The 72089-nt window shown below is 36.6% G+C and overlaps 2 protein-coding genes across 6 annotated transcripts; one reads left to right on the forward strand and one right to left on the reverse strand.

The window, feature by feature from the left end:
• Positions 1-16888: 16888 nt before the first annotated feature.
• Positions 16889-24419, reverse strand: LOC123793308 (centrin-4). The gene is made up of 5 exons (XM_045799041.2): positions 24288-24419; positions 22921-23067; positions 22175-22303; positions 21431-21568; positions 16889-21241 (listed from the first exon to the last, which is right to left on the reverse strand). Exons 1-5 carry the CDS (start codon positions 24288-24290, stop codon positions 21152-21154), a joined length of 507 nt encoding a protein of 168 aa, XP_045654997.1. The 5' UTR covers positions 24291-24419; the 3' UTR covers positions 16889-21151.
• A 184-nt stretch (positions 24420-24603) lies between these two features.
• BBS12 (Bardet-Biedl syndrome 12) lies at positions 24604-46252 on the forward strand. 5 transcript variants are annotated; one of them, XR_006779896.2, is made up of 4 exons: positions 24604-24743; positions 32155-32217; positions 42592-42715; positions 45649-46252. XR_006779896.2 is itself a non-coding variant. In XM_045799037.2 (3 exons), exon 3 carries the CDS (start codon positions 34020-34022, stop codon positions 36159-36161), a length of 2142 nt encoding a protein of 713 aa, XP_045654993.1. In that variant the 5' UTR covers positions 24604-24743; positions 32155-32217; positions 34010-34019; the 3' UTR covers positions 36162-37212. The 5 variants fall into 5 exon arrangements, 2 of the variants coding, with proteins under 2 accessions (XP_045654993.1, XP_045654994.1); XR_006779897.2 differs by lacking the exon at positions 42592-42715; XR_006779895.2 differs by lacking the exon at positions 45649-46252 and having other exon boundaries at positions 42592-45642.
• Positions 46253-72089: the final 25837 nt, after the last annotated feature.

Here is a 72089-nt window from a genome sequence, read left to right on the forward strand (position 1 = left end):
AGTTTAGAACTCATCATCAAAACTTCTTTTTTATTTAAATTTGTTTATTCTCATTTGAATGGTCTCATTTTAACTAAAACAATATTCTTGATGGTAAAACATAAAAACAATCACATTTCTTTGTTTCAATCTTTCTTTTCTTTCATCCTAGTCATTTCTGTAAAAACACAGACCAAAATGACTGGGTAGCGTTATGGAGGATTTCTGGTAATAATACACCTACACAGTGTGCTGCAGGAAGTAGAAAGTCCATACCTGATACCCTCAGTAACTTATGACTTGAATCATATAAGAACATAGGACTATTGCTACTGAATGTTGAAGATTTACATCCCAAATACATTTTTCTGCACGAATAACATAACATGGATTCAAGGGGCAGAAATATCAAAGCCTAGATCTTATCATACACACACATGTACATTTACATCTGTCTACATAGATACGCACATGCATGAAAGTGGTTGCAAGTGAGGTGCAGGAGATAGACATAGAGGATGGGATGATGAGAAAAAATAACTAAGAGTAATTAACACAGTTTATATGGGAGCCAAGTGACATTCATTCATTAATTTTACCATAACAATAACCCTGAGAAGTAGTTTCTAGTAACACCATTTTACAGATGAAGAAAATGAGACTCAGTAGTTAGTAGCAGAGCCCAGATTTGAAACGTTCTGCCTGATTCCAAAACTAATAGGACATATAGGAAGACTCTTCCCATTGTCCCTGAACTGCAGCTAGGGTTCCAAACTAAAGCCAAAAATCAGTGAGTATGTCCACATTTTAAAATCAGAGAACTGCCAGCATCTAGAGCCAACCATATCCTCCCAGAGTTTCAACCCTGCCACCAATCCTATGCACCTCCCACTTCTGCTCCCCCCACCCAAAGGACTGAGAGGGAAAGAGGTGGAACTTTCCCTTCCCCAAAGCTAACGGGAAGGAAAAGGGAGAAAAGAGAGAATTTTTCCTAAAGATTGGGGTACCTACAAGAAGTGGAGGACAATATTTTTATCCTCATAAGAGGATCTGGTTCAAGAGTGGACACGTTGCTTGGCCCCATGTGAAGTGAATAGGGGCAGAGATTTGGAGAGAGAGGGCAAGGTGAGATCTAATGACCACTTTGCCTATCATCTGTCAGTTTCCATTAGAAGATGGATCCCATGTGTCCCTGCTGAGCTCACAGTTTGCTAAAAGATGAGAACCATGGCTATAGCTTTGGGCAATGTAAGGGGTGTGTGTGTATGTGTGTGTGTGTGTGTTGGGAAGCAGGATGGTAGCAAACAGGGTCTCCCTTCCCCACCATTAGTGAAGGATGTTGGAGCCTCCTCATCAGTCTGTCTAGACCTTGCACACAAGTGCAGTCATGGTTAACCAAGAAGAGGTCTGCAACTCTGCCCCTCCTCCCCCACCGCCACTTGAAATACAGTTGGAAGAGGGAGAAGGGAGTGGGTATGGATGCATCCATGATCCTTCCAGGCAGATCTAGCCTGAGCTGGAGGTAGGAGAAAATGAACTTTGAATCATGTTTGAGAATAAGACTGAATCTTAAATGCTAGAATTAGACTGTTCTAATAACCAAAATAAGCTGAAAATTTGTAAAGATTGGCCAAGATGTTGTTAAGAAACCTAGTACTAGAGGAAAAGGTTGAAGGGACAGGGTCTTTTAGCATAACTTCCAGGAGAGTTATAGGAAAATATAGAATCTTCTCCTTTATATTACCCACATTACAAAGTTAAGCATAGTTACCAAGCCAATTATTCTACCATTTTTTCCTTTATGTAATCCTAATATACGTATTGAGCCAGAGGCATATCTCTAGCACTTCAGGGCCCTTCTTAAGACTTCCCCAATGAACTGGGACTCCTCAAAGCTGGTAAAGGTCTACCTATTTCCCATAGTTACTTTCCCTTTAGGTGTCCCTGCCTCTGTTGGGCATCCATCTCCCATCAATCTGATGGGAACGTTCTTGGCTCGTTGTATTTGTCTCGGCTCTAAGATGGAGAAAGGTGACTCCAACTTTCTGTGCAGGACCAGTGGATTAAATGCTTCAAAATATTCTCAGATTCAAGGAGTCTTAAGTGTTTAAATGGCAGGTTTAAACATTTGCCTTTATAAGACATGCCACTCAAAACCTTGCCCTGCCTCCCTTTCCCTGATCCCTAACTCCTATGTACTCACAGAGATACCTTAATCTTCAAGGCCTAATAGCTGGTTTAAGTTTATTGGTCCAGTGATAACTGTGCTAAATTGCATCATTGGTTCCAATTCTCTGCCCTTTCCTGTGTCCATGCCTTTTGCAATTGACCTTGCAATCCTGCCCACTAAAGGAGCAGAATATATTTCCCCAACCCTTGACTTTGGCTTTAGCCATGTGACTTGCCTTGGGCAATAGAATGAAATGGAAATGACAATGTACCAGTTATGAGCCTAGGCCTTATGGGGCCTTGCATATTGCCTTTTATAGACATGTAAGTCCAAGCTTTGGTTTCAGCTACCACATTTTGGGATGGACTTTATATGCACTGAAAACTAACTGATACAATTATTTTTCTACTACAGGGAATAAATATAGAATTTAAACCAGAAAAAAAATGCTGTTATTTGCAGAATAAATTCCCTTTTGATTTCATTTGCTAGCTTAGTAAGTGATTACATTAATTCCTATTTGTATTATTTACCAAAATAAACGTATTTACTGGCATAGTCTCAGAAGTAAATATATCTATACCCTCATTCTGTAGAACTCTGGGAGGACTGTCCATTCATTGCTGACAAAGCATACTCCTAGATATGTCATCATAGTGCAGGATGTATGTGCAGTTCATTTGAAAAGCAGCTAAATCTGCTTGATGTGTTGCAGTTTAGAACTTCATTTATGAGTCACTTATTTAGAATTCATAGAAACAATATTTCCACATAGAAACAATATTAAAATGTTCCAAAAGGCCATTTAGCCCCATAATAAAACTGAATGATATCAATAATGCCAAGGCACAAAAAGGACACTTTTTCTCCTACTGCTCAGATTTCCTTCTCTCTTTTGGCCCTCCTTTCTCTTCATTTGCTCTTTCCAGAGGAAGAGGAGCAGTTGATTGGTTGAAGCCTACTGTTTGTTTCTAAGTAGACAGGATCACTGCAGGAAAGGTGATGAGGACCCTCACTATCTCAGCTCTGTCATCCTCCCACAATTGTTTGGCTTCATGGACTTGGAGTCTGTTCTGCAGTCTCTCTTTCTCTCTCTCTCTCTCTCTCCACCCCCCTGCCTCTCCCTCTTTTCCTCTCTTTTTCTTCTTCCCAGACATACCTGAGCTTACAGTTCCCACATTTCATATTTGCAAAGGCAGCAGGAAATTGCAATTTAGTCTCAGGCCTAAGATGGGTTTTCCATCACAGAATACTTCAAATTCTTTTATCAAGGAGTTTAAAAAATGCTTGTTCAGATTAATAAATCAGTGCTTAATTTCTCTTATTTGACTGGTGGTCCTTAATAAGTACATCATCAGTCAGAAAGCTGAAGGGCCAGGGATAGCTGGCATTTAGAAGTCCTAATACCCAACCCTTAATGCTCCCTATTCCTGTAGAAAAATTCTTCCTATGTTCCAACTGAGGAAGCTGGGGCCTATCTCAAATGCAACCTCCTTTGATGTCGTCAGTGGGGGACCACTCCATTTCACAATGACTCCTCTTTTGGAAGAATCTCCACTTCTTTTGTTAAGAAGTAGTGGTCATGTTTTGTTAGAAGAGGGACATAAAATTTGATTTTAGAGAAACTAAGAGAAGTAGTAGAAAGTATATGTGTGTTCCATTTCTTTAAAAATTGCATAAAAATGCATTAACTTATTCTTCTCTGTTCAGAATGCAGTGATTTAGCTGTTTCCTAACCTTGGCTTCAACTGATACAAATTTATTCTAATATAAACTCTCAACATCATTTTTTCAGAGAACTCTGACATCCTTCAATAACATCACTATTTTAACTAACATTACTTTTTTTAATAAAAATTTTATTTATTTGAGAGAGAAAGAGAGTGAGAGAGAGAGAGAATGAGCAGGGGGGAGGGACAGAGCCCCAATGCAGGGCTCAATCTCAGGACTCTGAGATTATGACCCGAGCTCGAGGCAGCCACTTGACTGACTGAGCCACCCAGGCACCCCATAACATTACTTTTTATTCAATTAAAACTTTATTATTAATTTTGTCTCATATCTTTAAAAAATCAAACTATTTAGTATAGACATATGACCTTTCTGTCTATAACCAGAATTTTGTCCTTAAATTCATTCTGAAAGCCATTTCTCCCCATAATCTATATCTCATAAGAGCCTTATGTACTGAAGAAGTTAATTGAATTATCATTGAGCTGTTTTCCCTGCAAATTTTATAGCCAGTAAAACTTTACTGATAATCATATATTTTAACTATAAAAATTTAATAACACTATTAAAACTTTGAGATTATCCGGCCCTCATTTAATATAGCTTGTATTTAAAAATGAGCTTAAATCTATGTATCATTTCTTATATACAGTTCAAATACTTGTAAAGGCCATTGTAAGACTTCACCTCTAGATAACAGGTGACTTGAGCCAAGGGCTTAAAGCCTAAGTAAGGTTATCTTGTAAATCAATTCTGAGTACCCAGCAAAAGCACTTTAAAAACTCTCTCAGGAGTGCCATATTCTCACTGTTGAGTGGCCCACCCAAGCTGGACCAGTGGAAGTTCCACCCCTAGCCAGGTCAGTTGCACAGGTCCTGGCTTATCTCTGTGGTACATAGAGATGCGAGGCTTTGATGCAGTGGGTGGCTGACTTCTCCTGTGCAGAAGAATCTCTTCTGTGGAAGAGCACAAACAATCTGAGAGAAGCAGGGACAAGCAAGGGAAGGAGAGAGAGCTCTGGGAGGATTTGATCCTGGCTTCATGCACCCAAGCACCAGATATATCCCTGTGCCTCCCATAGTTACATGAGTGACTCAGTTCTCTTTAAAACAGATCAAAATACTCTTCTCTTTGAAGAGCAGAAATAGGGACATGTCTAGAGCCTGGCACTACTTTTGGCCACTCCACAAACCATGAGAGAGCTACCAGCTCATGAGACCTCAGAGAGACCAAGGAGGAGGGTGGGGGTCCCAGAGTTAGTTTTCCACAGAGAACATGGGCGTGAGCCACACCCTTTTGAGATGCCCCTCTTCCCAAGCTTTGAAGGAAGTAAGGGATGCCATCCCAGCCCTAGTACCCAACAGCTTTCCCCTAAAATGCATGGAGTGTTTCCTTCTTTTAGAAATCATAGCAAAACAACTAATACTAGTAGTTTACAAGTCTCTTTTACAAGAGATTTTAGTTTACAAAATCTCTTCTACTGATTATAGATTTTTGGGATGTAGTATCATATATATAAAGAAACCATTAACTAACCAGTATTTCAGTATAGAACTAGGACTCTATTGTTACTACTATCAACAATATTAATAAACAAAAATAAAACATTTTGCTCTTTGGGGTTCCAAAGACAAAAAGCATGCATCCAAAGAAGCAAAACAAAATCAAGAAACTGTAGATATGAATCATTTGTTTCATGAGTGTGTGTATGTGTATATAAGTATACACATATACACACACCAATCACAAATGTAAAATAAGGATTATATACATAGGAATGTGTATAACATAGGAATTATAAACATACAATTCCTTTTTAGTGTTTAAGGACTTAAGAATGTGGTTCTTCATGTTAACAGCTTAATTGAGGACAACTTGGGGAGAAATTTTACCTATTGACAGCTTTTATGCTTTTGGTCCATTTATGTAGCTCTTTCTTCTCAGGACTTGTTTCGTAACAAATAATGGCAGAATTTACTGGTGTTTCTAAAAAAAAAACAAACAACTATTGTAAGAGAAATGAAATAAAAAATTTGGTAAATGACCACTAAGAAATAATAAATGGGAGCTAAAAACATAGACTGAAGACACAGCTGTGTTGCAATAATTAAAAGGGTTTTACTCTAGCTGGATAACTGCCTTAATTCTCTGTCCCACTTTGACCCTAATAAAGGAATGAAGAATGACATTAATTTTAATAGGTTAATCAGTGACTTCAAAAGAGGTGTCCCAATAATGATCTTACTAATGACCCAATTGAATTTCTAGCTCTAAAAATGATGCTCATTTGCCCTAGTTATGTATGTATATATTCGAGCTATAAGATCCTTTTTATATAGAACAGCTCCTAAGGAGTAGAAATTAAGGTTGTGGCCATGAAGAGCCAAACGGCCTGACATATAGAAATGTTCAGGTTTTCCTTTGAAGATGCAAGCACCTTAACCTAAGTCTTTTCATGTGTATTATGTATATTGCTCAATAGTGTGGCATAGAGACATTCCTCCCTCCCTTCATAAAGAGCAGCATTACAGTGATTTCTTGATATTTCATGCCAAAGACAAAGGTAGGTTATCCAAAAATGGCCTAATTTGAGTATGAGAGAAATATTCTAAAAATTCAGGGTCTTTGAGATTAAATAATAAAGATCTAAGGCAAGAGGAATGTAAAGCTATTCAACTACCCCATGTTGACTCTTGCTCAGAGAACTTTTTTCCCCAGATAATTCAGGGAATGTGCATAGCACTAATTAGACAGGTATTTATTGGTTCATCACTCAGAGGGCTACAGGTATGTATAGGATTATTTATGAAATGATAGCATGTATTAATTTTTAATATTTTTTGTAGATTCTGCTAGGTTAGACAGGCATCATGTTATAGTGATAAGAATAAGGAATGGATAAACTGACAGACATGGAAAGAGGGAACAAGGGACAGTGAAGGGGAAATGGATTCATTATGACGTGCAAATATCAAGTTCCCTAGCTAAGAACAATGAAGCATTAAAAAAAAAATACATGTAAAGGTATTGTGGTACTTTTCCATTAATTTTTCAAAGGTCTTGACCTCCTAAAGAAAAATTTCTGACTAAAAGGGGTTTTCCTCTCCACCCAGTTACTCCTTCTGCTGGGTCCTACAGAGAAATAATGCTCCTATATTTGGCCCTTCAGACAGTTGCCACGGAAATGAGAGCTGCAAACACTTTCAGCTTTCTGGCTTCGCTGTGGGATCCAATGTAACCATGATTAAGCTGTCAGAGAACCTCCCTAAGTAGAGTTTTACCTGATAAGTAAGAGTTTCCAGAAAAATGGTGACACATACAGGAAGGAAAATAGATTGTTTAACTCACTCTGAAAAATCCCTTTGATTCATAGACTGTCTACATGATTGAAACCATCTCTTTCTCTAAACAGACTCTTCTCAATTCACAGACTAGTACCTCAGGGGGCAAATAGAACGCCCCTAGCTTTGCATGAGGAAGTATTACATTAACAAAAGGAAAATAGGGTTCCTGAGTGCTGAAGAAATAAGAAAGCAAAATGTTAAAATTGGGGGAAGTCAGAGTGAAGGAGAGAGAGAGAATCAAATGCCATTTAAACCATTTTAAGGAACATTAAATACGCTATTGGAAAAAAGAAAAATCACCGTGGATGATAAAGAACACTGGCTTTTCACAACTGGAACCAGAGATGATTGGATCTGAAGGGGCTCTACTGCAGTGGGCTTGAAACTTTGTTATCTTTTGTTCCCAGCAAAGGAGACTTGGCTTCTCTGGAAAAGAACACTAGCTTTCACTTTGAATCCACTGAGTAGTTCTACTCCACAACACTGACCCCTAAATGAAACTATTGATTCAGGTCAGTGTTTTTCATTAGTTTTGGGATTAGAAAAGAGAACACACCACTTCATTGCAGTATCATGGCTGCAAATGAAAGAACTGGTTGGCAGAAACCAATGTTTAGACAGCTACTTGGAAGAAGACTTTCCAGATAATGGTGGAATAGGAAAAAGAAGTTGCAACTTAAAAAGATTGTACCCTCTATCTTAGATTCGGAATTTATAAGTTCTTTTAAAAATACCCCCATCATCTATATGCTTGCTGGTGGGCGTCTAAATTATTGCAACCATTTTGGAGAGCAATTTGGAAATATCTAGAAAAGTTGAAGACGTGGATTCCATATAAACTAGCAATTTTACCACAAATGGATGCTATGGACTGCATTGCGTCCTCCCAAAATTCATATGTTGAAGCCTTGACCCCCAATATGACTATATCTGGTGATTGGGTCTTTAGTAGGTAATTAGGGTTAAATGAGATCATATGGGTGGGGCCTTAACTGATAGCATAAGAAGAGGTATATCTCTCTCTCCCCCTGCCTCTCATTACCCCTCCTTCTGCCATGTGATGACATAGCTAGAAGGTGACTGTCTGCAAGCCAGGGGAGAGCTCTCACCAGAGCCCAACCATGCTGGTACCCCAATCTTGAACTTCCAGCCTCTAGGACTGTGAGAAAATAAATTTCTGTTGTTTAAACCACCCAGTGTATGGCATTTGGTCATGGTAGCCCAAGCTAAGACAGTGGCTATCCTAGAAAATGTAAAGATGTTCATTATAGTGTTTTTCCTAGAAGTACAAATATGGAAACAGTCTAACTTTTTGTAAAAAAATAAATATATACACTGTTTGTTCAGGTAACAGAATTGTACAGAGAAGTTGAAACGAATGAATAATAATAACAAGTATCAATGTAAATGAATCTCAAAAGTATAATGTCAAGCCAAAAATCAAGCTGTACAGGATATTTACATATGCTATCATGTACATTTTGAAATACCTAAGACAATACAATAGTTTATAATTTTAGGGATACATACTTGTATAGTAAAAGTAAAAGCATTTGTCTGGAAGTTATACATACCAACTACTTCTGAGAAGAAAGGGAAAAATAAGAGTGAAGGCAAGGGAGTGACTTTTGCTATATGTGTAATGTTTTATTTTTTCTTAAGAATGAGATTTGTTTAAATTTCAGCAAATTGCATCTTTTAAATCTAGCTGGTAAATGCATGGTGCCTGTTATATTATTTTCTGTGGGTTTCATATATTTGATAAATAAAAGTTTTCCCTTGTCATCTGAGTTTTCAGCAGTATGATAGTACTTTTTAGACAGATAGCTCTTATCCACCTTTTATATATGCTGCAATAGGAAACCCAGAGAAGTTAGGTGACTTGGCCAAAGTGTCCAATCTAGTAAAATGGTGACCTGAGGACTAGAAATGAGTTGTCTGTCCATAGCACACTCCATATGTCTGTTAATTTTCTGCTACAGAGACAATGACTCCAACTTTATCATCTAAACCAGAAGTAATCCTAGTCACACCCAGCTGTGGAATAGCACATTTGAACTCACTGGACCTTTTCTGTACCCCTAGTCATACTCCATGGTTGATGTGTTACCTATTTTGCTTACTCACAGGCATCAACACGACTTAGGAGAGTTCAAATTTTCCACTTTTGAATAAAAAGAGATGAGGAAACAAGACTGCAACTGACTACAGATTTTCTGAAACAATTGAGAAGTTGGCAGAAGCTTTAAAAATGTGAGCTTTACTGATTATAATTTTGTTTAGTAGATTTTAGTTAGGAAATTTATATTCTTTGTAAGGCAGATTTTTAATACTGTTCAACACAGATTAACAGCACGAGAACTAGAAGCCATTTATACTGAATTTCCAATTAATCCGAGTAATTACGTTTTTGAAAAATGAATGGCATGAAGGATTCCATGATATAATATTGAAACAATAGGTAGGAAATATTCGGGGACATTAAGAATGAGTGTTTTTTTCCACCAACACCTAACATATTCAGACAAAAATAATCATTATTTAATCTTTATCATGTTTTATGTAGTTGGGGCAAGAAGTTTTGGCTTTGTAAATTAGATCGTGTCAATTCATGTTAGATAACTGATAGGATTCTTTAACCTACATTTTATAGTAAATAAATAATAAATAGGACTTGAAGGAGGACTGAACTTATTTTGAGAAATAATTACTAACAGTTTATGCATAATTTCATACTAAAATGTACTAAAAATACACAGCTGGGGAGAGGTGACATTATTTACACACAATGACTGGTGCACACGCATGCGCATGTACACACACCCACACACACACATACACACTACATGCTCAGCCAACCATAGGTAAGAAAATGGTCTCTACACTTGCTCAAATTAGATAGCTGTTTTTTCCCTCATTATCTACACTCTGCTGATTCTTTAGCGTGTCCCAGAGTATTCTCATCTGTTGTTTCTATCATCAGAGGCCTTATTTCTATTTGCTTATCTGACTGCTCAAAATTAATTTTAAATTTTATCTTGATAAGTAGTATTCCTAAAATGTTCTCTCCTTTCAACATGCTTGGCAAAAAGTTGTGTGCCCTTTGTTCTCTGGCCAAATGCCTCAGTGATATTCCCATACTGTGTTGATGGAAGGGATATTTCAACTCTAGACCTTAGGGCAGAAAGAGTGCCTTTTGATTGGATTAGCAGCAAAAACATGAGAACCATGACACTTCTTGTGTCCAATCCCTTAGCCCCCACCAAGGGCACAGCAGTTCAGAGGTGTTTTGTAAGTGATAGCATGGGGTTGCTACTCACATGCTACTTTATGGGTTTTTACTTCATTATTTTTATATGGTTTGATAGGTGAGTTATCCACAGTATTTCCAAGAGAAGTAAAAGGTACTTACCTATTTCTAATAAAAAGACAGAAAGAAATAATGTAATACAGTGTACTTACATATTTTTTCATTCCCTTAAAATTAATTTAAAGGACCTTATTTGAGAACATAATTTACTTTGACTATGGGTGTTTCTTTGTTTATACGTAGTTAGTTCTTTTGTACATGCTGGTTTTTCCCAAACTGAATTCTATAAAACCATGTTAAGTGTGAAGAAAAAAAGTATTCAATTCTCAAGTAAACTGGTATATTTAGGGCTCGAACAAATTAAATAAGTTTCATTTTTTAAGACCTCAGAGCCTATAGGTGACTAACCAGTATACAACACAAGAGATGCTAAAATATACAGTGTAACACCTTCCTTTTTGATTCTTATTGTAGAATGCTTATTTGTATCACTTAGACACTGTATTTATTCATATTTAGGCAGATTATATAAACTTGGCCTTACATTTCTAATTAATTTTAAATTGGCATCCTAACCCAGTTTTTAAATGCAACTGAATTTTTTACTTTTTAAATTATAAAATTTATATTCATAAAAATTCAAACCATATGTAGTTATGGTGAATAAAAAGCAAATACCTTTACCTTCTTCTCCCCCAGAAGTAACCACTGTCATCAGTTTAGTAAGTCTCTTCTTTCTAGTCATTTTTGTATGAAACAATTTTATTCCTACTTCATAGAGGAAAATGTCAAACATCTTCAAAATTACATTGGAGGGAAAAAATATTTTAAAAAAATCTTCAAATAATATATTTCCCCCATAATTCCATGGCTTACGTTTTGAGTAGTGTTAGATTTGGTTTTAAGTGCAATTCTTGACTTTTAATTAACATGATTAATTATGAAAGAGAGATAAAGAATAATACAATTTATGTAAATCTTTCCCCAAATTGTGCTAGATGAATTACATCTTTAACTTTGTTCTTTCCTTGAATCCTCTGATTTACATCAAACTATCAAAATAAGCATAAAATCAAACCACACCTTCATTCACCAAACTGAGACAAGACCTCAACGCCCTCTAGTGGGGTGACCTCCATCCTCCATCATGTATGACCAACCCCCTGATTCCAGTGGGTTAAGATGAAGTAACATGAGCTTTTACGGTTAGAATTATACTTCCCTCTTGCTTCATCCAATAAATATTTAAACTGGTACTTAAAATTTTGTGGTTAAAATGAGCCATCACCAAGAAAGCAAGGGAAAATGATTTTGGGAGGAAATGTCCATATATAAAATATCAAGTAATAACTTTTTTTAAAAAAAAAAAGATTTTATTTATTTATTTGACAGAGATAGAGACAGCCAGCGAGAGAGGGAACACAAGCAGGGGGAGTGGGAGAGGAAGAAGCAGGCTCATAGCAGGGGAGCCTGATGTGGGGCTCGATCCCATAACGCCGGGATCACGCCCTGAGCCAAAGGCAGACACTTAACTGCTGTGCCACCCAGGCGCCCCTCAAGTAATAACTTTTATCACTATAATCAGTCTCTGATCTTCCAAGTTATCCACTTGCCTTGACTGCCTACTCTTGGCCACCTCATGACTCTCAACTATTGAACTTAAAAAGATTTAAATCTATTCTTTCATTTAAAAAAGAAAAACAAATTCATCTTTTTCATTGGTTTCACTTCTCTGGATTTATCACTTTCCTTCAGTATTACTCCACTCACTTTTCCAAACAATAACAAAAAGTGTTCAGGAACCACTGAATCCATTTGTCTGCTTTTCTCCCTTTGGAATATGGGCTATCAACCTTCCCCACTTAAAAGATAGCACCTGTTGCAAGGAATGATGAGAGCACAGTGCTTAAGAACACAGAGGGTGGAGCCAGCAGGCCTGACTCAAAGTCCAAATGAGCCATTTATTTATTGTCCAGGTGATATTGAGCGAGTCACTTAAACCATCTGTATCTTAGTTTTCTTGTCTGTAAAATCAAACCATATCCTATCCCTTGGGATAGGATTTAAGAAAGTCCATGTACAGGAGGTAGAACAGTACCTAACTCAGTAACTGTTACTTAATATTACTCTTTCATCAGAGTTCTGTGAATGAAAATAAGAGAGCATGAATGAAAGATTTGAATCACACCTATTTTTTTTCCAAACCAAATGCAGCTGTCTGTTAGATCCTTACCATCCCTTGTTTCAATGATTGCAGTAGCCTCTTAACTGGCCTTTCAGCCAGCAGTCTCTCCCAATGCCAGGCCAGGGGGATCCATCAGATTTATTTTCCTGAAAAGAATATTGATATTTCTAGTTCAGGATATGATGAACTCATCTTCCTGCTGAAGAGAACTGTAAAAGCTACTATATGAAAAAACTGGTGAAGGAGCAGGAAAGTACCCAGTTCAGGCAAGATTGGAAAGGAAAATCTGCAATCCTTGAGAGAAGCGAAGCACTGGAGAGGAGCGCTATACTCATCATGACTTTTTCCCTGAGAGCATTTTCCAATTCAAAAAAATTGGGGAAAGATCCCTGATGATGAGTAATGTTGAGCATCTCTTCATGTGTCTGTAGGCCAACCTACATGTCTTCTTTGGAAAAATGTCTACTTCTGCCCATTTTTTAAAACTGGATTGTTTTTTGGGTGTTGAGTTTTATAAATTCTTTAGCTATCATCTCACACCAGTCAGAATGGCTAAAATTAACAACACAAGAAACAAGAGGTGTTGGCAAGGATGCAGAAAAAGGGCAACCCTCTTACACTGTTAGTGGAAATGCAAACTGGTAAAGCCACTCTGGAAAACAGTATGAAGATTCCTCAAAAAGCTAAAAATAGAACTACCCTATGATCTAGTAATTGTAGCACTAAGGTATTTACCCAAAGGATTCAAAAATATGAATTCAAAGAGATACATGCAGCCCGATGTTTATAGCAGCATTATCAACAATAGCCAAATTATGGGAAGAGCCCAAGTATTCATCAACTGATGAGTGGATAAAGAAGTGAATAACGGAATATTACTCAGCCATAAAAAAGAATGAAATCCTGCCATTTGCAACAATGTGGATGGAGCTAGAGAGTACTTCCTAAGTGAAATAAGCTAGTCAGAGAAAGACAAATACCATATGATTTCACTCATACGTGGAATTTAAGAAACAAAACAAATGAATAAAGGGAAAAAGAAAGAGAGAAACAAACCAAGAAACAGACTCTTAACTATAGAGAATAAATGATGGTTACCAGAGGGGAGGGGGGTTGGGGGATGGGTGAAATAGGTGATGGAGATTAAGGAGCACACTTGTAATGAGCACTGGGCATTGTATGTAAGTGTTGAATCACTATACTGTACACCTGAAACTAATATTACACTGTATGTTAACTAAATGGAATTTAAATAAAAACAATAAATAAACAACTAAACAAACAAACAAATAGGAGAACTAGGCCCCAAGCAGAAAGGCAGAAACCTTATTGAGCTGAAGGAGAAACAGGTTGGAATTTGAGGATGCCAAAGTATCTAGCACTCGGGAAGAAAAATTACACAGAGCGGAGATTCAGGTAAAGTTAACTGAAAAACTGTCCAAATACACATCTCCTCCCATCACTGGCTAACTCCTTAGTTACAGATGCCAAGGGTGAGACTCCAAAAATGCAGCAGAAACAGCATCTGAGAGAATAAAGAGCTAAGCAAAAGTTTAATTAAATAGTTCTGTGATGCTGCAAAGATTAAAATTTGAGTTCAAGCGCAGGCAAGGTGAAGGGGGCAGGGTGGTGTCAGTCAGCACCCTGGGCTTTTAGTCAATGCAGAAGTATTACATCTGGAAGTAAGGGCAAACATGAAATAGAAGATCCTTAATAATGATGAAAACCATTTCTCAAAAGAACCAAAAGTATCCTTCTATATTTTATATACCTGCTGGAAGAAAACTCAACCTTCTGTGAAAGAAGATGATAGCATTTAAAGTCTCCCCAATTTTTCATCCACAATATCTAGCTAAGAAAAAAAAGAACCAAATAATTAAAAGCCACAATTTAAAAGAACAGCAAAAATCAACCTAGAGATAAGCTATGGACGTAATCAGACAGGGACTTCAAATAAAGATAACTCATGTGTTCAGTAAAACTGAAGAGAATGTGGAGGATTTCAACAGAGACCTGGAATCTTTTAGAGAACTTCCAGTAAACTGGAAAACAACTATATTTAGTTTGAAGCACAGAGAGAAAAGGGGATAGAAAACACCAAAAAGAGTGTGAGAGACATATGAAGAATAGTGATTAAGTCTAGCATGCATTTATTTAATTGGAGTTCTAGAAAGAGGAGATGATGGCTCAGAAACAGTATTTGAAAAAATACTGGCTTAAGTTGTTTCAAAGCTGATTAAAAGCCATCAAACCACAGAATCAAGACACTATGAATCTCATGTAGAATATAAGGAAAACCACACCCGGGTTCATCTTATACTTGCTAATAAGGACAAACAGAAAAATCTTAAAAGCACTTAGAGGGCAAAAAACTCTACACATTGTCTTCAAAGAATCAACAATGAAGCTACAGAATTATGGAAATCAACACATAATGGAATGACATTAAAAGGCTAAAAATTTTTAAATAAAGACCCTCTTGCCATTTCATCTAGAATTCTATACATAGTAAAATATTACTCAAAAAAAGAAAAGAAGGCAAAAATTAAGGCCTTTTCAGACAAACAAAAGCTGAGAGAATTTATCACCAGTAGATCTTCACCACAACAAATGCTAAAGACTTATTTAGCCTGAAGAAAATGATCCCAGATGGAACCAAAGGCTTGCATAAAGGAATGAAGAGCACCAGAAAGGGTATGTAAGTAATCTAAATGAAATAGACTGGTTTATAAAAGACAAATGATAATAATCTGATTATAAAGAGAAGTAAAATACATGACAATAGCACAATAGGTCAGAGAAGTAAATGGAGTTAAGTTGTTGTAAAATTCCGTGGGCGGAATTGTAAAAGTACTAATTAAAGGTAAACTATAATGTCTAGGATGCATGTTGTATTCTACTGTTGCTCAAACAAACGATCCCAAAATGTACTGGTTTAAAACAATAACAGCATTTATTTTGCTTACAAATCTACGTTTTAGGCAAGGCTCAGTGGGGACATCTTGTCTCTACTCGGAATCAGCTATGGTGGCGCAAAGGCTGGATGCTGGAACCATCTAAAGACTTACTAACTTATCTGTCTGGCAGTTGGTGCTAGCCAGTGGCTGGAATCCTCAGCTATGCCCAGAATACCTCCATGTGGTTGTTCCACATGACTACGTACCATAGCATGGTGGCTGGATTCCCAGGTTGGGTGCTCAGAAAGAGAGCCAGGCAGAAGCGATATCACCTTTCCTAACCTATTGTCACAAGTCCTGCAGTGTCACTTCCACTACATTCTATTGATTTAGAAGTAAGTCACTACGGACAACTCATATTCAAAGGGAGGAAAAGTAGGACTCTTCCTGTTGATGGTAGGAACATCAAAGAATTTGTGAACATGTTTTAAAAGCACAAGAGTAAGTTTCAACAATTTTCAAATAATTGTTATTATACAGATGACACTTCCTGACAATAATGCAATTCATCTATAAATCGTTATCAAAAAGCAGCTTTTAAAAATTAAAGAATTCCCTGTATATTTGGAAAGCAAAGAGCACACTTGTATTAATAACTTATAATAAATCAATAAAATTTTTAAAATTTAGGATGAAATCACAGTAAACCTACTGCATATTGAAATGTATATTTAGAGGGGATGTTTGAGGAAAAATTTTACCCTTAGGAAAAAAAAATGCTGAACATTAGTAACAGAAAGAAGTAACCTTAAAAGTAAAAAGCAAAAAACCAATAAACAGAGGAGGAAGTAAAATAAAAATAAATTTAATAACATAGAAAACAAAGGCACAATAGAGAGGATAAACAAAGTCAATTCTTTAAAAATTCTAACAAAACTGGTAAACCTGTAGCAAGATTGATCAAGGGAAAAATAGGGCATAATTATACATTAGCATCAAAAAATGGATATAACTAAGATGTAACAGAAATGTATTTGTTTGAAAACGTTTGCATGTTAATTACGGACATTGTTTCTTTCCAGTATTGGCTCTGATGATTAATAAGGAGTGGAGAACAAATGAAGGTCCACTAGGTCCTGTTGCAATTGAATGTTTGGCAGCCCTCTCTAATATGTCAGTGTGTTGGCTGATCAATTTTCCTTACCCTGGGACTATCTCTATGTCGCTAGTGTAAATGACAAAAATCATGATGCCTAACAATATGGACATGAATGATCTTTAAAACTTTTTTATTGAAGTACAATACTCACAAATGAACAAGCTAAAAAAACAGCTCAATGGGTTAAGACAATGTAAACACATAGGTAATTACTGTATAAGCCAAGATACATGAAGTTGCCAACACTTCAGAAATCCCGTGCAAGCCCCCTTAGCCTCCTACTTCCTCCCTTTTCCCACTGTCATGACTTCTAACTCTACAGTTCAGATATGCCTGGTTTTAAACTTTATAGAAATGGCATCTCTACAGAACATATATTTTTGTTTTTGGTTTCTTTCAATCAGTGCTATGCTTGCAATTCATCCATGTGGCTGTATGTTGGTGAATCTTTTTCATTGCTAGATGCATTCCATTATATAAATATGTAACAATTTATACATTTTACTGTTGATGAACATTTAGAGTGTTTTCAGTTTTTGACTATTATGTATATTGCTGCCATGGAATATTTTTTGTATGGCTCATGGCATACATGTGCACGTATTTCTGTTGGATATGTATATAGAAATACATGCTGGTCATGACATAGGCATATGTTCATCTTTATAGAATTATGTGAACTGTTTTCAAAACAGCTGAAGCAATGTACAGCAGTAGTTGAGAATTTCCATTGTTTCACATTCTTAGCAATACTTTGAATTATTATTTTAGTTTTACCCATGCTGCTGGATTTATAGTGCTATCTCAGGATGATATTAACTTGTATTGCCCTTGTGTTAATTTTTTGTGACTGCTGTAACAAATGATTACAAACTTGGTGTCTTAAAACAACAGAAATTTATTCTCTCACAGATCTGGAGTCCAGAAGTTCAAAATCAGTTTTACTGGGCCCAGATCAAAGTGCCAGCCAAGATACACTCCCTCCTGAAGCTTTTTTTTAACTCCTCTGGCTCCTGACGGCTGCCAGCATTCCTGGGCTTATAGGCACATTGCTTCATCATATCTTTAGTATTTTTATTTTTCTTCAGTCTGGAAGGAAATGCTACATAATTAGGAATTAAAGATACTGTGAAACACGTAAGAATGTTCATGAAAATCCATGCCATTCTGGCAACAATATTTTCTGCCTCGGTGATTATATTAGTGTCTTCTGCCTCACTTTTATAAAGATACTTGTGATTACCTTTAGGGCCCATTAGATAATCCAGGAAATCTAACTCATAGTCCTTAATTTGATCATAATGCAAAGTTGCTTTTTGTTTGTGTGGTTTTTTGTCATATAATATTCATAGGTTCTAGGGATTAGAACATGGATCTTTTTGGAGGCCATTATTCAGCCTACTACATTCCTTATTTTGATTAATTTTTCACATATTTTTGACCATTTTCATATCCTTCTCTATGAAGTGCCTACTCAAGTCCTTTGATTTTAAAAATTGGGCTTTTCTTAAAGATTTTTAAAAGTTATATGTTCTACATACAAGTATTTAGTCAGGTAGATTTACTGAAAATATTTTTTTCCACTTAGTAGCTTATGTCTTCATTCTCTCATGAAGAGAAGTTCTTATAGTATAATTTATCAGTGTTTTCCTTTAAAGTTATTGGTTTTTGTTTCCTAATTAGGAATCTGATCTCAAGGTCATGATCATATATTCTTACCTTTTATGTCTTGATCAATAATAATTTAGAATTAGTTTTTACGTATAGTGTCAGGTTGGAGGTCATATTTTCTTTTATTCTTTTTGGATATCCTACTGACTGGGAACAATTTATTATAATGAAAATATCCCACTACTCTGCAGTTACCTGTATCCTAAATCAATGGCCATATACATACAGTCTGTTTCAGGACTTTCTATTCTATTCCACTGGTCCATTATCCTATCCTAGCTATCACCACACTATTCTAATTACTATGATCCTATACTAAATCTTGATAGTCAGGCAAGCTAGCTTCTCACCTTGTTCTTTGAGTCTGTATTGGTCCCTTGGATTTCCATATAAATTTTAGAATAGGCTTGTCAAGTTTCACATAGGCTAGGATTTTTATTGCACTATATGCTATAGATCAATAAAGGGAGAATTGACAGCTGTATAATATTGAGTTTTCCAATCCATGAATATAATAATATTCCTCCATTTATTTAGATCTTCTCTCAGTACTCTTAGAGTTTTTGATGTTGAAGACCTGTATCTCTTCATTAGATTCAGTGATAAGATTTTTATATTTTTAATACTATTAATAGCCTCTTTAATTTTCTAATTACTCATACCTAGTTTGTAAAAATAGAATTGTGCTTATATTTGTATTTTCATAACAACTTTGCATCCAGCAATCTCTAAATTCTTTGGGATTATCTATCTATCTATCTATCTATCTATCTATCTATCTATCTATCATCTATCTATCTAATGTCATCTGCAAATAAAAAGAATTTTATTTTTTCCTTTCTGGTCTCTTTTTTCCTGTCTCTTGCCTCAATGTACTGGCTACCACTTCTGTACCATGTTGAGGTAATGATAAACGACATTCTGTCTGGGGGAGAACCGGGGATTGAATGAGGAAGAGACTTCTATTTAGAACTTTTTCAACTTATTCATGTGTATTTTTAAGTATACTACCCACTTAAAAATATAAATCATTTAACAACTTAAAGGCCATAATTTTCACATATGAAGCATGCTTACTAGTTCTATCTTAGCCTAGAAGGAAATGCTGCATAATTAGGAATTAAAGATACTGTGAAACACTGGATGAGCATAAGCATATATGCCATTCTAGTTTCAATTGAAAAAAACCTCTCTTGTGAGTCTTCATTTCAGTTGAGCTAGAAGTGAACTAGATGGGGCAATTAAAGTTAATTTTCTATAATCCTTTCTTGCTCCAAAGACCATTACTTAGGTTTAAGAAGAGTTTGTATCTATCAAGTGGCATCTGTTGCCTATTATCAGGAGCAGAAATCTGAGAGCTTCTGCCAGTGCATCTTGGTATCAGTTTAATTGCCAAGGAAAACACAATGCAGTCAACTACTGAGTAGAACAATGCTTCACTCATATAGAGAAGAGACAGAGCAGTATCAGTTTCAGTAGTGAATGTTGGTTGCCCATGGCCAGCAGGTCCCTCCCAGAAGCTTATACAGGGCAACTGGCCAGTAAACAGCCATCTTGTTGTGCAGCAGAAGGACCCCACCCTCTCCGAAGGGGAGATCCCCTTCCAGAGTGGGGTTGGCCAGGAGCCATATTACACACACGGGCACCATATTATATACATGCTTAAGCAGAAAAAAGTACACATGGAGTCTGAAATGGAAAGATATTCACAGACAATTCCAGCATAAGTTCTAGAGACTCTCTCTCTTGGTAAGGAAGTGTTCCAGGCCCAAGGCCGAGTCCTTGGGCCTGGAACACTCAGTGGGGGATCAAAAGACTGTATCTTGAGACTGCCTTTCCCAACAGTTCAGCTCTTTCATAAAAAACAACAATAACAACAACAACAACAACAACAACAAAGTTAAATTACAAGAGTCGTAATCGTAAATGAGTTAGAAAATATACACTTAAGTTATCCTGAGATTTTTATCCATAGGAAAGATGCATAGTGAAGCATAAGGATACAAGATTTAGAATCCATGTCTTATTATCTATGAATAACTGAGCAATTTTTAAGTTCTCTGAACTTTAGTTTTCTCGTATGTAATAAAATGGAGCTAATACTACCGGCTTCCAAGTTGTAACATTGAGATAACATGTAAAATCTCTAGCACCTCCCAAGACAGAGGTTTTAAACACTCACTTGCAGGGTCAAACTTACAGGAAAATCTACGTAGTGCAAGTGCTGCTTTGAATGTCTTTATAAGAGGAAAACTAGCAAATAATGTAGTTGCTAGGCAATTTTATTTAATACTTTACATATCTGAATAACTGATTGAAAAGCAAATATCAGTTTTAAAGAGTTGCACAAAAGGAAAATAAGAGGGAAACTAATTGCTTGTTTGCAAACAGTTCATTTGGATGTGGGGTCAGTTTCATTAAACTTAAAAAAATTCTAAGTCTTTAGACCCTGGAGCTCTAAAAGTAGCAGTTGGAATTAATACTGATTTGGGATCCATAGTTCACAAAAATCATTACATTTTCTTTGTTTCTTGGTGCTGTAGATTTAACAACATATTGGTAGAAATATGTAACTTCTCACATGGATTAGACATCAAGAGAAATTTGTGCATATAAACTAAAAATCAAAAATGAATATATTCAGATATGAAACTGTATAGCAAATATAATGTTGTTAACAACTTTGCAGAAGGAATAAAAAAGTATTAATAAAGGGTGGTCTTTTTCATCATTCTCAAAAATTCTTCCTCATTTATTTCTCCATCCCTATCACGATCAGCTTCATCAAGCATTTCCTGTAAGCAAAATGTAAATATATGTGAAATCATTAAAAATGAATAATGATATAAATGAATATTCAAATACATAAATTTTATTCTGAATGTATTTGAGTCCAACTAAATTAAATTATAACTATAAATTATATATAAATTGTAATTGTATAATTATACATGTAAATTATAATTATAAAAGTAAAAAATTACCTGAAGTTCATCATCTGTTAAGTTTTCCCCCAGTTCCTTAGCAACCCTCTTGATATTGTTTAGCGTTATGCTTCCAGTATCATCATCATCAAATAATTTGAAAGCCTTCAATATTTCTTCTTTTTCATCTTTTTCACTCTTTAAAAACAGAAGCAATTAAATGTCACTAATCTTTCATTTATTCTATCAGATTGGACTTATAGGTGTTTGAGGTCTAGAGCAGCAATGTACCAGGTAGCTGAGGTCTGACTTCACTGCTGTAACTTTCAACAATTATTCCAATGCACTCACATTTGCTCTCAAGGTATCTATATTCAGGCTTTGTTAAAGTGGAAGAAGCAAGGATGATAAAGAGAATGTATCTATTATTAACACCAGTAACTGATATTCATTATCAAAAATGTAAGCTGTGAGAGAACAGGGAGGTTATCTCATCCAGTGCTCTCTAGAATAGTGCCTGGCAAAATGGGCACTCAGGAGATGTTTGCTGAATTCAAGCCTTCAAAATGCTGACCCCATTCTCTCTATCCAGCCATATATCCTTATTATTTCCTAACAACCTTCTCCACACTGGACAGTCTTCATTACTACCCTGAAAATATCTTTAATCTTGCTCTTCCTATCTATCTAAATTCTACCCATCTTTAAAGACCTAATTCCAGTTCTTCCTCTATGAAACCTCTGATTGTTCAAAAATGTAGAAGGCTATTGCTTGTATTTCTTTGAAAAATAAAATCACTATACCATTTTTACACTCATTAAGGCAAAAAAATCTTCAAAAGTAATGGTGCCATTTCCTTCTTTGTCAATTTCAGCTATCATTTTTTTAATTTCTTCTTTCTTGGGTTCAAATCCTAAGGCTTGCATTGCAATCTGAAATAGGAAGCAAATAAATTATAATATGCCACATTCTCCTTCCTAGCTTTTAAATTACCTATTAATGGCTAGATTTTCTCTTTTTCATTATGGACTAGGCATAAACCTAGAAAGTCAGGTCAGCAGGCCTAGGTTGCAATCCTATTATGCCATAGTATATGGCATTGTCACATCCTGGGTTTTGTTGTACTCATTCATAAGACAAGAATAAAATGCCTAACAAGATACAGTTTTGTTATTATTAGTACGAGGCAGGTATATATACTGAGGGTGTAGGTGTCCACAATGAAGAGATTTTATATCAAGCTTTTAGAAGGCTGCTGTTAAAGATTGAAAGATTGCCACAAATAAATGATGGTTTAAAAAATGTTTTAGAATTAGAAGTAATTTCAGGGGCGCCTGGGTGGCGCAGTCAGTAAGCATCTGCCTTCAGCTCAGGGCGTGATCCCAGCGTTCTGGGATCGAGTCCCACATCAGGCTCCTCTGCTAGGAGCCTGCTTCTTCCTCTCCCACTCCCCCTGCTTGTGTTCCCTCTCTCGCTGGCTGTCTCTCTCTCTGTCAAATAAATACATAAAATCTTAAAAAAAAAAAAGAATTAGAAGTAATTTCAAAACCTTCAATTCTTTCACATCTATGGTTCCAGACCCATCAACATCAAATAAATCAAAGGCCTCTTTAATTTCTTGCTTTTGGGTTTCATTCAGTTCAAGTTTTGCTGCTCTTTTCTTCCATTGGTCTGAACCTGTGCAGTAGTTGGATGCCTGTAAAAATACAAATGGGCGTGAAAAACTATGTAACTGGAAAACTTACTAGAACCAGAATAATCGATGATAAAAATAATAAGCATATTCAAGAACCATATTCCCTACTACATAATGGCCATCAGCAATTTCCCTTTTTCCTTTGCTAATATTTATGCTTTTAGTTATTACTATCTTGGTGGAAAGCCTGGTTCTTTTTACCACTTAAGTCTTTTCTTCAAACTAGTGCTTTTTGAGAGAGAGAAGAGGCAAAGGCACATTCACGCTCCAACAGTAGATGTTATGTCAGAATACAACTGGCCTCACTTGGTGTATGTAAAAAGTAGTGTCTAAGGCACACCTTTCATCCAGGCCTATATGTCTCACAATAAAATTTGTTTATTTTGTGGGATATGGTTGATTGGAACATAATACCTTTTCCCACCTTTTAGTGTACTTTTCTATATTGCAGAAGCTGAGAAATGAAAAAACTACATTTTCCAGGTGAAAAACTACTCCAGGGATCGGAGTAAGAATAAATGTTGGGCCAATTATCAGTATCCAGGTAAGGTGAAGGTCATCTTCCTGCTATGTGCCATTTTCCGTTGCCAAGCAAGGTCACAGAGTTACTCCTGGGGTTTTTCTGCAGCCTTATTTCACTATCATCTCCAGTTTTGGATTAAGAAGCAGTAGCGGCAGACATAGCAGCTGCAGATCACGTTCTTGTGCGCCTCGTCTCCGGTTTCACGGGGCGGCAGCGGCGGATTCTTGGTCCCTAGACTGCAGATACACAGGTGTGCTCTTTGCCTCGACAGTTCCAGCCTTCAGAACCTTTACCTTCCCAACAGTGGCTGAGTGCGGAGCTACCTGGCCACGTTTTCGGAGTTCGGGACCTCTTTCCTTAGAGGCCTAGACCCTCCAACAGTTTCTAAGCCTCTTATTCACAGTATTCAATTCCGCTCTGGCTAAACAGTGGTTTCTGTTTCCATCACGGAACCTATGGCAGAGTGCTGGCATCAGCGGTTGGTGGGGACGACGAGGAACGAGTGAACCGTTCTTGCGTCCCTAGAGCCACGGGCAACGTGCTTCTAGTTGGCCACGAGAGAAGGCGTTACTAAATGACACTGGAGGATCAGGAGGTGAATAATACATTTCATGAACCAAACAAAATGCCTTCCTTGCTCCGGGTTGAAACTTCAGCCCTAGCCCGGCCCAGCAAGGGGTTACGGCCTGGCACTCACCATGTCACCAGCCGGTGCCCACAGCGGGGACCTCCCAGTCTCAGCCGCTAGCTGCGCAGCCCAACTGCAGCCTACACAATTCAGAAACCGTTGCTAAGGCCGCTCTTGGCGCCCTCTCAAGCAGCCCCGCCCACCAGGCTTGCGTACTGATTGACAGTTATTCTACCCAGTAATTAGAAAAGAGGGCCCTTGAAGCCGGGCCCCTCTCTCTACTCTCTACCAATAGAGTAACGCTCTGCCTTTCCTAGCGGACGTTAAGCAGAACTTTCCGTCTGTATCTTAGCGACCAGCCCCACCCATCCGCCCCGCTGGCTCCGCTTCGCACATGCGCAAGATGAGGGCGGAGAAGGGGGCGTCTTCGTCCCGGTGCTTCGTTGTCCCAGTGCCAGGCAGAACGTCGTCTGAGGTGGGAAGCTGGGATCTGAACCCTCGCGTGAAGATGGAGAAGAGAGCGAGGTTAGTAACGAGATGCTTCCACCGACAGCTAAGGCATTAGTGCAGACGCGGAGAGTCTTTATTTGCTTTTTTGACCTCTTCGTGCGCCGGAAGAGGATGAGAATGAAGGGCCTGGCGGGCCGGGTAAATTGGTCCAGTTTTGGTTTGCCATCCGGCTGGGATTAACGGAGTGGAGGGGACTGACCTTTCCATGGGCCGCTAGGTATTTCTCAGCCTCCGCAGTGTCTGGGGCTTGACCTTTAGCATTTCCCTCTTACCTGGTTCGGAGGGATTCTGGCGCGGTAGCCGAATGGCTGGAAGGAAGTGGGTATGGGGGCAGGATGGGTGTTGGGATGCACCAAGCCTCTCTGCATAGGAAGAGTTTTTACCAAAGTTGTAGTATTTATTTGCCAGGTAGGACTTTGTCTCCAACCATTGTCACGACCAGACACCTACCCCACTGTCACCCTCAGCCATTCCTGTGGTTGAATCCCAAGATTTGGCCGGCTTTCCAGCCATATCCAGTATAGATCCACAGTCATGAGTCAGACATAGCCTGATAATCCAATTGACTTGAGTTACTGCCGGGATTTAGAAGCCCGTAACTCCTGTAAATCAAAGCAAATTCTTGTCCAGAGGGCCAGACTTGTTGATTTGTCCAGTCGTGAATCTGGTCGGAGACCAGCTAAAGGGGGAGAGAATGAGGTGGACGTCTGACTTCCTGGTGGAAATGAAGAGGCGATAGTTCTTTAAAACTTCTAACAATAATTCCTTACACATCAGGACTCTTTTTATGCTTCCTGCAGTACCTTCTGCAAAGTAAGTACTTTTTTCCAAAAACCATTCTGGATTCTCCAGCATTCTCCAGTTAAAAGGAACGTTAACTTTTGCCCAGTGTTGTTGTTGTTTGTTTTTTTCTTCATCCCACTTATCTCCTTGAAGTCAGGGCAGGAAAAATGTACAAGTACAAAGTACATTCTTGAAGCAGTCTCCCAAATCACTGTTCATACTGTAGTATGTAGAAGCATGGTACGTTTTCCAAAACCATCATCCTGTCGGGTTCACAGTATATGCCAGTCAGATACCCAAGCTTTGTAATCATAGATAAACAACACATTAGAATTCTGGAAAATAGGTAAGTTTATTCTAATATTAGAAGTAATTTTTCTGTATAAAATTGTTCCGGTAGAAATTATGCAAGTTCAAGATATTTTGTGAATTAAGTAAAATGTTCATTCACTCAATTATAATACAGTAGACGCTTAAACAACAAGGATTTGAACTGTGCGCGCCTACTTATACATGGATTCTTTTGGAGATTTGCTGCAATTTCAAAAAACTCCGTGTTGAACTTTATAGCCTAGAGATACTGAAAAAAAATTTTTTTAAGGTATTATTGTAAGAATACAGTATATAATACATGTACCATATAAAATATGTATTAATTTACTGTTTTTGTTATCTGTAAGGCTTCCAAACAACAGTAGTCTATTAATAGTTAAGTTTTGGGGGAGTCAGGATTTATATTTGGATTTTCAGTTGTGCAGTAGTCCAGGTCCCGAACCCCTGGTGTTTAAGGGTTAATTGTATTTTGATTTTTCGGGCCATTAGTCTCACCGGGAAAGTTGCTCTTGATGAGTTTCAAGGACATTTACTTCATCTTTACTACTAATATTGAGGGGATTTCTGAGACCCAGAAGTGAATAGTGACCAAATATACAGAACTGAATTCTAACCTAGATCAATTTTGTTCTTATGGCAATTAAAAGGCTCAGTAATATGTTAATCTGCTTTTATATCACTTTATGATTTAGGCTCTTATATTTGGGAAATTAACTTCTAGCAAAAATGATTTTTTTATTATAGCCTCAGATTGCAATTTCTAGGTCTTGGGTCTAGGAACTACTTAGTCTTGAAAAATAGCTCTTACTAATCCAATTGTATTGTGAAACCTTAGTAGTAGTAGTAATAATAATAATAAGTCTAGGAAAATATTAAATCCATTGGCACTCTTAATTCTACTAAATTTACTTAATGCTTTCCACATGTCCTTTACTGTGCCAACTATTGGGTGAGTTTGAAAGGAACTGAGTGTAGAGTACAAAGATGAATAAAAGCAAGGAACCCACAGATTAGTGGGGGAGAAAGGCATGGACATAAATACAGAGTTTTAAATTCAGGATGCTAAGTGCTTTAGTAGATGTGTGTAGAAAGTGCTTGAGCACAGGCAGGAGACACTACTTCTTTCTGGGGCACTGGAGAAGGTTGTATCAAAAATGTGGAGCCCTGCGTCAGGCTCCCTGCTAGCAGGGAGTCAGCTTCTCCCTCTCCCACTGCTCTTCCCCCCACTCATGCTCTCTCTCACTCACTATCTCTCTCAAATAAATAAATAAATAGGATTTTTAAAAAATGTGGCATTTGTCTTGGGTCATGAAAGATATGTAGCATTTGCCAAGGTGAAGAAAGGGAGGATATTCAAATCTGAATATAGCATGTGTAAAAATGAAAATAAATGTATGTTCTAGTGTGGCAAGATCATAGGGTTTATAAGGAAAGGTGGAAAATGAGTCATAAATTACATTGAGGTCCAATTATGGGACACCTATGTCAAATTAAGGAGTAAAGATTTCAATCTCTGAGATAGATATTTTTAGGCAGTGGAGTGCTTTGATTAGGTTTGTGCTTTGTAAAAATAATTCTGACAACCATGTGAAGGAGGAACCATTTTGGAAGCAATTAAGGGGGTCTCAACTAAGACAGTGCCAAATAGGAATCATGTCAGCTCTAAAGGTGATTGAAACTTAAATTTTGGTGGAGTAATACTGACAGTGGCATCTGTTTAATCTTGTCAGTTTTGTACTTAAAGATAGCAAATACTGTGAGAACCATTCATTCATTTGCTCATCAAATATTTATTGAGTGTCAGCAGTGTGTCAGACAATATTCTTGGTATGTAGGATTCCTCAGTGACTAAAATTGTCCTCCTGGGAATTACATTCCAACAGAGGGAGATGATCAATAAATAATAAATAGATATGTAAACTGTGTACTACTTTATAAGGTGGTAAGTGTTATGGAAAAAAGGAAGTAGAGCAGTTAAAGGGAATCCAAGTGTAGAGGGAAAAGAGTTTGTGGTGTTAAATAGGGTACTCAAGGGTAGACCTCATTGAAAAGGGTAAATTTGAGTAAATATTTAGAGGTGGTGAAGCAATAGATTTCTCAGGGATGAACATTCCAGAAAGAGGGAATAACTGGAACAGAAACTCTAAGTTAGGGAGCATGACTTGCAGAGTGCTCGAAGGATAGCGTAGTAGGAAACAGAGGGGTAAGAGGGAGGAGTGTAGATTATTAGGGCTTTATTAAGGCCTTGATTTTCATTCCTAGTGAAATGGGAAGGTTTTGCAAGATTTTGAGTAGAGGAGTGAAAGACTCTGAGCTGATTTTTTAAAGGGGCTCCTGTGTCAGACAAAGGAGTAAAGACCTTTATGTTCCACATTGAAGGTTTTTAAATAATGGAATATGATTAGAGTGCTATATTGGGAATAGACTGGAGATACACAAACTGTTGATTTTGATAATGAAAAAAGCTAATCATACCTGTCAGAATATATTAATATTTTTATTTTTATTTTTTTAAGATTTTATTTATTTATTTGACAGAGATAGAGACAGCCAGCGAGAGAGGGAACACAAGCAGGGGGAGTGGGAGAGGAAGAAGCAGGCTCATAGCGGAGGAGCCTGACGTGGGGCTCGATCCCATAACGCTGGGATCACGCCCTGAGCCGAAGGCAGATGCTTAACTGCTGTGCCACCCAGGAGCCCCATATTAATATTTTTAAAAATTCAACTCCTGAAAAGTATTCCATGTCTTGGTATTCTAAACCAAATGCCTTAAACAAGACTAGACATGATACTAGGAAAAGAAGGATGCTTTTGATGTCAAAACTCACTGAAGTAGTATGACTGTGCTTCTGTTACACACTTAGAAAGTTAGAGAAACATTAAGCAGGCAAGTAAAGTTGTTAGGGAACCCAATAATAAAACAGCTGTTTGTGGAAAACGTTGGTGCTGAGGTATGGCAGAACAAAAATCAGAGTGTGTCAATTCAATGGCAAGAAAAGTTACCAGAGATGCTTTTTATCTTTGAAATTATCTATTTCACCATCCTCTTCACTGTCTTTGCCTTTTTATACTCAACTTTTTAGAAGATGAGGGATTTTTGTTTGAGTTTTTATTTTATGTTAATTAATCTCTACAAAATAATCATTTAGGAGCTTTTCTAAACTTAGGAATGCTAAGACTTTTTTTTTAATTGCTGCTGAAACTTGGAATAGAGTCTTCAAATGCTGAAATAGCATTTCTCTTGAATATTTATTTGTTTATTCCTTTTATTGAATATAGTTAACACAATATTATGTTAGTTTCAGGTGTACAACATAGTGATTCGACAACTCTATATGTTATGCTATGTTTATCACAAGTGTAGTTACCAATTATCACCATACAATGCTAATAGAATACCATTGACTATATTCTTTATGCTGTGCCTTTCATCCTGTGACTTATTCCTTCCATAATTGGAAGCCTGTACCTCCCACTCCCTTTCACCCCTTTTTGCCCATCCCCTACACTCCTACCCTCTAGCAACCACCAGTGTGGTTGTTTCTGCCTTTTCTGTTTGTTTTGTTTTTAGGTTCCACATATAAGTGAAATAATTGGAATATTTTGAGATCAGTTTTATGTAACTTTTTGCCTGTAGATTAGTTTTGTTTAAATAATTTCATGTCTTCTCTGGGAAAACTGTTTTGACATAAATTAAATACAGACTTTGAAAGTTTGAATAAGTTTGAAATAGCCCATGACTTTTTCCTTTTGTCCTAAATTCTCTATGAGTTTTCCGTTCATACGGTAATATGTTGTGATTTAAACTTAGTATAAAGAGGAAACCACAAACAGAGACTCTGATGCTTGGGGGGGAAAAGGGCATATCCATTTTAAGGGTATGAACAGGCTTGGAAGAAGGCAAGAAGTTTTGGAAGTGGAAAATGCAGTGGAAGACTCTACAGGAGAAAAGGTGAATCTCTATCCCATTGGGTAGAGGGGCAGCCAGAAGACAGTATTGTATAGTAGTTAATAGCATGGGACTCTGGCATTAGACGAATGTGGATTTTAGTTCATAACCTATTATTTACTAGCTGTGAGATTTGGTATGTTACTTATCTGTTTTTCTTTTTAATAGATTAAGTGTATACATACTTCATAATATTATGAGAACTATATTACATAATGCATGTAAAGTACCTCATACTTAATAAGCTTTCAGTACTTGTTAGAAATGAAAAAACAAGCAAAAAAAACAGCCCTATTCCACAAATTATTCTGGAGCAGCTGGATATCCAGGAAGAAACAAAATGACCCCTACCTCACACCATTTACAAAAATCAGTTTAAGATGAATTATAAATATAAATGTAAAAGCTAAAACAAAAAGAGCTAAGTTGGAGGAGTCACACTCTCTCACTTCAAAACTCATCACAAAGCTACAGTAATCAAAAAAATGTCTTTGGGCACCTGGGTGGCGCAGTTGGTTAAGCATGTGACTTGATTTCGGCTCAAGTCGTGATGATATCAGTGTCATGGGATCATGTGGTCCTGGCTTAAGGATGGACATATAAACCAATCAGATATAATTGAGAGTCCAGAAATAAACCCAAAAATCTATTGCCAGTTGATTTTTGACAAAGATGCAAAGCCATTAATTGGGAAAAGAATAGTCTTTCAACAAATTATGGTGGGACAATTTAACATCCAAATGCAAAAGAATGAAGTTGGACCCCTACTTCATCCCATATACAAAAATCAAATGTATCAAAAATGAACTTAATATAAAATGTAAAACTATAAAATTCTTTGAAGAAAACACTGGGTCAAATCTTTAAGACTTTGGATTTGGCAATAGATTCTTAGATATGACACCAAGAGCATGAGCAACAAAAGAAAAAATAGACAAATTCAACTTCGTTAAAATGGGAAACTTTTATGCATCAAAGTGATTATCAAAAAAGTAGCAAATACAACCTACAGAAAGAGAAGATATTTATAAATTGTATTTTGATAAGGTTCTAGTTTCCAGAATATGCAAAGAATTCTTACAATTCAGCAACAAAAAGACAATCCCATTTTTAAAATAGGCAAAAGATTTGAATAGATATTTCTCCAAAGATCCAACCAGTACATGAAAAGATGCTTATCATCATTAGTCATTAGAGAAAGGCAAATCAAAACCGTGATGAAATGTCACTGCACACCCACTGGGATGTGTATTATTATAAAAACAGAAGAAAAAAAAAAAAAGCCAAAAGAGAAGATATGTATTGGTGAGCATGCTGGGTTGAATAGTGTTCCCTCCAAAGTCATGTCCACCCAGAATCTCAGAATGATTTTATTTGGAAATAGGGTCTTTATAGAAGTAGCTAGTTAAGATAGGTCATACCAGATTAGGTTTGACCCTAAATACAAGGAATGGTGTCCTTTTAAGAAAGCCATATGAAAGAAAAACAGATACTGAGTTTTGCTACTGAAAGCCATGGACCTCCAGGAACCAACTAGGAGCTGGAAGAGCCTTCCCTAGAACCTTCAGAAAAATCATGGCCCTGCAGATACCTTGATTTCAGACTTCTGGACTCCAGAACCGTGAGAGAATAAAAATGTATTGTTTTAAGCACCCAGTTTTTGGTAATTTGGTATAGCAGCCCTAGGAAATCAATACAACAGGATGTGGAGAAATTGAAACCCTCATATATTGCTGGTGGGAAAGTAAAATAATTTAGCTGCTATAGACGACAGTTTGGCTGTTCCTCCGAAAGTTAAACATAAAATGACTATGTGACCACTCCTAGGTGTATACCCAAAAGAATTGAAAACATACTCAGACACTTGTACACAAATGTTCATAGTAGCACAATTCATAGTGGTCAAAAGGTAGAAACAACTGAAATGTCCATCAACAGATAAACAAAGTGATACATACATACAGTGGACTATTACTCAGCCATAAAAAGGAATGACGTACCAATACGTAATACAATGTGGACGAACCTCAAAAACATTATGCTAAGCGAAAGAAGCCAGACACAAAAGTTCACGTATTGTGTGGTTCTATTTATATGAAATATCCAGAATAGGTAGATCCATAGACATAAAAGATTAAAACCATAACGTTTTTAGAAGTATAGAAGAATATCTTTTGTATTCAGGAGTAGGCAAGACTTTTAAAAATTGAACCCAAAAAGCAATAACCTTTTATAAAAAGGAAAAAAAAAAAGATAAATGAACTGGGGAAGTACATTGCCAAGCAACAAGAAGGACCACTTGAGGTTTGAAATGATACCAGCATGATTGTGTTTTGTGTTTGTTTTTCTATTTATTTTCAGCTGCAGTTAGGTAAGCGTGGAGTAGACAGAGTTGGATTTCATCAAGATTAGTGGCCGTGCAAGGTAAGTAGGATGAACCTAAAGAGAGATAAGGATTTTGAGGATATACGTGCAAGGGAGTGATTGTAATAATTGACAGATAGGAATTTTAACTGGGTAAGTAGAGAATTGATAATATGGGGGAGAGGGGTGAGGGACAGCGAAAGCATGGTAAGATCAGATAATTGTAAGATATGATGGATCTCAGGATTAAAATATTGGAATCCTAGAGTATGTTTTGATGCCATCTAGGGATATGCCTGATTGTATCAAGAGTTTATTTTTATTTTATAGAATTGAAATTTTCACAAAACAGCATTTGAACCTGAGTTCAAAAAATTCATTATACCTTTTCCTAGACTGTATTAGCTTTTCTCCTTAGTCCTTGAAAGCTTATAGGAAGCTACTCTTGAGGAAGTTGTGTCATGGCTTCCTCCGGATCTTAAGATATCTCAAATAGTGGTGCTCCTCAGCTTCAAGGATAAATCCAGGAATTATAGAAACAAACTCATCAGATGAAGAGCAAAACTCTAAATTGCTAGCTTTTTGATATTTTGGATTTAAAAGATTTTGATAAAAAATATCATTCAAAGAATTATAAAGTCTTGGAGTTGGAAGAGAAGTTTATATTATCTACAATTTTAGTTATAGTCCTTTAACTGAGAGCTCATGCCTCATGAGATAGGTCATTTTATTATAGACAGCTTTTCAATTAAGGGGTATTTTATTAAAAAGTTCTTTTTATTGGACTAAAGTTTTTAAGTCTTACTAGTTTTTGATGTGGATTTTGAAATATTATGTGGAAAAAGCCTAATTGCTTTTGAACTTCCCTTTAAATAATACTTTTTTCCCCTTTACATTTTAATCAGTAACCAAATCCATCCTCTCACCTACATCCCTCTTCCACATTCCTTATCTAGATAACTATAGATGATTCTTAGCTGGCTTCTCTGCCTCCAGTGAGGCACCCACCCCATTCATTCTCTGTGCTATCAGAGTGGTGATCTATCCAAAACACTAGCAGCAGCAGCAATAGTAGTAGTAGTACTCAGAAGGGATTATGTGCCAGGCATTGTTCTAAGCACTGTACTCATTTACTCCTTATAATAACCCTATAAAGTAGATTGTGTTACAGTCCTTATTTTTCAGATGTGGACAGAGTAGTTAAATAACTTGATGAAGTTTATATAGCTAGTAAGCATTGGAGCCAAGTTCAAATCCAGACTTCTAGATTCAGAGCACATGCTTTCAAACTCTACATCAAGCTGTTTCTTAATCTTCCTTACTCAAAGCACTTCCGTGGTTCCCATCGTAGGATCAGGTTTGACATGGCACAAAATGCTGTTCATGACCCAACCCCTTTTCTCTTCTAGAGCTTCATCTCCCATTTCCTACTACTTTCTTATATTCCTAAAAAACTAAACCACTTACATTACCCCAATACACTGTGTTTTTTCACATATATGTGCATTTACTACCACCTGCTTCAACTTGCTAACTCTTTCAAATTATTCTTCAGGACTCATTTCGGGCATTGCCTTCTTCTGGAAACACTACCAGGATCATTGCCTGCATGATCCACTCCCTCTATTGGATGAAGTGTTCCTTCTCCACATGCCCATACGCAATATCATTTATCGCAATTTATTGCAATATTGCGAATCATTATAGTACTGTTATCATTGCACTGACCATATTTAATGGAAACTCTATATAAACTCCTCAAAGGCAGGGACTATATCTGATTTTTCTTTTATAAACAATTATAACCATGAATTACACTGAATAAATTTCCAAGTTTTTATTTTATTTGCAGATGATGATTCATGGTGATGGCTTGCAGGATCATAAATAAAAGAAGGCACATGGGACTTCAACAACTTTCATCATTTGCAGGAACAGGAAGAACTTTCCTAGGCCCATTAAAATCATCTAAATTTATTATAGATGCAGAGTGTCATGAAAGTGTATTGATCAGTTCAACAGTAAGGCTTCTTGAAAGTTTGGATTTAACCAGCGCAGTGGGACAACTTCTCAATGAAGCAGTTCAAGCACAAAATAACACATATAAAACTGGAACCAGTACTCTTTTGTTTCTCGTTGGTGCATGGAGCAGTGCTGCTGAAGAATGTCTCCATTTAGGTGTCCCCATTTCATTAGTAGTGTCTGTAATGTCGGAAGGCTTGAACTCTTGCATTGAAGAAGTAGTTTCCCTTCAAGTACCTGTCCACAACGTATTTGACCATATAGATAGCACAAAGACATTTTCCGGACTTGAAACATTTAGCGTCAGTTTGTGCCCTTTTCTACAAATCCCTTCAGATACTGGTTTACAGAAAGAGCATGATCTCAAAGATGTTGCCTCTCCATCACTAACCATTTACGATCTTTCTGGGATACCTGTTAAGTCATCTAAACTCCTTAGACCTCAGGCTGAAGTTGAAGCCGATAAAAACAAGGTACAAAATCCTCAAACTCTGAAAAACAGTCTGCTCACAGGCAACCATTATAGAAAGTCAGTACTAATCCACAGTAGGCATTTTAATAGAACAGATAATAATCAGTGGATAAACAAACAAGATGGATTTCTAGAACAACATGGTGCAGCTCCTCCCAATACTTACAGATGTAATGATTTTGTAGAGTTGGAGATGGGTTTGAGTCACGGAGATCAGAGCAGCATGAAATTAGTAGATGAAGCAGTACGGCTGCAGTATCAGAATGCAAGTATGCAGCAAGGCAACTGTACAATGCCGTTTAGGTTTGACATTTCAAGAATCTTCACGTGCCGTGTACCAGGTGTACCTGAAACTTTTTCTTGTGCCTGTCCAGGATTTATCACTGTTGTGTCAATATCTAATACTACTCTGATCAAGGAATTACAGAATCAACCTAACCGGATTATTCTCATCGAGGGTGACCTCACAGAGAATTATCGCCACTTAGGATTTAATAAGGCTACAAATATTAACACACTGTTAGAAAGCATGAAGGTTCAACAAGACAGCTCAGAAGAACTGTGGACAAATTATGTATTACAAATATTAATTAAGTTCAATGTGAACCTCATCCTGGTACAAGGAAATGTGTCTGAACACTTAATTGAAAAGTGCATACACAGTAAGCGGCTGGTACTTGGGTCAGTGCATAGCAGTGTGATGCAGGCTTTTGCAGAAGCTTCAGGAGCAGTACAGGTGACCTACGTCACACAAGTGAATGAAAACTGTGTAGGCAATGGGGTCTCTGTGACCTTCTGGAGAAGTATTCCCTCGGATGTCATAGATAGTATCAACATAATCACAATCGTGATAAAAACAGAAGGAATTAATTTGGTTACAGTAGTGCTCACTAGCCCAGTCACTGCACAGATGCAATCCAAAGAAGATAGGTTCTGGACTTGTGCCTATCGTCTTTATTATGCTCTAAAAGAGCAAAAGGTCTTCCTTGGAGGTGGTGCAGTTGAATTTTTGTGTCTTAGCCATCTTCAAATTCTTGCAGAGCAATCATTGAGTAAAAGAAATCACGTCTGTTCAGGATGGCTTCATAATACTTCCTCTTGGCTGGCCTCATCTCTGGCACTGTACAGATCAACTGTGCTTAAATGCCTGGCAAATGGATGGCACAAATACCTTTCAGCTCTCATATATAACACGGCCAATTGCTCATCAGAATTTGAAGCCAGCACAGTCATTCAGCAGCATCTACAAAATGCCACAGACTCTGGCTCTCCTTCATCTTACATCTTGAATGAATATGGTAAACTAAATAGTGGAATCTTTAATTCAGGCATTTCAAATAAACTGGAACAGATTCCAAGAATTTACGACGTTGTTATACCAAAGACTGAGGCATGGCGCCGAGCTTTAGATTTAGTACTATTAGTACTTCAGACAGACAGTGAAATTATTACTGGACTTGGACACACACAGTTAAATTCACAGGAAACAGAGGGCTTTTTATTTTTGTAGTGTTATTGGCTAAGTCTATGGGAAATAATATTTTGTAATATATCATGCTAATAATAAATTTCCTAGTAGCCAATTCATAGTGCCTAAAATGCCAGCCATTACCAAGAAGAAAATTATTGATGTCTGTCAATAACTGTAGGGTCTGAGATTTCACCCAACTAGCAAGCTAACAGGGTATAACGCCTGTAACTATTCCATGGTATGTATCTCAGGATACATGAGACACTTGGATCAGAGACAAAGCACTTTTATTATTCACAATGCAAGTGGTAGCCAGAGCTTCCTGTTGGTTTGTAACCATTCCCATTTCTCTGAGCCCCATAAGAGCAGCATAAAAGGCCAGTGATGGAATCCTGCACACACAGTGGATTGTGTCATGGAAAAGAACGCTGAGCTTAGGACATTGACTGCTTTTATAGTGACCAGAAACAATCCTGTTTTTTTGTCCAAGGGGCATTGTTACCTTATGCTTCAAGGTTGCTCAGTGTAAACACAAGCCTGAGACATGGACTGGGTAAAGATAGGTCAGGTCCTTGCATTCATGGCATACCCAGAAAGTATGCAGTGTCGTTCAGAGCCCATAATGGATATCCTCTTCCAACTACTTACTTCTTAACCTGCATACTCTTAACCAAATTTGAATTTTTATGTAAGAATGCCACTCTACTAGTCTGATTAATCTGATAAACAGGTTATTTAGTCAATACCATACCTATTCATTTGGTTTCATATAGCAGTTAATTAAGGCTGCTATTATCAACAGACTCGACTCTACTATTATCAACAGCAGCAGGATGAAGCCAGTCTGCAGTATTGACCTCAATCATGTCCCCTAGGGTCTTGAATTTAGTCAGTTTTAAATTCCAAGGGGGGGTCTGTTTATTAGCTTGAATGTATTGTAAGACCAGTGTATCATACATCATGACCCACACAAGGGACCTTTGACTGAGTTACTGATCTTGGGTGTCAATGACAAAATTACAGGGTGCAATAGATGGGCCAAAAAAAAATCCCCCTTCCCTAATGGAGAGACCTACTGTGGTCTTTTTTTCCCACATACTAGCACATAACCCCAAGTCACACATTGTCCTGGTTTCTGTGTTTGTACATTTTAAAATCACATACAACAGCTGCCATCGATGGCATTATGAACTGCCTCCAATACTGAATGAGAGTCTTAATAAGGAGAAAACATTTGTTCTTTTGACTCCCAGATGGATTAAGTGCTATGACTCTGTCCAAACAATGCTGAGAAACTACTTGGCAAACAGAGTTCTGAATTTTGTTTGGGTTTAACAGTCACTTCTACTGGTAGAGGTTGATAATGGCCACAGTCAAAACCATTGAGACAAGCTTCTAAGTTTACCACCAGAACATCATTTATATAGTGAACATTTGGGATATCAGAGCATAGAGGCACTCACACTAAATCCCAACCCACCAATAGGTTAGGATGGGTTAGGGCATGGTAGTAGATGGCAGGAAGTTTGTCTCATTTCTCTATATGAAGCAATGGGAAAATCTAAATGGGAAATCTCCTCTGGCACTTTATAAGCATTTACAATATAAGCGTGTAACACCTCAATACCAGTTAGGTATTTTCATAACAATTTGTTCTTATACTATCAGTTGATTTTAGTCACTTTATCCCCTGTATGGGAGCTTTAACGATTGCGATGAGATTGTTATCTCCCTGGCTGGGAGCTCAGGAAGGAGCCAGGGGTAAGGGCTGCATCCAAGGAGGCTCTTTTTTTCTTTTTTGACCCCTGTCTTCAGTGTTGGTACCAACTTCTTTCCTGTGCACTTCCCAGTATCTGGGGAGCCCCCAGACTCTGGGGATCTTTGTTTTTTCGCCCTCCATGTAACACTGCACCTCTTCAGTGTCCTGCAGCCTTTGGTACATTTGACCACCCTGTGCCCAGTACCAACTTCCCCTATGGGACTGGGTAGAATGGTGACTTGAGCACCTGTATCTAACAGCTGTAAAAGTTTGAGTCACTTTCTTCCCCTAGGTTTTCCCATCACACTTGGCTTTTTCGTTAAAGCAACTGAGTTCAGGGTAGAGGGTAAAGGAGTTATTAAGAAGTGTAGAGGGCACATATTGCATGGTGCGCTGGGTGTTATACGCAAATAATGAATCATGGAACATTGCATCAAAACCTGGGGATGTACTGTATGATGAATAATATAACAAAATAAAAATTATTAAAAAATTAAAAAAAATAAATTGGAAATACACATACACAAAAGAAGTGTAGAGGGAGAGAATGGCTCCATGCCAGTAAGGAATGTTTTGCATTTACTTTTGGTTTTGATCAGCTGCCCAACTTGTGCTAAACAAATTTGCAATTTTGGTCTACTTGAAGTTTTATTTCCTCATTGCTGGTAGCATTTGTTTTAGCTTTGAGGACCCCTTCACAGCAATAGCCACACTTCTTGGCTAGAGCCCTGGGGCATGCTGCCTTGTTTTCATATTAATATCTAATATCGTTGCTTTTCCTACCCTGAGGTGAGTGAGCAACAACCAATACACCATTTGGGTGGCTTGTTTAAATCCTACTTCTCACTGCTTAGCCTCCAAACATAAATTAACAGGACAGTGGGGGACTCATTCCCCTTCCCCTTTCCCACTACTTAAGTGAGAACATTTACTCTTGGATCCAGGGAGTCATATCTCTTAACCCAGAGGAATGGGGCTCTCATCTTTTTCAGAAACCATGACCCTCACAGCCAAAACAGTCAAGAACTGTGCAGGGTCTGAGATTTTACCCTGTTTACAAGCTAACAGTTAAAATTTAATGGGATACTGGCAGAAAGCAGAATCCTAGATCAGAAACAAATGACTTTATAGTAGCCAGAGCTTCATGTTGGTTTATGTTGTTTCTCTGTCCTTTCAAGTCCCACAGGGGTGACATAAAGAGCCCATGATGAATGCCTGCATGCAGAATAGGCTGTGCTATAGGAGAGGAACAACTAACTTGGGCAAATCACAACCTTTATAGTAAGCAGAAGTAAGCCTGTTCTTGGTCTGGAGTGAGATATTACATCATCATTCAAGGTTACCCACTGGAAACACATCCCTGAAAAATGGCCTAGAAAAAGAGCTCAAATCCAGCAAGAACATGCAGGGATGCTGAGAGTCCATAGCATTCTGTGTATCCCAACAAAGTCTTGCTCTTTTGCCACTTAGCCATTAAATGAACAAGAACTGAATTGTGTGTGGAGTTGATTAGAAAAGCTCTGGGGAAATACTAACAGTAGTAATTAAGTTATTGATTACCTACCATGTTCCAGGCACTATTCCAGATTCTTTACATATTGTATTAATTTGCTAGGGTTGCCATAACAAAATGCCACATATTAGGGGGTTTAAACAACAGAAATTTGTTTTCTCTCAATTCTGGGGGCAAGAATCTGAGATCAAGGTGTTGTCAGAGTTGGTTTCTCCTGAGGTCTCTTCACTTGTAGATGGGTGTCTTCTCCCTGTGTCTCACAATGTCTTCTCTCTGTATCTGTGTCCTAATTTCCTCTCCTTGTAAGGATACCAAGTCATAATGGATGAGGGCCCTCCCTAATGACCTCATTTTAACTTAATTACCTCTTTAAAGAGCCTGTCTCCAATACAGTCACATTTTGAGGTATTGGGGATTAGGACTTCAACATATGAATTCAGCCCATAACACATATATTATCTCAGTCTTTGAAACATTTATTTTCTCCATTGTATGATGTGGAAATGAGCTTAAGAAGGTTAAGAAACTTGCCCAAAGTCTTACAGCTAGTAGGTAGAAGAGCTGGAGTTTACACTAAGATTTTATTTGGCTCCAAAGTGTATTTCTAAGTATTAACTGTGGAAGGAAGCTTTTTCTGTAAAGTAACAACAACGAAACAAGAAAAGAGTGTCTAGTTTATTTATAGAGATAATTTAAATGTATTAGAAAATATAACTCAGTTATCCTCTACTCAGGTAAAAGAATATGACTTTTGGTGTAGGGGTTGCCTTAAATGTGGTCACATGAAAATCTTGCACAGATAATCATTCCAGTTATATATACCATCTTTGTTCAAAGTTAGAATAAAAACAACATTAAGTGTTGAACTGTTTTTTAAAATAAAGTGTATTATTTTACTTGTGTAGATATTGATACTTTTACTCTCCTGTGGACTATTAACATTTAGTTTGTGTTAAAATATTATGAAGATTATGAGCACCACTAATATTAATGTAGATGCTCAGCTCACTTTATATAATAGATGTTTTGTGAAGTTGGTATTTGCATGTATTAGTAGTACTATTAAATATTTAGGAAAATCTTGTTATAAATACTTTCCTTTGACACTAGAAGTCTCATTTTAATACAGATTTCGTAAGTTCATTTTGTTTCCAGATTGTAAAAAACTTTGTACTGTTATGTAGTTTATCAGCTATTTTTCTAATTCTTACAAGGAATACCTTTAAGTTTTAATTACTCAAGGCACTGTCCTTGCAAAGGGACATAAACTTGATTCGTTTAAGTAAGTGGGTTTTTCAGGAAACCCTATGCATAAGCAGGTAGACATTTCTCAAAAGACTAAAGAAGTGTTGACATCTTTGAGACCAATCTGCTTCTTTAATATTATAAACTACAAAAAGGTTTGCAGTTATCCTACGTCCACATCATAGTCAGTCTTCCCAAAGATAAGTAACCCTTCCTGGACCAGGGGTTAACTGGCTCTTCACAAAATAATCTTCGAGAAATTCCAGCAATGGAATCCCTACATATTCAGAATATGGCCAGGTATACCTGCCTATCTAGACACTGGACAGATGCAGGAGCAAAAAGGAAGTGGGAAGCAGCAAGAGTGAAGGAGTTACTTCCAGGTCATTGTAAGCTATAGTCCCCAAAATTGTTGAAAGGACTCCACCTGAACAGAAAGATGGGTAAACATATTCGAGAAGTAGCTCACAGGCATCACATTCTGGGTGAGTGCACAGCAACAACAAAAAGGAAAAACACCCCCGCTTCTACGTGGATGTGTAGGTGAAAGAGAATTGACTAGTGCTATAGTTATCTAAGCTCTGAAGAATATCAGAAATATCCAGCACATGCTTCCTTCCAGGATGACTGAGCCACACTCTGAGGAAAAAATGATTGGAAAGAAATAAAATAGAACAGGACAGGAACATTTGAAATAAAGGAGAGGGAAGATTTACATTGGGAATGGTAAAACAATCTCATTTTGTTTTAGGCGGGGTGGCCAGCCGACTCAAGATGAAAAGATCTCTGAAAATAAATGTAACCTTGAAGGCAAGGTCTGTAGACTTCTAGGAAACACAGTGCTAAAGGCAGAAAATCTTTCCAACCAGTCTTAGCTTTGACAAATAGAGAAGGGTTACACAAAAGGCTCTATTTCTGGTTCTTCATTTATAACAGGTGGGAGACCATGAGCCATGCAGCTGAAAAATTGACCCTGGCCCATCCACATCTCCATAGGAAACCCCTCTATGATGGGATCCACAACAATCCATGTAATTTGGACGTGAGGGGAAAAAGAAATGCTATTTAACCTCAAATGACCTTTGTACAAGAAAGAGATTAAAATGGATTAAAGAATTTTGAACAGACCATGAGAACCCACAAGAAAAAAAACTCTAGCTATAACGCAGATGAAAATATTTTTAAATGAGTTAAATAATTTAGATTGAAGTTTTTGAAAAATCAGCACACATTAGAAATGAAGTTCTCAGAAATTAGATGGCAAACAACAGCTTATGGAAAGACAACTGACAAAACTCAGAAAAGAGTTGGATGAAATTACAAGTAACACAGGAGCACATGGAGTCCGCAGAAAGCATGGTAAAGGAAGTACATTTCTTTCCCAGGAACTCAGGAGAGGAATCGCTTTCACAAACCCTTCTAAATAAACTTCCATAACAGAGATCTGCACTGTATCAAGTTTTTTTTTTTTTTTAAGATACTGACTTTAATGGCCAAACTTTACAAAGGATGACTTTTCTGTATAAAGCACAGACCAGTATAACATTAGAGTCATCCTCTGGAACTTTACAAAGCCATTAATGACTCATTTAAGTGCAGGAGCAGTCCTTGGCTCACTAGTTCATGCCATCGTTCAACTCTACAAGGCTCTGTTTCGTGAGGGAAAGCAATGGTACGTCAAAGGAGTCCTGGGTCTCTCAGGGTGCCAGTGCCTTGCAGTCACCAAAAGACAGGGTTTCCATGAGCATAGCTTTCCAGGCCCACAAACTTTTGTCAGGTTAATAAGAGGTAATCCTCATCAGAGGAATTAACTCTTGTACTAACCAAATTCACAAGAGAATTGTTGTGTAAACCAAGATGCTAACTTCATATTTGTATTTGTAACATAACTACTAGAAAAAGCAGAATACTCATGAACTGAACCAAGAATTGCTTTTTCCTATGTCTGAAAGTCTCTGAGAAGCTAGGAACATTGCTTGTTGAGGCTGGAATTGAAACCAAGGGACCCCTCTGATACAGCACTAGCCAGACAGCTCTCTTCAGGACAATACTGGACACCCACCACTAACCAGGAAGGTCAGCTTTTTGCTCACTTCTGTTGTCATACTTTTTATTCAGATGTTAAGTTAATGAGATACTGCTTTCTTTTTACTCAGTTGTATTTCAGACATGCTATCTGGTGGCAGCATCCTGTGGCCCTTCCGATTGTTAACTTACTGATTTGGGGGACATCTCCCCTGTAGTGATATCTAATAACCACAATCACCTACTTCGTGATGTTTATTAAAGCCACCAGAACTTAACCTTATCTCCAGGTTCTGGAAGCAACAGATCAGTCTCCTGTGGACCAACTAGAGGTTCTCCCTTCCATGAGAAAAGAATGATAAAAAGGAGGTATAATTTGGCAGTGGGTCTTGAGAGATGCTAACAGCAGTCAGTGGTCTCTGATGAAGGGCAGATGCAGACAGGTAGGTACAATGTGGTGCAAGAGGAATGTATTAGAATTTCTACTGCCTATATTTTTTGTAATTTTTTAAAAGATTTTATTTATTTGACAGAGACAGCCAGCAAGAGAGGGAACACAAGCAGGGGGAGTGGGAGAGGAAGAAGCAGGCTTCCAGCAGAGGAGCCTGATGTGGGGCTCGATCCCATAACGCCAGGATCACGCCCTGAGCCGAAGGCAGATGCTTAACGACTGCGCTACCCAGGCGCCCCTCTTTTTTGTAATTTTAACTTTTTCTGTAGGTTATATAATTTATATAAGTTTGGTTGGACATATATGTAGATATAAATATGCATATATTGGGTCATATGATCAAAAAAGTTTGGATATCACTTCTCTAGAAGCTAATGGGTACACAAATAACAAACAAATTTATAAATTCTGCATATGGCAGAATATCAATCTATTTTGATAGAGTAGAAAGGGATCTAAGAGCAAACTATTCATTAAATGGTGAAAATCAGGGGTTCCTGGCTGGCTCATCAAGAGTCATTGGACTCAGGGGCACCTGGGTGGCTCAGTTGGTTAGGCGGCTGCCTTTGCCTCAGGTCATGATCCCAGAGTCCCTGGATCTCTCTCGCTCACTCTCTCAAATAAATAAGTGAAGTCTTTAAAAAAAAAAAAAAGAGTCATGGGACTCTTGATCTCATGGTTGTGAGTCCTGTGTTGGGTGTAGAGATTACTTAAATAAATAAACACGTTTAAAAAATCATAATAAAGGGTGAAAAAATCAAATGAATTTTGGTTAGCTCTATCTTCTATATGTAAAAATACTGAGACTTAAAAATATATATATTTTAGTGACATACCCTCAGACATTTTGAAATACTTTTCAATGAGCCATTCTAAAAACTCTAGTTTCTTTGTTATTTTTAATGAGTGACCTTTTAGCAATATGTTTTTATGGAGCTTTTTTGACAGCTTAGGTCTTTAAATAAAGAATACTTTTAAATAAAGAATACTAGAATACTTTTAAACTGTTTTAGATTGACTCCCAGGATAACAAAGTCCATGTTATATGAGTAGCAAGCATGCTGATTTACCTGGGCTGCTTTGTGACCTGACTTCCAGGCTCCTAGATCATGATGTACCAGCTCTTATTTCACATCCGACTGTGTCCTTGATCAATTTTATTACATGTTCTGGCACCTCCAGCCTAAGTACTTTTATTTCTTTCCTCATAGCCAGACCCCATTCTATTTATCTTTAACTATGTACCACCTTTTTCTCTTTCTTCCCTATTCACACATCCATCCTGCGAGTTTGTTTGTTTTTTGAAGTACATTCATCTTTAAATTCTTTCCATTATTCTTCAAGAACATTTTTAGAGTAAACTCTTAATCTCTTTTCCCCCTACACACCAAAGTAATGTTTTATATTTGGTATACAGCTTTCTAAAGCCCTGTCTATATATATGGATGTATATGTGTTTTTTCTAATAAGTGGGCTCATACTAAACACACTGCCATATAACCTACTTCTGTCAAGTAATATATTAAGAGATTTCCCCAATATTATTAAATAGAGTTCAGTAAAATAATTGTAATGGTATCATATCCCCGTATAATAACCTACTATAATTTATTTAATCCATATCCTATCATTTGGCTAGTGTTATAAAGAAGGCTATAAAAATGTATTTGTACTGAATCTTTTCTCTTATTCATGATTATATCCTTTGGATAAATTCTTAGAGACAGATATTGGGTCAACAGTTAGGTGGACATTTTAGCATTTCTCATATATTTTTGCCAAATTGTTTTTTTAAAAAGCTCTGCAAATTTAAGTGTCATTTCCACAGCCACTGTCAACACTGGGTATTAAAATTTTCTTGACTAATTAGTGAGAAAATGCAATTTCATCTTAAATAATCTTTAAGAAAGAACAGTGATTTCTTTATATTTTTAATGTTTGTAAAATATCTATATTTTCCTTTGATTTTCTTCCTTTGGTGTTATGTTTAGAAAGGGCTTTCCTACTCCAAGATTATATTACAATTGCCTATAGAGACTTCTAGTAATTTCATGGTCTTATTCATCTTTCACATTTAAATATTTATCTGGGATTTATTTTAGTAGGAGATATAAGATTCTAAAAGAACTTTTTCCAAATGGTTATCCAGTTTCAACGTCATTATAGGATTTTTGTTGCCCACTCAGATATTTCTAGCAGTGAGGAGGAAATTCTGACCGAAAAAGGGAGATGGTCTCAGTTGCTAAGACACATTTTCATGGGCTTCCAATTATGGATTCATACTGTTCACTGTTCTATCATTCTTTTCTACAAGCATAGCACCATATACTATTGGAAAAGGAACGGTGCAGAAACATGTCAAACTAACAGTGATGAGAATGAAGGCATCATCCCCTTGATAAAAGTCTTCCTGTGCTATATTGAGAGCTACTCTCCCAAAGAAGTGTTTTAAAACACACTTTTGCTTTGTAAGGGTCATCAGAGCTTTACCCTGGAAAAACCTAAAAGAGTTCTTCTTTCTTTTGACCTGTAGGTGGCAAACTTCCACTCTTATCTGAAAATTTTGACCTGCTGGTTTCAAGTTCACAAAATGAAAGGTGAGATTATTTTAGTGTGGGTTAGCATAAATATAAAGGTTAGGAGATTTAAGTAAAAGGATAGTGAAAGTAAAAGACACTTCCTTTTTTATTATTGTATGTTTTGAGGTGATCGGAGACATGGGTCATAGTCCCAGCTCTGCTATTAACTGGCTATGACTTTGGGAAGGTAATTCAGGTTCTCTTGGCCTCTATTTTCTGACCTTTAAATCACAAAGTTGAGTGAGGTCATTCCTATTATACCTTTCAGCTCTAGATTTTATGATTCTTATTACCAATTTAAATCCCTGACAGATTTTGAGCGATAGCGAAACTCATTTGAAAGGGGGCAAAAATGTCAAATTGTTCTTTTAAAAGTCCCTGAAAAAATTCTTAAAAGATTATAATGATTAGGCCAGACTTTAAAGTTGATTACAAAAGCTGTAGTGCATGATGTCTGTAACACTGGGGTTTCAAAAACTGGCCATTTATAGATTCAAACGACTTATTTTATTACAAACCAGAAGTAATACAATAGAGAGAGAATTTTTTTTTTTTTTTTTTTTTGAGTAGGCTCCATGCCTAGCACAGAGCCCAGTGTTTAAGCCCAGGGGCTTAAACTCACGACCCTGAGATCAAGGCCTGGGCTGAAATCAAGAGTTGGACGCTTAACCAACTGAGCCAATCAGGTGCCCCATAACTTTTTTAATGATAGGAAAAAGAATTAACTTAGATCTTTTGTTACCACAGCTGTATCCATAAATTACAATGGGTTCAAAAGAAGCAAATAAGTTATAAATCTGCAAGAAACCAGAATATAAAATATAAACCCCAAAGAAACTGGAATAACCTATGCATCCCTTTTGTGGATGGGAGATAAATTAGTGGAAATTAAAAAAGAGAGGGCACCATTGAACGTAGATATATTTTTCCATACTACAAGAATAAAAATATTTTGAAATGACAGGAAAAACTAAATGTGACACACTATTAAAAGCTTGCTATTTTAAATGTATAATTATATATAATCCAGAGAGCAGTCAGGGTACCCTAAACTTGGGTTAAACCTGACCCAAATCTTAAACCCAGTTACTCTGATATCAAAAACACTGGCTCAGTGGGTGGAGGGTGAGACTATTGATCTTGGGATTGTGGGTACAAGCCACACATTGGGCGTGGACATTACTTAAAAAATTAAAAAGATTTAGAATTTTATTGTGCCCCCCCAAAGACACACACACACACACACACACACACACACACACATTTTTGCTTCTCTCTGCCTTTTATATTCTATTGGCAAACTATTTTTTTCTTTCCCTTTCCACCCTTTACTTCTCCAATCTTAGTGTCTACAACTAATCTAACCATTTATATTATGCACTTCATGAGTTGTTAAAAGTGCTTTAAGATCTGAGTAAGTTATAGAGCGGGCAGATGTCAAAATGTGTAGTGCTGACCTTTCACTATTTCCTCATTATACCCTTCTTTCTTGCTTTTCCTCTCTCATCCCCCATCCTTCTTAATCAATAAAATTATCCTAGTCTCGGGGCGCCTGGGTGGCACAGCGGTTGGGTGTCTGCCTTCGGCTCAGGGTGTGATCCCGGCGTGATGGGATCGAGCCCCACATCAGGCTCTTCCACTATGAGCCTGCTTCTTCCTCTCCCACTCCCCCTGCTTGTGTTCCCTTTCTCTCTGGCTGTCTCTATCTCTGTCGAATAAATAAATAAATAAATAAATAAATAAATAAATAAATAAATAAATAAAATTATCCTAGTCTCAAAAGAGCTCTTCTTATATTTGCCCTTGACTACAAACTCCCATTTTCCAAAAAGGGCAGTTCTCCCTAAGAGGATATTAATAAATAAAATTTTCTCCATCTAATTTTATCCATAAGCTTGGCATTTAAGTTCTCATTTGAAAAAGAAGAAACAGAGATGCCTGGGTGGCTCAATCAGTTAAGCGTCTGCCTTCAGCTCAGGTCATGATCCCAGGGTCCTGGGATCCAGTCCCACATTGGGCTCCTTGCTCAGCCCTGCTTTTGTTCTCTCTCTCTCTCTGACAAATAAATAATAAATAAAATCTTTTTAAAAAAGAAGAAACAGTTTTCACAAGGAGACATGAAAAAATGAACAACTTCATTCCAATAATAACAGTGTATAGCAAAGCAAATTTAAAGCAGCATTCAATACTAGCGTAGAGAATATATGAAAGAACTCAGGGTTGGTGACTGTGCAGAAAAGCTTGCATTATATGCATTGCTGGAGAAAATGCAAATTGGTTCAACTTTAAGTTGTTCTTGTGCAAAGATGTTAATAGTAGAATTATAAAAAATGGAAACAAACCAAGTGTTCAACAGTGGGGTAGTTAGACAAATATGATATTTTAGTATAATAGAATGAGCCCTGTTAGACTGCTTTTTAAAAATGTCAAGTATACATTTTACTTCAACACGTGAACAAGTTTATAAATAGTGAAAAATAAAAAAACAGAACTCAAGATAAAATGAACTTTATGGGGGTCCCTGGGTGGCTCACTCAGTTAAGCGTCTCCCTTCAGCTCAGGTCATGATCCCAGTGTCCTGGGATGGGGACCCCGTATTGGGCTCCTTGCTTGGTGGGGAGTCTGCTTCTCCCTCTCCTGCTGCTGCTCCCTGTGCTTGTGCTCTTTCTCTCTGTCAAATAAATAAGTAAAAATCTTTAAAAAAGATAATAAAATAAAATGAACTTTATGGCTATATAAGTGAAAACAATAGCAAAGATTGGAACCCAGAGGAATGTAAATAATTTCATATTTATTTGTAAAGTTCTGATTTTTAGAAATGACAATAATTCTATTAGTCATAAGTAGTCTATCTTGTGTTATACCTTTATATACATGAAGACCAATTGTTCAAGTCTATTTGAATTGATTCTAATAGTTTGAACCATTTCCAAAAGAATTTTTTTCCTTTTAGGATTACTTTAAGTCAAATTTTTCTAATTTGTTAATTGAATCTAAGAATAAATTATCTTTAAAAGTTTATTAGTATGTGGCACTCTAAAACTTATCTGACCAGCACTGCTCAAAACTGTCAATATTATTTAAAAAACAACAAACAAAACACCAAGGAAAGTCTGAAAAACAGTTACAGCCCACAGGAGTGTAAGGAGACATGACAAAAGTAATGTGGTATCTTGGATGGGATCCTGGAACAGGGAAAGGACATTTGGTAAAGACTAAGGAAATCAGAACAAAGTATGGATTCTGGATTCTAGTAAATGATTATGTGTAAATACTGGCTCACTACTTGTAATAAATGTACCATACTAACAAAAGATGTTATAATAAGTGAGACTAGATATGGGGTATATAGAAATTCTCTGGGCCATTTTCACAAATTTTCTGTGCATCTAAACTATCCTAAAATTAAAATTTTATTTTAGAAATGTTAGTATGTTTAGACAACTAAATGCTATCTAACGTATTGAATTAATGTACTAAATAACAGAACCTAGTTTACTGTTAGTGACCAATTGATAAGGTGAAAAGTTACCAGGTCATATTGATAATCACACAGTAGACCAAGAGAACACTTCAGTAAGGGAAGACATCTTTCAGTAATGAAAATGATACATTATTAAGAGCTGAGGATGTAAAGAGTACTGTATGTAAAGCACTGTCTTTGCCCTGGGTATGTATAAACTATCCCCAGCAGGACCAGATGATAGAAATACATTCCAAGGGCACAATGCCAACTCTAGCTTCTAATAAACTGTTCTTACTGATCAATGTGTGAAGTTGTTACTCTCATGCTACGATATATAATGAAGTCTGCTTCAGACTGTTTGGGGGTGTCTTTTCCTTTTCTGAATTTTTTTTTCCTTTTTCATTTTGTTTGCTGTTTTTCTTGGCAATTGCATTTTAAAAATTTCCCAATGTGTTTATCTAGTGACGTGAAGAAGATTCTTTGTATGTTGTCCACTACGAATGAAAAGCGAATTGCGAATTTCAGAGTCTGTTGACAACACTGAGACTGGATTGATGTCTAAAAAAAGTAGACCTGTTTCCTGTGTTAACCTCAGAGCAGGAGGTGGAAAAGGCTACTTCCCAATAGGTTTTCACTTTGGACTGATACCAAATTAAAAGAAATGAGGCAGATGTAATATATTTTTCCTCTCATCACTCTAATTAAATCATATATGAAAATAGTTTCTTTTTAATGTATTAACAGTATTTTAAACTGGCATCTGTGTTTTCTCATTTAAAAGCAATAGAAACCTCTGTTGATGAAGTCATTTATTTTTTGAGAAATAATTATTGGTTTCCTGCAGTATTTCTGAAACTGCCTTATAAGAAGCACATGGGTCACTTGTCAAAATGCAGATTCTCACAGTCTCAAGAATCTAATTCAGTGTGCCTGAGGGTCCAAGAGACTGTCTTTTTAATTAGAGCTGCCTTCTCATCAGGCCAAGTCTTTTACTGATTAGTGGTTTATAGTAGTTCTTAGTTCTGGCTATACAACAGAATCATCTGAACAATTTTTAAAACTATTAAAGCCAAAGCCTACTCCTACCGCACCCCCAGATTATAATTTATTTATCTGAAATGGAGTCTACACATCAGTGTTTTTTAACTCTCCCTGGTTATACTACTGCAAGCAGGGTCTAAACCATTAGTTTTGGTATGGGACCATAATTAGTTAGAAAAACCTGTACTTACTCCTTAAGCTCTATTCAAAAAAATATTGGCTACTGATCACAGCATATGAATCTCACAAGCATAATTTTGAGCAAAAGAAGCCAAAAGCAAAAGAGAACTTATCATTGAGACTAACTGCTAGTAGGTGCAAGTTGTTTGTGGGGAAAAGTAGGAGGAGATGGAAAAATTTTGGAATTAGATAGTGGTGATGATTGCACAACAGAGACTACAGTAAAACCATAGAAGTGTACACTTTAAAGTGGTGAACTTTATGTTGTGTGAAGTGTATCTCAATTTAAAAAGCTACTAAAAAAGAGAGAACATATGGTTTAACCATTCTTGTTAATTTCAAAAATAGGCATATCTAAACCAAAGTGCTTGAAATCAGGTTAGTAGTTATCTTTGGGGAGGCAGGGTGGGTCGTGCCCTGCAGGGGGAACAGCTGGGCTCGGGAAATGCTGGCAGGGTTCTTATTTCATGACCTGAATTGTGGTTACAGGGGTGAATTCACTTTGTGATCATCCGTTTTGGGGCTGTATATTTATGATTTTGCTCCCAGAAAACCGAGTCATCAAGAAAACATTAATAGATATTTAGACTCCTCCACTTAAAAATACAGGGAAAATTAGCTAAGTAATCTAAATCTATAATAAAAGCAAGTCTGATGAGACAAAGATAATGTTTGACAGTACAGGTCATTTAATATTGGACTTGTTTTCCAGAGATGGCTATAGAATCCCTGTCTTCAGAACTCTGAAAAATAGCCTTGTGGTTCTATTTTGGGATGGTGTCTTGTAGTAATTGGTCAGATAATATTTTGAGACTTGCTCTAGTTCTTTGAGTCTACCTTTAGTCTATATTTACTTTTAACTCTGGGAAATAAATAGACAAATCTAAGAAAAACTAAGAGAACTTTGAATTCCCATAGAGAATTGCCTAATTTATATATATTTTTTATTTTCAGCAAAACTTACTGTAATTTCACCAGTCATCAAACTGAATCTAAGATCAATTTAATTTCCTTTCTTTTATATTATCACCAATAATTTTTTCTTAATTGCCATTAATATGCTGACAATCCTAGATTTGCCTTCCTTTCTTTGTGGATTGCTTTCCCAGGTTCTATGAATTTAGTTGTTCCCACTTTCTTTATTCATATGTTCCAGAGTTTCATTACTGTATTGGCTCTTTTATATTTCTTTAGCTGTACTCACATTTCTAAGATCTTTGGTTTCCATATTATGAGGTTCTGGAAAATGTCTCCTTCCTTTTGCAATAATGTTTGTAGGCTACAATATGGCTCAACACTGACTCCTCTGGTTCCAGGATTACAGCTTTAGAATTGAGTCAATTTAACATTGCCACTAATTTCATAAGCTTTGTTTTGCATGCAATCTATTACCTTTGAAATCTTTTCATGAATTTCCAGAACTCCTTATTCCATTAGCCACTTGTAGATTATGCTTTATTCTTATATCTAATTTTTTTTACAAAGAAAGCAAACATCATTTTAAATTTGCTTTGTTCTAATTTTTCTGAAGCCATCACCAATAGTATAAGCACCCATGATATTAGCCAGATTCAGAGATAATGTGTAATTTTTTTCTAGTTCTTAATTTTTCCAATTGTTTCTTCATTGGTTGACAGATCTTATGTCAATATTTTATTAATGATGCTATTTGTTTTCACTTAAGGAAAATAAAACTGCAGAAAAAGGAGTGTATCTTGTTTCTTAGCAACTAAGCAAAGACATATTTTACATGTATTTTCCTTTATTGAGGATCAAATCTTTGGTAGCCATAGGTAATTTTGTAGCTAGAAGGAATTTTATAGATTTTTTTTCCAATTTCCATAAGTATAGATGAGAAAACTGAAACCCAGAGAAACCCATATAGTTAATTACTGATAAAGCCATTTTTCTTCCATGTTCTTTATTGTTTCATTGTACTTAATTTATATCTTTTTTTCTATGCAATATATTTTTTGAAGATTTTATTTATTTATTTACAGAGAGAGAGAGAGAATGAGGGAGAGACAGAAGGAGAGGGAGAAAAAATCTCAAGCAGACTTCTCACTAAGTGCAGAGCCCCATGCAGGGTTCAATCTCACCACCCTGGGATCATGACCTGAGCCAAAATCAGGAGTTGGACACTTAACCAACTGAGCCACCAGGAGCCCCTCTATGCAATATTTTTAACATGTAAGCACACTGCATCATTTTAGCTTTTTTTCTCTTACTTAATTTCTTTTACACTTTTTGGTAAATTAGTTAACTCCTTTTTAGTACAAGACATTCAAGCTAACTATTTCAGCACCATTTAATACATTATTATATTAGCACAACTTTAAGAACTTCCTCAGAGCAAAGCACTTTTCTTTGTTGTTGTTGGTTTTTAATGTATTATATTTTTTCCCCACACTTAGTGAATTTTCTAAATCCAGCCACTCCCAGAAAATATCTATCCCTTCACACTCTCAAACTCTATTTCCTTTTTAAGATATATACTGGATAATAATATAGATATTGAGCTCCATGCTAATTATTCCCATTTTACTGACAAGATAACTGAGACACAAAGGTTTTTTTATGGCAGAGTGAGATGAGACCTAGGCTTCCTTATTCTGGATTTGGTATTTAACTTTTTATATATTCCTTTAATAAATTCTATTTTTATATGTTTCATAATGTCCATTATATACCTGTATGTAGTACTCGTATATAAATTATTAATTTATAAAGGTAAAGAATTAACCAAATCTAAAGAGAGGCCTGGCCTTTGCCCTCAGCTCCCAGGAAATGATCTCTTGTAATGTCCTGCCTGATAACACTGTCTTTGTTTACCTGAGGACCTTGGGCTACACTAGATGGTTTAACAATGTGATATATGGTAAGGGCTTTGGACCAAGTAGTATCAGCTTCATCTTCAGAGGAGTTGGACACTGAAGGTATGACCAAACCCCAGTAAAAACTCCGGACACCAAGGCTCAGGTAAGCTGCCCTGGTTGGCAATACTCCAGGTGTAATGTCACACATTGCCAGAAGTTAGTACCATTCATGACTCCACAAGGAGAGGACAGTTGGAAGCTCCATCCATGGAATTCTCCTGGACGTTGCTCTATATGCCTCTTCCCTTGGCTGATTTTAACCTGTATCCTTTCACTGTAATAAACCATAACTGAATATAACAGCTTTCAGTGAGTTCTATGAATTCTGCTAGTGAATTATCAAAGCTGAGAGTAGTGTTGGGGACCACCTGAACTTGCAGTTGTCAGAAGTGAGTGTGGTCCTGGGAACTCTGAAACATGTGATCAGAAAGGTTTGGAGCCATTTGTCTAGACCATGTTAGCAAATGATTATCTAGTTTCTTCTTAACAACCTATGGAGATATTAATTTCGTCAGTGATCTATTTTACCGTGATGGTATAAATGTAAAATCACGGCAACAACAAAGTCAAATTTCACCTGCTCTAAAAGTATGAGTCCTTTTCCTTTTATTTTTTTTTTTTTTCATTTCCTTGGGTTATTTTGTTCTTATCTTCTTGGTTCTAGTGACTGCATTAAAAATTGTTGATGGCTCCATCCCTCTTAAAACTTTCTCTCAGCTGATCTCATAGAATCAAAGGCCCCAAAGGGCTAAGACCACGATTTATTTGTATTTTTAGTCCTAACCCTTAATACAATGCCTTAGTTCCTTTTGTCAGGAGAAAAAACAAAATTATTTTCTCTAATATAGAGATAGTATTGGAGAAAAAGGCTTTCTAGTCCCTGGGTTTTTATTTGCTCTGTCAGCAGTGAGCAAGCCACTTACCTTCTCTGAACCTCTGTTTCATCACCTGTAAAACAATGTGGGCTCAGTGTTCTTTAACTTCTTTCCTCTACTCTCCTTCCTCTCCTCTCCTCTCCTCTCCTCTCCTCTCCTCTCCTCTCCTCTCCTCTCCTCTCCTCTCCTCTCCTCTCCTCTCCTTCTTCTCCTCTCCTCTCCTCTCCTCTCCTCTCCTCTCCTCTCCTCTCCTCTCCTCTCCTCTCCTCTCCTCTCCTCTCCTTTCCTTTCCTTTCTATAGCTATGGCACAATTTTCAAATGAAATCTCACACAAAAGCTCAGTTGAAGCCTGAGCAAGTTAAAGAAGCAATGAGGGGGCACCTGGAGTCTCTTCTGCTCCGAATCCTACCCCATTCCTTCCATGGCCTCAAAGGCCCTGCTGATCCCTATGACTCTTTAGAGCAGCACCAGAAACCCACTGAGCTAGAAAGTTTTCTTATCAGGCTTTAAAATGCTGTATTCTGGAAGCAGTACCAAACTATTTTTTATAGTAGTATCACGCCAAATGTTATTTAATGACTCAAAAAAAATTTCATTTGATCCAATTTTGCTTTGTATTTTTAACACAATATTTACATTGTAAAACATTCAAATTGAATTCCTGAAGAGATGGAACATAGGACAAAGTAAATTGGAAGCCGAATCCATCGTTTTCCTTTTTTTTCCAACTTAAGTCCAGTAACACTAAACAAATGGGGAGAAATTAACAAGCCTGGAAATCTTCAATGACATGGGTGCTTCATCTTGTCAGGAGGCTGCCATTCCTGTCTGTTGGGAAATCGTTAGCTGAGAGGCACGTATACAAGTTGAAAAGTGAACTTTCTGAATGCTTTGGGAACAGTCCTCCAGTTCATTTGTCCTAAAGGTTATTGGTAAAGACTGAACTTGGATTGAGAGTGAACAACATTTTGCATTGTATCTAACAATTAACATTTACATAGCATTTATTTCATTTAAATCTTATAACTTTATGTGCTGAATATTAATATATTATTATTATTGTCACTGTTTTTATTTAAATTCAATTAGCCAACATACAGTACATCATTACTTTCAGATGTAGAATTCAGTAATTCATCAGTTGCATACAACAATCAGTGCTCATCATATCCCGTGCCCTCTTTAATGCCTGTCACTCAGTTTCTCCAAATCCCCACCCACCCCTCTCCAGCAACCCTCAGTTTGTTTCCTATAGTTAAGAGTCTCTCATGGTTTGTCTCCCTCTCTGATTTCTTCCCAATCAGTTTTTATTATTGTCACTATTAATTCACTAATAAGTTTAATGCATTTATTTTTATTGTGATTATTAATGTTTGAACTGACATTCACCATCTTATTCTATATTTATTTACCATGCATTTTCTTTACTGTCTGTTATTGATCTACTAGACAAGAGGAAGATTAACATACTATTTCTGTTCTTTAAGTGGTTACTTTTAAATTTTTATATGTATATTTAATTTAATGAATTGATATATAATCCTCCTACCAAACAATGATCCTTGACTCCTATGCAATTGACTTTTTTCTGTACCTATCTCTGGATCAGATATTAGGGTTTTTTGGACCCCATTTTATGGCTGAAAGGCCATTTCTGGGCCCCTCAGACCCCTAGGTTTATGAAAGGACCTCTGCTATAGCACCTAACATGCGTGGGGCCATATGTACCTTACCTTCTTTCCTCCCATGGTAATAATCTGGTCCAGCTCTTTAGCTGTATACCTTGTTCTAATGCCCCGTGACTGTTCTTAGCGCTAGCTCTCCCTCCACATCCTGGTTTATTTCCTCTTTATTTCACTATTTGAAGAGCTCCCTTTCTTACTTTCAAACCTGTTTTAAAACTTTTAAAGCTTTGTGGAATCAGCAGATCTCCGATGTTGATTTAATCTACCATATTAACTGGAAATCTCCGAGATACTTAATTAACTTCTTTATAAATATGGAAGCAAGCATAGAGAAGTTATAACTAGCCCATGCCAGTATTGAAAAAGAAGAGGCAGACTTTATTTCAGATCTTATAATACCAAATCCAATATTATTTCCATAATATTGAGATTCATTCTTTTTCCTTTCTCCTTACTTATCCTGTAAAGTTTTTCCTAGGTTCCTATTGACTCATAGAACACCAGTCAAATTTTACCCTTCCAAAGAAAGTCCTGTGCATTCATTATGGTCCCAGAAACTTTAGCTCCATTTTTTGCCAATATAATTCTTTAAAGTCACGTTAAGCACTTTTTTCCAATCCCAGGATCAGGAAAAAAAAAAAAAAGTAGATGCTAATGTGTTAGGTGAATCATGAAAACTAACGTTTACGTTAGTCCTCTTTTACCTCTAATAGCCTGATACAAAGACATGGGAACCCTGTCTGCTTTATTCGTAAATGCACATCTTTCTTTTACCCTCACAAATAAGAACGTGTAGTCTCTGGACTCCTGTGAACAATGCATGAGAGACTTTGCATCTATAGCCATCAGTATAATTAGCTTTTGAAAAATTATACCTCTGTGCCATTTTTAAAAGTGTACTCTTTCTCTGAAGAAGGCTTCTCATCTTCACTATAACAGACATTTCCACTATCTCAGCTCACACCAGGATCACACTCAGCTCACACTCATACACGTTTCTTTAAGTTCACTATTCACCCAATAATCATTTTTTGACTGCTATTCTTGGCTAAGCACTAGAATCATAAGCATGAAGGAGGGAGCAAGTTCACTGTGAAATCACTGCAGGCGTAGTCATAGGCAGATTATACTACAGAATAAGAAGGAACATTTACTCTTTTGGGGATAGAAAGTGTAGGGCTTGGAAGAGGCTACAGGCTTGGAAGAGGCTACAGCATTTGCAAAGGCATGGACGTCAGGGCACCTCCGGGAAACTGCAAGTCTATCTGGGGCGGGGGATCTAAGATGGGAAGGAAGCCTGGCAGGGAGGATCCCACAGAGGCTGGCAAGGGCTGAACTGTTTGTCCCCGATTCAAGTGTTTGTGTTTCATTCTGGAAGCACTGGGCAGCCTCGGATTAATTTTAAGCGGAGAAGTAGATTACAGTAGGGAAAGCTAGAGCCAAGGAGACCCATGGGATAATTATAATGCCTGGCTCGTGGTTAGCACTCAGTGGATGTCAGTTGTATTATTACATTTGTATTCATGGATGAGTACCCTTTCCCCATATTGGCCTGCACACATTTAAAAATTTTTAAGTGTGGGAGAATAAATGGTGCTGCATAAAGTAGAAACTAGTTTGGCTAGACCACTTTCATTGTTTACATTCCACATGGCTCAAATATCCTCTTAATAAAAATGGGCTCATTTAGCTTTCTATTTACGTACAGCAAAAGTAGCTCTCTATCTGACCAGAGTGGCCAGAAGCCTTGTTTAGGTTTTGCACAGGATGTGTTCACAGGTACGTCTTGATTACTCAGAGCCTCTGTTATTCTATTTATAATCCAAGTCCTTTGCTCTTCTTCTTATTCCTTCTGATGTCCAGTGTTTCACATTTAAGGACTCTTCACCTTCACAGGTAGTGGGGAGAATGAAAAAACAAAAGAAGTTCATTTTAATAAACATTTTTGGAATGGGAATTCTCACCAGAAGTTTCCCTAAATTCTACATCCTTCCCTAAAGACTTTAATATCAGAGGTATATTTATGCAATTTGAGAGTCAGGTTCGTTTGTACAGAGAATATCCATTCCACCCAAATTTTGTTTATTTGGAAAATAATTTACATAGCAGTAAAATTACATTCCTAGTATTACTGATTTATTTTTCTGACTTGTTTTTCTTTATGGACAGTTAACAATGATAAGAAAAAAGAGAATTCATGAGTTTTGTCTTAAATATTTCAGTAACTTGAAAATTTATGCCAAAGTATATACAGTTTCCCTGAGATATGAGTTAAAATTTTAAATATTTGCTGTACCTTTGCTTCCGAGCCAATCCAGACTGTCTTTCCAAGGGTAGGTTTTTCATTTATTGAGATGCATTTATTGATGGGACAGATGAACTTGTGAAGGTTAGTTAGGGTCATGGATGACAACTGAAGTGTTGATAATCCATGTATTCATTACTGAAGATGAAATTTGAGATAGGGTGGAGAACAGAAAATGTGTCAAATTATCATCCTACTTCAACTAAAAATTATGATTTGTTTGTTTTTAAATTCTTTATGACAAGTTTTCTTTTTTTTTTTTTCATTACCTACCTGTGTCAGACAACAGGCAAGGCCACCGCCAAGGCCTCCGAGAATTGGCCAGTAAAGACGATGAGCTCTTTTTAGCGTTAGAGGGTTTATTACTTACACAGACATGGAAGAGTAGCCAAAGGTGCTTGTTTCACAGACCAAAAAGGATGGCACTGAAACAAAGGGCCAGATGATTACAAAGCAAGTCGAAATACTCTCTGTTGCCAAGGGGGGAATTCTAGATTGCAGGTAAACTATTTTATAGCCTGCGCTTCCTTCTAAGGGGGAGTGAGGCAGAATGCCTCACACCTCATCAGAACCAGGGAGACAGTGAGAAACTGTCTCATGTCAGTCTCCCCGACAGACAGGAGAGCAAGTGAGAAATGTCCCGGTAGCCATTCCTCACAAGCCTTCAGGTTCTCATATTCCAAGAGGAACGTAAGGAGGCTCCACCAGACGTAGGGCAGGCTTCTGACAAAAACCGGCCTATTTGGACATGCAGGGTCACCAAGGTGAAATGACAGAGCTGTCCCCCCACAATATACTGGTTACCTCCCTTATCTGCAGACTCATTCATCTCTTCTAATCTGCAATGATACTTCTTCATTTTTCTTCTTTTCTGTTGGTGAAGTAAAGCTGTATGATCCATCTTCATAGAATTTTCTTGCTGTCTGTTCTCCTTAGTTAACTACCTTTTCCCAAATTATCTAATATTTCCCCCTATGCTACCAGGAATAAGAAGAAAAAGTATGAGCTATGTATTTCTGTGTAATAAACCACACCAAAACTTAGTGGTTTAAACCAACAACAATTTACTATTTCTCAAATTCTGTGTTGGCTGGGTGCTACTGTTTTTTCCTAGGTTTATAGCTGGAGGTTCAAGATGACCTCAAGTACATATCAGGCAGCTGCTGTGAGGCTATCAGTAGGGGAACTTGGTTCTTCTGTGGCCTCTCATCCTCAGGAAGCTAGACTGGCTGCCTCACATGTCAGTCTCAGGGCAGCATTCTCAGAGAATCAAGGCAGAAGCTTAAGGTCTAGTTTGGAAGTCATAACTTCCCTTCTACTATATTCTTTTGGCTAACGCAAGTGATGAGAACAGTCTAGATTTGAAGGGTAGGGAATAGACTCCTCTTTATAGGATGAGTGCAGAAAGAGTGCGCTTGTGCTTTTCAATCTACAATGTAAGAAGACTTGACTAAGTGTCTTCAGGTGAAGAGGTTCATTGAAGCCCCCCCAAAAATATGACTTTCCTTTTAATCAGTAAGTAAGAATGCCAATTGACTAAACATCTTCAATTCTGATCATGGCAATAAAATCACTATAACACTAACAAGTCACAAGGATAGAAAATTAAGGAAGTTGTCATAGACCCAGAAAATATTTGCCAGAGGAAGTGGAGGTACTAAGTCTTATTTCTGTAGGCACAGTGACCAAAGTGTGGTTTCCAAACCTCAGAAAGTTATTCCAAACCTCTTTAGTTAATAATAGAATGGAGAACAACTGCCAAAGATTTTGTTACTTACAGGGAATTTGTAAATTAACCCTCTTAAGTAACTATTGGTTGGCCAATACTCACTGACAGAAGTTTGTATTTTTACCATCTACCTTGCATGACTGATGAAAGTGAAATGAGATAATTAATGTGTCTAGTGTAATACCTGGCTTACCTTTGTCTCTAAAAAAATATAGCTGTTACTATTATTTGCGGCTTCAAGAATTTACATTGTTTAATGATAGATAGACATTGTGTTAGGTACTTTCTTAGTATATTTTATAGTTTATATTGATAAACTTGCTTTAAAAACCCTCCAAGCTAAAATTATCATTGCCATATTCTATGGGGTAAAAATTTAGAACCTCCATTTTCTAGTTCTTCATGTGTTGGAAACTGACCTAGCACAATTGCAATAGTCAGCCATTGGTGTGTAACAAATAACCACACAAAAAAAAATCCCAGTGCCATTTAACAAAAGCTTTTATTTTGCTCATAGATCTGTGAAGTGGCTAGGGAAGATGTGCCTGCGCCTGCAGCACCTGGCTTTGCCTCATGCTGAAGGTCTACAAATAGGTTAGAACATCTCTGCTCAACACCTGTTTATTTTTAGGCCCAGATGAAAGGGGCAGCAACTATCCAAAGTAAGTTCATCTCATGGTAATGGCATAGGCTCAAGAGAACAAGCAAAAATATACAGGGTCTCTTAAGGTCTTGGTTCAGAACTGGCATACTGTCATTTCTGTCCAAGACACTGGAATAGCCAACTTCACCTTTAGTAGGAGGAACTACTAAGTTACAGGGCAAGCTCCAAGTTACAATAAGTTATGAGGAATTGAAGCCAATAATGCAAACAACCACAGTCGTATTAAAGACTCTTGGCCTGTTACAAGGTACTCCCTACTCCTACCTCCATAAAGAGGCATGCATCCTGGTTAGGTTTCTAATACTTTCTAAATAGGACATGAATCCTTTGGCTGGTTGACTGTTGAATCTTATGATTCCATCCTCAAATAATAACATAGGATGTCTGCCTGTTAGTTACCTAACAGAGTATATCTTTGAATCCTGAATTATGCTGCCTCATAATTATAAAATCTCAGTTTGGAAAATAACATTTATGGAGGATTTCCTAATGGATCATCTCTTTCTCAAAATAGTCAAAATTTCATACTTGGATCAAGCCAGGTTACAGAAGAATTTCTATGTACAGCATATCATGTTGGCCTCTTGTAAAACAGCTTTTCCTCAGCTATGCTTGGATGTTAAACTCTCTGCCTACACTGAAGAAAATTATAAGGAAATCAGTTTATGGATCTAGTTATTAAAATCAAGGTTGACATTGGTGTGCTCTACACATTCCAGTTTTTTAAGATCCCTGGAAGAATTTTCTCTTGGCTCACAAAAACAAGAATTTTCTGGGCTCTTCCTGACAAGTTAGCTTATTTTTAACTTATAGTCACTCTGATGTAACTTTTCATTGTTCTATTCTTAAATTGGCCACTGGGAAGCTCTGATACAGATTTACAAGCCATTTCAGCTAGAGCAGAGCTTCATGCATAGTATAGTCATTATGTATCAAGCTTTAAGTGAGTTAATACATATTAACTTCTTAGAATTTGCTTGACAAGGAGTAAGTGCTATAGATGTTTGCCATTTTGATATTTATTTATTTATTTATTTATTTATTTATTTATTTATTTAGAGTATAGTTGACACACAATGTTACCTTAGTTTCAGGTGTACAACTTTGTGATTTGACAAGTTTATACATTATGCTATGTTCACCACAAGTATAGCTGCCATCTGTCCCATTACATCACTATTATAATATCATTGACTGTGTTCCTTATGCTCTGCTTTTTATTCCCAAAAATTACTCATTTGATAACTAGAGGCATGTATCTCCCTTTCCCTTTCTCCCATTTTACTCAATCCCCCACCCTCTCCCCTCTGGCAACCATCAGTTTATTCTCTGTACTTATAGTTCTGATTTTGCTTTTTGTTTGCTCATTTTTTTTAGAATCCACATGGGGGTGAAATCATATGGTATCTGTCTTTCTCAGTCTGACTTATTTAACTTAGCATAATGCCCTTTAGCTCCATCTGTTGTCTCAAATGGCACCATCTCATCCTTTTTTTTATTACATCGTATGTGTGTGTGTGTGTGTGTGTGTGTGTGTGTGTGTGTGTGTGTGTGTATCACATCTTCCTTATCCATTTGTCTATTGATGGGCACTTAGGTTGTTTACATGTCTTGTCTATTGTAAATAATCCTGCTATAATACATGGGGGAACATATATCTTTTCAAGTCAGTGTTTTCATTTTCTCTGGGTAAATACCCAATCATGGAGTTACTGGATCATATGGTATTTCTATTTTTATTTTTGGGGGGAATCTCCATACTTTTTTCCACAGTGGCTGTACTAATTTACTTTCCCACTGATAGTGCAGGGGAGTTCTCTTTTCTCCACATCCTTGCCAACACTTGTTGTTTCTTGTCTTCTTGATTTTAACAGGTATGAGGTTATATTTCATTGTGGTTTTGATTTTATTTCCCTGATGACTAATGATGTTGAGCATCTTTTCATGTGTCTGTTGGCCATCTCTATGTCTTCTCTAGAGAAATATCTGTTCATGTTTCCCATATTTTAATTAAATTATTTGGTTTTTTGGTGTTCAGTTGTGTAAGTTCTTTATTTATTTTGCATACTAACCCTTTATCAGATATGTAATTTGCAAATATCTTCTCACGGTTAGTAGGTTGTCTTTTAGTTTTCTTGATGGATTCCTTTGCAGTGCAAAAGCTTTTTATTTTGATGTAGACCCAATAGTTTATTTTTGCTTTTGTTTTTGTTTTTTTTTCCTTGGGAGCCATATCTAGAAAAATGTTGCTATGGCACATTGTTAGAGATATTACTGCTTGTGTTCTTTTCTAGGATGTTTATGTTTTTAGGTCTCATATTTAGGTCTTTAATACATTTTGAGTTTATTTTTTTATATGCTGTTAGAAAGTAGTCCAGTTTCATTCTTTTGTATGTAGCTGTCCAGTTTTTCCGGCACCATTTATTGAAAAGATTCTTTTCCCACACTGTATATTCTTGCCTCCTTTGTCATAGATTAATTGGCCATTTAAACCTGGGCTTATTTTTGGGGTCTTTATTTGGTTCCATTGATTATGTATCTATTTTTGTGCTAGTACAATACTGTTTTAATTACTACAGGTTTGTAGTACATCTTGAAATCTGGAATTGTGATACCTCCAGCTTTGTTCTTTCTCAGAATTGCTTTGCTTATTTGGGGTCTTCTGTGGTTCCATACAAATTTTAGTATTATTTGTTCTAGTTTTGTGAAAAATGCTGTTGGTATTTTTATAGGGATTGCTTTGAATCTGCAGATTGCGTTGGATAATATGGACATTTTGACAATATTAATTCTTCCAGTCCATGAGCATGTTCTATCTTTCTATTTATGTAATTTTCAGTTTCTTTCAACAGTGTTTTGTAGTTTTCAGAGTACAAGTTTTTCACTTCTTTGGTTAAGTTTATTCTGGATATTTCATTATTTTTGATGCAATTATAACTGATACTTTTTTTTAATTTCTCTTTCCGTGACTTCATTGTTAGTGTATAAAAATGCTACTGATTTCTGGGTATTAATTTTGTATCCTGCCACTTACTGAACACATTTATTACTTCTAGTAGCTTTTTGGTGGAGTTTTTTGGGTTTTCTAAGTATATATCATGTCATCTGCAAATAGTGACAATTTAACTTCCTTACCAATATAGATGCCTCTTATTTCCTTTTTCTTGTCTGACTGCCGTGGCTAGGACTTCCAGTGCTACATTGAATAGAAGTGGTGAGAGTGGACATCTTAGTCTTGTTCCTGACTTTAGAGGGAAAGCTCTGTATTTCACCATTGAGGATGATGTGAGTTTTTCACAAATGGCCTTATTATGTTGAGGTATGTTCTCTCTAACTCCATTTGAGGGTTTTTTTCCCCTCATGAGTGGATGATAAATCATGTCGAATGCTTTTTCTGCATCTTTTGAGATGATCATATGATTTTTATTCTTTTGTTGGTGTGGTATATGACATTGATTGATTTGTGAATATTGACCCATCCTTGCATCTTGGGACTAAATCCCACCTAATCGTGGTGAATGATCTTTTTAATGTACAGTATTCAGTTTGCTAATATTTTGTTGAGGATTTTTGCGTTTATGTTCATCACAGATATTGGCCTGTAGTTTTCTTCTTTCTTTCTTTCTTTCTTTCTTTCTTTCTTTCTTTCTTTCTTTCTTTCTTTCTTTCTTTCTTTCTTTCTTTCTTTCCTTCCTTCCTTCCTTCCTTCCTTCCTTCCTTCCTTCCTTCCTTCCTTCCTTCTCGTGTCTTTGTCTGGTTTTGGTATCAGAGTAATCCTGGCCTCATAGAATAGATATGGATGCTTTCCTTCCTCCTCTATTTTTTGGAATAGTTTAATGAGAATAGTATTACCTCTTCTTTAAATGTCTGGTAAAATTTACATGTGAATCTATCCAGTCCTGGACTTTTATTATTTGGTAGTTTCTTGATTACCAATTCACCTTCATTATTTATAATTGATCTGTTCAGAATTTCTGTTTATGCCTGGTTCAGTTTTGGACGATTGTATGTTTCTAGGAATTTATCCATTTCTTCTAGGTTGTGAAATTTGTTGGCATATAATTTTTCATAGTGTTCTTTTATAATCCTTTGTATTTGTGTGATGTCAGTGTTAATTATCTCTTATTTCTGATTTTATTTATTTGGTTCCTTTCTCTTTTTCTTGATGAATCTGGCTAAAGGTTTGTCAATTTTGTTTATCTTCAAAGAACTAGCTCTTTGTTTCAGTGAATTTTTCTACTGTTTTTTTCTGGTCTCTACACTATTTCTGATCTGATCTTCATTATTTCCTTTTTCTACTCACCTTGGGCTTTGTTTTGTCTTCTTTTTCTAGGTTCTATCGGCATAATATTGGATGGTTTATTTGAGTTTTTTCTTGTTTCTTGAGATAGGCCTATATTGCTATATACTTCCTTCTTAGAACTTCTTTCACTGAGTACTGGAGATTTTGGACCATTGCATTTTCATTTTCATTTGTCTCCATGTGTTTTTTTTATTTCTTCTATGAGTGCTTCATTGACCCATTGGTTGTTCAGTATCATGTTACTTTGTCTCCGCGTGTTTGTGTTTTTCCAGTTTTTTCTTGTGATTTATTTCAGTTTCATATCATTGTGATCAGAAAATATGCATGGTATGATTTCAATCTTAAATTTATTGAGGCTTGTTTTGTGGTCTGCAGTGTGATCTATTCTGGAGAATGATCCATGTGCACTTGAAAAGAATGTGCAGTCTGTTGTTTTTGGATGGGCTGTTCTGTATATCTGTTATATCCATCTGGTCAAATGTGTGATTCAAAGACATTGTTTCCTTATTGATTTTCTGTCTGGATGATCTATCCATTGATGTAAGTGAAGTGTTAAAATCCCCTACTATTATTGTATTACCATCAATTTTTCTCTATTTGTCCATTAGTATTTTCTTTATGTATTTAGGTGTTCCAGTGTTGGGCTTGTAGAGATTTACAATTGTTATATCCTTTTATTGGATTGATCCCTCTATCATTTGTAATGCCCTTCTTTGTCTCTTGCACAGTCTTTTTTTAAAACCTGTTTTGTCTGATATTGCTACCTCAGCTTTTCTTTTTTTTTTCTTTTTTTCTTTTTCTTTTCTTTTCCTTTCTTTTCTCTTTTTTTTTTTTTTGTTGTTGTTGCTTCTCTTTGCATAGCGAATGTTTTCCATTCCTTCACTTTCAGCATGCATGCATCTTAGATCTGAAGTGAGTCTCTTGTATGCAGCATACAGATCAGTCTTGTGTGTGTGTGTGTTTTTAATGCATTCTGCCACTCTATGTCTTTTGATTGGAGCATTTAGGCCATTTTCATTAAAGTAATTATTAATAGGTATTTACTTATTGACACTTTAAAATTTTGTTTTCTAGTTGTTTTGTAGTTCTTTTTTTTCTTCTTCTCTTCTCTTTCTTTGCATGATGAGTATCTGTAGTGTTTTGTTTGGCTTTCTTTCCCTTTATTTTTTGTGTATCAATCATAGGCTTGGGTTTGCGGTTACCAAGAGGTTCATATAAAATATCCTAAGTAAGTAACAGCAATCCATATTAATTTGATGGTCATTTAAGTCCAAACACATCCTTAAAAAAACAAAACAAAACAAAAGAAATCTTTCTTCCTTTTTCTTTTTCCTCTTATTTCTATTCTTACTCCCTTCACACTTTATGTATAGGTTGTCACATTTTACATCTTTTTATTCATATTTTTCTTATGTCTAATTATGGCCATTTCTTTTCCACTTAAAGAAGTCCCTTTATAAGGCTAGTTTAGTGATGATAAACTATCTTTTGTTTGTCTGGCGAACTCTTTATCTCTCCTTCAAATCTGAATGATAACCTTGCCAGGTAAAGTGGGTTGTAGTTTTTTTTTCCCTTTAGCACTTTGAATGTATCATGCCACTCCTCTCTGGCTTGTGAAGTTTCTGCTGAAACATCGGCTGATAGCCTTATAGGTTTTTCTTGTACGTAAATTTTTATTACCAACTAAGAGGCACAGAGAGTTCCAAACAAGATGAACCCAAAGAGGTCCACACCATGGTACATAATAATTAAAATGTCAAAGGTTAAAGATAAAGAGAGAATCTTAAAAGCAGCAAGAGAGAAACCAAAAGTTACCTACAAGGGAAAACCATTTTTATTATTTTATTATTATTATGGGTAATAATGGGGTTAGTTGAATATAAGTAAAATTCAACAAAATAAGAGAATGTGATCCTATTTTTTTACCTCCTATTTCATTTTGGAATAAAAGGAGCTGAATTCATCTGTTGCTTTTCAAGACTTTTGTAATCAAATTATCTAATAAATAAACTGACCAAGTATTGGATGGGGAAATTTTATTCTTCTTCTACTTAACTAATGTTTTACCAATTAAGTTTAAGTTTGTATCATTTGGACTAAAACAAATTTCCACCCCCTGCCAAGAACACTTAGTATGAAATAAGCAAAAGCTTCAGTAAAAGCTGGAGTAGATATTAAAGGATGGACAAGAGATTGAAACTCTTTCTAATGGTTTGGTTGGATGGGGGTTAGAGAAGGTAGGAGGTCCAATAGGGAACTCTCTTCTTTATAATAGCTAGTTTTTGGCCCCAGCTGGACCCACTAAATTGCCACTTTCTTCTCTTGTACTGTGGCTTAGAGAAATAAAGGATAGAGCAGCAGGAAGGATATTTGGAACTGAATCCAAAATCAGTTAGGATTGATAATCTCACTAACCAAAACATTACTCCCACAGGGTGCCCTGCAGGGGCAACACCAAAGCTCCAGTGTTCTTCCTATCGAGTTTAATGCATCCTTGCCTTGATGGTGTCCACAGTCTAACAACACAGAGAAAGAAAACAGCTGTTTTGCCCATGGGCAAAACAAAGAACACAAACTGTCAACCCCTAGCTCTCAAACTCTTGACCAGAAGCAAAAACTCAAAGAGTTTCCTGGAATCAATGAGCAAAGAATCAAGGAAAAATTTCCCAGTTTTGCAATTTGAGGCTAATTCTGTTATTCAAAAGAACAGACTTTGGTTAAAGAACAGAAGCTGAATAAAAATTTTTTTAAAAGAAAAGAATAGAACATAACATGTAAAAGACTTATGAAAATTCCATACTTCCAGAAGAAGACAATCCAGGATACAATTTCAGGTAATAAATTGGAAAGACTTTATACCCTAAAGTAAGCTAGAGAGTATATTTATAGTGAGGAGTCTACAAATACTTTATATCTCAATGAAAAGAATATAGGGAAAAAGTTAAATGTAGATAACTAAAACTAGATATTAAAATGCAGACTAATTATCTACATTAAATTAAATTATAGTTAAATTAAATGTAGGTAGTTGGTTTTTTAAAATAATATCAGATAGTTTTTATGAGAAGTTATCTCTATAAAGATATCTATAAATAGGACAAATGCCAATAAGACTTTATCCTATGTGTCATATGTGTGTAAAATATGTGTAAAATCATATGTATTTAAAATGATGTATACATGCGTTATTTATTGCAACATTGTTTGTGTAAGATATTGAAATGATGTAAATGCCCATTAATTGGAGGCCAGCTAAATAAATTATGGCAATTCATACATTGGCATATGCAGCCATTAACAAGAATGAGGCAAATTTTTTTGAAATAATAATGCAAACTCTCCAAGATGTATTGTAAAGAAGGTTTGGGAGAGAGGCTAACATTCTTGTAAAAGTATTTATTTGCATTTATTTGTTTACACTTACATACCTCTGGAAAGATCCACAAGAAAATGGCAAAAGTGCTAGCTTCTAGGCAGGACCTAGGTATCAGGTGGACAGGGATGGAGGGAGTTTTTCACTCTATACCTTTGAGTTCCTTTTAAAGTTGATGTCATATGCATTTAAATTCATTAAAAATAATATCAAGGAAATAATTTATCTGAAACAGCAAGTAGCAAAATTGGCAAGGTGCAATCTGTGATATGAAGGACAAACTTGAGAAAAATCACGCAGAATGCAAAGAAAAAAGTCAGAGAAATTGTCCAAAGAGACACATCACAAATCTTCAACCTATGATCAGTATCACAAAAGTATGTATACTATGATTCTAATTTTATAAAGATGAAGCTATAAATAGAAATTACATTATATTGTATGTGTAAATATCTACTTCTATGTAATTGTATAATCATTATCATCAATAAAAACCACACTCACTATGTACCAGGCACTCTTCCAAGTGATCTATATATGCTATTTTTAATCCTCAGAGCAACTCTGTGAGGGATGGGATCCCATCCCTGTACAGATAAGATTCCAAGACACTAGAGGTCCTTGTTCCACAGTCACACAGCTAGTAAGTGACCGAGCTAAAATTTGCGCCTAAGTAGTTTGGCTCCCAAATCTGCCTTTTCATGGGAAGATAAGCAGCAGTCGGTTAATATCTGGAGAATGAAACTGTTGGGAATTTTTATTTTTATTTTCTATATTAACACATCTAAATAATTTGGATTTTTTATAATAAAGTAGTGCTTTTGTAATTTACAAAAAGTAGCTATAAATTGAAGAAGGGGTATAAAACACTAAGAAAATGTTTGAGACCTTTCACTCTAACTCACTCTTATTAACTGAAGTTTTGTAAGAAACCATGTTTTTGTAAGAAATCTATAGGGCCTATAATACCACTTCCTTCAAGTACAGTGTTCGGATTCACTCTGATGCTCACTGGTTAGCTAGTTAATCAAGCTCTCTGACCTCAGGTGATTAATACCAGTTTTGCTCACTGTGCCACTCTCTTAAAACAGAGTATGGTCAGGATTTTCTCATCTTTCCAAGCTGCTGTCAGACACCGAAACCACTGGGTTCTGGCTCCTACATTTAAGTATATAGTTGAACCTTGTTTCTGCTCTTCTATTTGTCATGTCAGCGTGAAAACTCTAGCCTGGACATCATGGTCCTCTCAGTGAGGATTACTGTCCTATATCTTCCTCTTCCAGTTAAACAATGCCATGTCTTATTAGTTTAGGCTGCTATAACAGAGTACCAAAAACTGGGTGACATATAAATGACAAATTTATTTCTCACAGTTCTGGAGGCTGGGAAGGCCAAGATCAAAGAGCCAGCAGATTCAGTGTCTGGTGAGAGCTTGCCTCCTGGTTCGTAGACTGCCATCTTCTCACTGTGTCCTCACTCGGCAAGGTATGTCTCTGGGGTCTCTCTTCTAAGGGCATTAATGCCATTCTTGAGGACTTCACCCTCATAGACCTAACCACCTCCTAAAGGCCTCAACTCCTATTACCATCATATTAGGGATTAGGATTTCAGCATATAAATTGTGGGGAGACACAAATATTCAGTCCATAGCAAATTTATGAAGGTGGACCTTATGAAAGCAATTGCAGTATTTCCAAACCCCCAAATTTCAGAGATATTCTGGATGAAAAGCAGTGCTATAAATAGCCTTTCCCTGCTTGCAGTTCCTATACTATAATGCAATTCTTATAATACTTTACTAAAATTTCTGTTATACTATACTATTCTATTACTTAGCAATACATTTATAATAGTGTGTACTATTATATACACACATACAGATAAATTTACCATGTTCATGATGAGGGACACAGATAATTGAGGTCTGTTTGCAACTTAAGCCTTTCACCAGAGCATTGTTTGAATGGCTATATTTCTTGTTATCTTAAGACTTCTAGTGCTAGGGGCATTTACTCTTTTCGTCACAATGGGTTATCACTTAGTAAGATGCTAAGGCTTATATACAACATTTAAAATTATTAAGAATAAGCAATTATAAAAATCTTTTTTTTTTTTAAAGATTTTATTTATTTATTTGACAGAGATAGAGACAGCCAGCGAGAGAGGGAACACAAGCAGGGGGAGTGGGAGAGGAAGAAGCAGGCTCATAGAGGAGGAGCCTGATGTGGGGCTCGATCCCATCACGTCGGGATCACGCCCTGAGCCGAAGGCAGACGCCCAACCGCTGTGCCACCCAGGTGCCCCATGCAATTATAAAAATCTTAAGAGCATCTTTCCCTCTCAAGACTGAGATCTCTGCCTGGATCACCTTAAGAGTTAAGCTGATGGTAGAATTAACAAATTCAACTTGTTCCTGGTCTCAGTTGGGTTTATTTAGATACAATAACTATATATGTAAGCATACACTGAGAATATAGATATGCAAGATGTAGTTGTAATAAATGTAGGTATAATAAGAGCTTCTATGTATCTGTGTGGAGTAGGTATCCCAGCTTGAACTTAAAGTGTATCTACAGTTTTATTGACAATCCCCACCCACCTTCTCCCACCATTGGATTATAAGTAGTTCACGGGGAGCTTGGTTTGGAACAAATCCAATCACCAAACATGCCCAGACATGTTGAAACAATGTAAGATTCCACTGCTTATAATTTAGTGCAATTAATGTTATGGGTCTTCTATTTAATGTAGGTATAAAAGAGAAAGGTTTTTCTTTCACTTTTTCTAGTAGATCCTTTATATGCATGTTTGTGTCTGTGTATTGCCTAAAGATCAGAAATTACAGAAGGCGATGGGACAGGAAATTAGCCTCTAGTTGGCCGAGTTTCCTTAGTATTTCAGTCTGAGTTAATCTTGTGTTTCATTCTTTTAATTCTGGAAACTGGTTCTTATTTAGCCATCTGATTACTAGGAATTACATTTGAAGTATAATATTACAAGAAGACACAGGCTAGAAGAAGGCATTACACATAGGATTTCCTGTTTATAGATTTGCAAAATACTTTAAGACTTTAAGTAATTAATGGGGGTGAATAGAATATATCTAAACAATGTACTCACCACAAGTTTCTACACAAACGTGCTGGATAGCTTGCTTTAATGCCTGACTCAGAGTAAAACATTCCGGTACATTCATGTACACAAGAGAAGAAATCCGACCTGATGATAGATGGATCCAAATGTTGGTGTCTACTGGGAAAGAAGTGGCAGTGTTTAATACTTCATTAAAAAGATTTCACCCAAAATAAAATGCTGAATTTCTTTTTTAAAAATTTTTATTTAAATTCAATTTAATTAACATATAATCTATTACTAATTTCTGAGGTAGAATTTAGAGATTCATCAGTTGCATATAACACCCAGTGCTCATTCCATCAAGTGCCCTTCTCAATGTCCATCACCCAGTTACCCCATCCCCCACCCACCTCCCCTCCAGCAACCCTCAGTTTGTTTCCTATAGTTAGGGGTCTCTTATGGTTTGTCCCCCTCTCTGTTTCCATCTTATTTTATTTTTCCTTCCCTTCCCCTATGTTTATCAGTTTTGTTTTTTAAATTCCACATATGAGTGAAATCATATGGTATTTGTCTTTCTCTGACTGACTTATTTCACTTAGCATAATACCTTCTAGTTCCACTCACATCATTGCAAATGGCAAGACTTTGTTCTTTTTTGATGGCTGAGTGGTATTCCATATATTCCATCTCTGTATACCACATCTTCTTTATCCATTCATCTGTTGATGGACATCTGGGCTCTCTTCATAGTTTGGCTATTGTGGACATTGCTGCCATAAACACTGGGGTGCATATGCCCCTTTGAATCACTGTGCTTGTATC

The sequence above is a fragment of the Ursus americanus genome, chromosome 13, assembly GCF_024610735.1.
Source record: "Ursus americanus isolate L20-20 chromosome 13, mUrsAme1.1.p, whole genome shotgun sequence".
Taxonomy (NCBI): domain Eukaryota; kingdom Metazoa; phylum Chordata; class Mammalia; order Carnivora; family Ursidae; genus Ursus; species Ursus americanus.

What these genes read in the sequence shown, in the direction of transcription:
- BBS12 (XM_045799037.2), top strand. Translation starts at nt 34,020, where the DNA reads ATGGTGATGGCTTGCAGGATCATAAATAAAAGAAGGCACATGGGACTT.
- LOC123793308 (XM_045799041.2), bottom strand. An exon ending in CCTTAATGAGTGTAAAAATG is followed by an intron (nt 21,569 to 22,174) that starts GTATAGTGATTT and finishes CTGTTTTTAAAG; the next exon opens with AGTGAAAAAGATGAAAAAGA. An exon ending in TAACAGATGATGAACTTCAG is followed by an intron (nt 21,242 to 21,430) that starts GTAATTTTTTAC and finishes TTTTGCTTACAG; the next exon opens with GAAATGCTTGATGAAGCTGA.